This window comes from Nansenia antarctica (assembly GCF_963989245.1).
Source record: "Nansenia antarctica genome assembly, chromosome: 2".
Classification (NCBI taxonomy): Eukaryota; Metazoa; Chordata; class Actinopteri; order Argentiniformes; family Microstomatidae; genus Nansenia; species Nansenia antarctica.
This window is the reverse complement of record NC_137675.1, coordinates 87,853,218-87,925,306: the sequence shown is the minus strand read 5'-3', so window position 1 is coordinate 87,925,306 and position 72,089 is coordinate 87,853,218. Positions and strand designations below refer to the sequence as shown.

The following is a 72,089-nucleotide window of genomic DNA, read 5'->3' as shown; positions in this document are numbered from 1 at the left end:
GTTGTGGTAATGTTATAGTAATGGTGTGGTCATGTTGTGGTAATGGTGTGGTCATGTTGTGGTCATGTTAAAGTAATGTTGTGGTCATGCTGTGGTCATGTTATAGTAATGTTGTGGTCATGGTGTGGTCATGTTTCGGTTATGTTATAGTAATGTTGTGGTCATGGTGTGGTCATGTTGTGGTAATGTTATAGTAATGGTATGTGTAATGTTGTGTTAATGGTGTGGTCATGTTGTGGTCATGTTATAGTAATGGTGTGGTCATGTTGTGGTAATGGTGTGGTCATGTTGTGGTCATGTTAAAGTAATGTTGTGGTCATGCTGTGGTCATGTTATAGTAATGTTGTGGTCATGGTGTGTTCATGTTGTGGTAATGTTATAGTAATGTTGTGGTCATGGTGTGGTCATGTTGTGGTAATGTTATAGTAATGGTGTGGTCATGTTGTGGTAATGGTGTGGTCATGTTGTGGTCATGTTATAGTAATGTTGTGGTCATGTTGTGGTAATGTTATAGTAATGTTGTGGTCATGGTGTGGTCATGTTGTGGTAATGTTATAGTAATGTTGTGGTCATGGTGTGGTCATGTTGTGGTAATGTTATAGTAATGTTGTGGTCATGGTGTGGTCATGTTGTGGTAATGTTATAGTAATGTTGTGGTCATGGTGTGGTCATGTTGTGGTAATGTTATAGTAATGGTGTGGTCATGTTGTGGTAATGTTGTGGTCATGTTGTGGTCATGTTATAGTAATGTTGTGGTCATGTTGTGGTCATGTTATAGTAATGTTGTGGTCATGGTGTGGTCATGTTGTGGTAATGTTATAGTAATGTTGTGGTCATGGTGTGGTCATGTTGTGGTAATGTTATAGTAATGTTGTGGTCATGGTGTGGTCATGTTGTGGTAATGTTATAGTAATGTTGTGGTCATGGTGTGGTCATGTTGTGGTAATGTTATAGTAATGGTGTGGTCATGTTGTGGTAATGGTGTGGTCATGTTGTGGTCATGTTATAGTAATGTTGTGGTCATGTTGTGGTCATGTTATAGTAATGTTGTGGTCATGGTGTGGTCATGTTGTGGTAATGTTATAGTAATGTTGTGGTCATGGTGTGGTCATGTTGTGGTCATGTTATAGTAATGTTGTGGTCATGTTGTGGTAATGTTATAGTAATGTTGTGGTCATGGTGTGGTCATGTTGTGGTAATGTTATAGTAATGTTGTGGTCATGGTGTGGTCATGTTGTGGTAATGTTATAGTAATGTTGTGGTCATGGTGTGGTCATGTTGTGGTAATGTTATAGTAATGTTGTGGTCATGGTGTGGTCATGGTGTGGTCATGTTGTGGTAATGGTGTGGTCATGTTGTGGTCATGTTATAGTAATGTTGTGGTCATGTTGTGGTAATGTTATAGTAATGTTATGGTCATGTTGTGGTAATGTTATAGTAATGTTGTGGTCATGTTGTGGTAATGTTATAGTAATGTTGTGGTCATGTTATAGTAATGTTGTGGTCATGTTATAGTAATGGTGTGGTCATGTTGTGGTAATATTATAGTAATGTTGTGGTCATGTTGTGGTAATGTTGTGTTAATGTTATAGTAATGTTGTGTTAATGTTGTGGTAATGTTGTGGTAATGTTATAGTACTGTTGTGTTAATGTTATAGTAATGTTGTGGTAATGTTGTGTTAATGTTGTGTTAATGTTATAGTAATGTTGTGGTAATGTTATAGTAATGTTGTGTTAATGTTGTGGTAATGTTATAGTAATGTTGTGGTCATGTTGTGGTCATGTTATAGTAATGTTGTGGTCATGTTGTGGTAATGTTGTGGTCATGTTGTGGTAATGTTATAGTAATGTTGTGGTAATGTTATAGTAATGTTGTGGTAATGTTATAGTAATGTCATAGTAATGTTGTGGTCATGTTGTGGTCATGTTATAGTAATGGTGTGGTCATGTTGTGGTAATGTTATAGTAATGTTGTGGTCATGTTGTGGTAATGTTATGGTCATGTTGTGGTAATGTTATAGTAATGTTGTGGTCATGTTGTGGTAATGTTATAGTAATGTTGTGGTCATGTTATAGTAATGTTATAGTAATGTTGTGGTAATGTCGTGGTAATGTTATAGTAATGTTGTGGTAATGTTATAGAAATGTTATAGTAATGTTGTGGTCATGTTATAGTAATGTTGTGGTCATGTTGTAGTAATGTTGTGGTCATGTTGTGGTAATGTTATAGTAATGTTGTGGTAATGTTATAGTAATGTTGTGGTAATGTTATAGTAATGTCATAGTAATGTTGTGGTCATGTTATAGTAATGTTGTGGTCATGTTGTGGTAATGTTATAGTAATGTTGTGGTCATGTTGTGGTAATGTTATAGTCATGTTGTGGTCATGTTGTGGTAATGTTATAGTAATGTTGTGGTAATGTTATAGTAATGTTGTGGTAATGTTATAGTAATGTTGTGGTAATGTTATAGAAATGTTATAGTAATGTTGTGGTAATGTTATAGTAATGTTATAGTAATGTTGTGGTCATATTGTGTTAATGTTATAGTAATGTTGTGGTCATGTTGTGGTAATGTTATGGTCATGTTGTGGTAATGTTATAGTAATGTTGTGGTCATGTTGTGGTAATGTTATAGTAATGTTGTGGTCATGTTGTGGTAATGTTATGGTCATGTTGTGGTAATGTTATAGTAATGTTGTGGTCATGTTGTGGTAATGTTATAGTAATGTTGTGGTCATGTTGTGGTAATGTTATAGTAATGTTGTGGTCATGTTGTGGTAATGTTATAGTAATGTTGTGGTCATGTTATAGTAATGTTGTGGTCATGTTGTGGTAATGTTATAGTAATGTTGTGGTCATGTTGTGTTAATGTTATAGTAATGTTGTGGTCATGTTGTGGTAATGTTATAGTAATGTTGTGGTCTTGTTGTGGTAATGTTATAGTAATGTTGTGGTCATGTTGTGGTAATGTTATAGTAATGTTATAGTAATGTTGTGGTCATGTTATAGTAATGTTGTGGTCATGTTGTGGTAATGTTATAGTAATGTTGTGGTCTTGTTGTGGTAATGTTATAGTAATGTTGTGGTCATGTTGTGGTAATGTTATAGTAATGTTATAGTAATGTTGTGGTCATGTTATAGTAATGTTGTGGTAATGTTGTTCTCTAGGTTTGGGCGCCACTCTCGTGATGAGCCCTCCATACTGGTGCCCTTACAACAGTGTTGCAGGTAAGAGACACCAGAGATGTCTGTCTATCTGTCCAGAGATGTCTGTCTGTCTGTCCTGAGATGTCTGTCTGTCTATCCAGAGATGTCAGTCTGTCTGTCTGTCTGTCCAGAGATGTCTGTCTGTCTGTCCAGAGATGTCTGTCTGTCTGACTGTCCAGAGATGTCAGTCTGTCTGTCCGTCCAGAGATGTCTGTCTGTCTGTCCAGAGATATAAGGAACAATGTCATGTAATTATATATATTGTTTTAACTGATGTGTTTTAGGGTGCATATTGAAACTAGCTAGTAGGCTAAAGCTGCTCCATTTACTGCAGTTAATTAATGGAGACTGTCCACAAAAACTATAAACTAATAAACTAAACATGGGAAAGACAACAGGAACACAGGCAGTGTCTTATCCCTCTGGAACAAGGGGGTTCAAATTTATTGGAAGATGACCTTTGACCTGTCCTATAGTTGCCCTTCTAGACCGACCTATCAACTAGTGACCATGGTAGTGTAAATGAGATTAACGGTTCCGATCCTACTGGATTGTAAGGACCATTTTGCCTTTTGACAACATTTTGCCTTTTGACAACATCTTGCATGACGCTTACTATACTACTACTATAAGCCTAGTTATCTCTCTCTCTCCCCCTCTCTCTCTCTCCCCCTCTCTCAATCTCACTTTCTGTTTCTCTCTCTCTCTCCCCCTCTCACTCTCTTTCCCCCTGCCTCCCCTTCTCTCTCTCTCCCCCGCCACCCTCCCCTTCTCTCTCTCTCCCCCCTCCCCTTCTCTCTCTCTCCCCCGCACCCTCCCCTCCCCTTCTTCCCCCCTCTTCTCTCTCTCTCTCTCCCCCCCCACCCTCCCCTCCCCTTCTCTCCCCCCTCCCCTTCTCTCTCTCTCCCCACCCTCCCCTTCTTTCTCTCCCCCACCCTCCCCTTCTCTCCCCCCCCCACCCTCCCCTTCTCTCCCCCCCACCCTCCCCTTCTCTCTCCCCCCCCACCCTCCCCTCCCCCCCTCCCCTTCTCTCTCTCTCCCCACCCTCCCCTTCTTTCTCTCCCCCACCCTCCCCTTCTCTCTCCCCCCCCCCCCCCCTTCTCTCCCCTACCCTCCCCCCCCCCCCTCTCTCTCTGACAGGATCCGGGCCAGTACTCTGCAGCGCCTGCGTCTCTTGTCCCTGCCGAGGTTCCGTCTGAGTGACGTCATGCGTGAGTCCCTGTCCCAGGACCCCCTGGGGCACGTGGCCCTGCCCCTCCTCTCCGAGCCCCACCTCTCCGCCCTGGACCGTCGCCTGGCAACCGTGCTGCGGGCCGTCCGCACCTGCATGGACGACCGCCATGACGTCATCGACGATGACCTCACAGGGATATATGACGATATCGCCATGACGATGTCACCATGACAATGTCACCATGACGATGTCACCATGACGATGTCACCATGACGACGCAATGAAAGACTAGACGTAATAAAACCACATCACATCACAGCAAAATATGTTTCGCGTTCTAATGGAATGGAATGGAATGGAATGGACTTTGGTCCTCATGTCGGGATCTGATGATCGGACTTTTCTTTCGAAAAACTTGAATACTGTACGTTTGCGCGTTGTTGAAAATCATCGACACATCGCTAGTCGACTAACACAGCTTGTTGTGTGAGCCTGCTAACAATGTAAAGTAGTGTTCTAGTTAATTAGGTAACAATGTAAAGTAGTGTTCTAGTTAACTAGGTAACAATGTAAAGTAGTGTTCTAGTTAACTAGGTAGCAGTGGGGGATTACTCACCCAATCCATTGCGTTGTTGTAGTATTTTTGCTTGACTATCGAGTTTGTGTTGTGATTCTCAACAACGTTGAAACGTAGTTCTGTGTTTCAAAAGAAAAGTCTGAACATTTTGATTGGTTGCCGACATGCGGACCAAAACACTAGAACGTGTCACAAAGACCATCTGTCTACGGCAGATGTTGTTAAATGTGGCTGATGATATGAGGGTATATATTTATGCTTAATGCATTTGTGCGAAAATAATTTAGGCAATATGATGTGTTGTAATAAAGTATTTAAAGTTTAAGTTTAAAAAAAGTATGTTTCCGACCCCCCTCTGGCTACACTGACAAATAGTTACTGGCGACAGTTTTCATAACATTGACCTATTGGATGGAGAGATTGGGTCTGTCCTGGTCTGATGGAACAATGTACACTTGTGAAAGCACCAAAGTCTGGTTATCTTGGCCAGTGGTGTAGTCTAGGTGATACGCAGGACTACGCCATATACCCACTAGGAAAGGCCAAGGATTTCCGTATACCCACTTAAAAATGTGCGAGGATACGTAACGCCGTTTTGTTACAGAACTTTCACACTTTCATTCATAAAATTCACCCCGTCTGTGTTTCGAAGCACTTGACTTTTGGACCATTGGGACTGACTATAGCGTCATATGCCATCAACGGGGGGGAAATGCGACATGAAATATGTCAAAATGCAGCACTATCATGCACAGATCAGCTGTAATGTTAGATGTATAACGTTAGACAGGGAGCGCAGATTTATTTTATGGCGTTCCGAAATGAACGATATGAGGCTGGGAGGGGAAAATCACAGTATACCCACTAGAAAACACTAGACTACACCACTGATCTTGGCCCTCTTCTCTCTGCCCTGCATCTGCCTCCATAGATGTCATTATGAAGAGTATTCATTCCTAGCAAGGTGGGGAGAAAAAAAAACTGTCCAAGTCTTTCTGTCTCTCACACAGTGAATGTCCTTCTCTACTTTGATGCTTTACCATCTGACTGTAATGTACTGATGCGTACAACACTTAACTAAGCGTCACGTAGCAGCGCCCACAGCGCCATCCTGTTTACCGTGCTGTGAGAAAGTACACACACACACACACACCTACACACACACCTGTGTCCTCCATTTGACGTGTGGTTTAATGTTCCATGTCTCTGTGGTGATCTACACGTAGATACGTGACCTCAATACTGGTCACCAGTTACGACAGGCTCATGCAGTCTGTGGTAGCTAGCATGGTGGTGTGAACTACTTCCTGTCACCTTCTCTGTCTCTCTTCAACTCTGCTTATCTGCTGCCTCAGTTTGTGGGACATTCAGGTCATGTTCTCACATGATGTCATAGAGAGGGCTCTGATGTCATAGGTCATGATCTCACATTAGAATCTGAATCAGGACCCGGAGCAAGTGGATGAGTTTGCAACATTGTTGCATAAATTATTTCTCTGATTTGCGTTCTCACAGCCCTTCATGTAAACGAAGTAACATACGCAATTGAAGCAACAGACGTGGTAATTAATTGGTCAGAACATTTTTAAATTGCCCGTTCGTCCCGCTCTTATCCAGATCAACACGCATGTGCTGTTGGACAGCCTCGATGCGTCGTTTCTAACCGGAGCGAAACCACCCTTTTCAAGCGGAGCATCCGTCGGCTGTTTGCTCTGGGAGCGACTTCGAATGCGCGTTCTCACAGCTCCAAACGACGCAGAGCAAAGCGAACTTTATCCTAAACTCCGATTCCAAGTGAAGAAAATGTTCTAGTGAGAACACACCCTTAGACTCATTCAAAGTTAAAGCATTGGAGCAAGATGGCCATGATCTATCAGATGGTCGTTGAAACAACTGTGGATTTGAATTAGAGACTTGGGACGAACGCAAACTGTAATCTTGAATTACACGCATGAACACACGTGCACATGCACACACACACACACGTAGTGTATATGTTACGGTACATGTGGGAACACGGTACATGTGGGAAAACTAGGGTTAGGGTTAGGTGCTAGGGTGCTACGGTTAAGGTTAGGGTTAGGGGTAGGGTTAGGGATAGGGTTAGTGTTAGACATTCCTGCATGTACCAAATCGACGTAGCACCTAACCCTAACCCTAGTTTTCCCACATGTACCGTATTCCCACATGTACCGTAACATATACATGCACAAATGTACACAAGTGGATATACACACACATACACACATATACACACACACACACACACACACATACACACATATACACACACACACACACACCATCGCCGAGGAAGACGTGTGCGAGGTTTTCAATCCTCGCCTCCCATCCTCTACACCCTCTCTAAATAGTTACTGGTGACTGTTTTCATAACATTCTCTACACCCTCTCCAAGTAGTTACTGGTGACTGTTTTCTGGTGGTCATTTTTCCGGTATGAAAGCTAATGTGTAATAATAATAATACTTCTACTAAGTCATGTGTTCGTTAGGAAAATGCACTTCATAAAACAAAAAAGACAATACCATTTAATATAAATGATTCCATTTAGTAATAATCAAATGTATACTTATGAAATACTACTTGATGTGGTTAAATACCTTGAGAAAGTGAGAGAGAGAGAGAGAGAGAGAGAGAGAGAGAGAGAGAGAGAGAGAGAGAGAGAGAGAGAGAGAGAGAGAGAGAGAGAGGTAGAGACATACAATGCTGTTCTTCTGAACCATCAATTGGGAAGCCAGAGACACAAGTCTGATTAGTAAGGTTGCACTTTAATTCTCACATTGTACATTTTTCAATGTTTACACTCTGGGCATTTCTAATTCTAAGACACTAAGCTACTCTGCAAATGCATTGTCTGACAACAAAAATGGCCAAAGTCATTCTCCCATTTTGACTTTACTTCCCTCTCCCTCCGAAATGAACCTTAGGTGGGCGGTACACATTAACTGGAGGGTGGTACATTTTAACTGGAGGGTGGTACATGTTAACTGGAGGGTGGTACATGTTAACTGGAGGGTGGTACTTGTTAACTGGTGGGCGGTTCTTTTCAGATTTCTTCTTCTTTTCAGGAAGATCAGGAGACTCAAACTCAGGAAGATCAAGAGACTCATCGTGAAAACCGAACACATTAAGACAAATGATGAAGCCAATGACCAGCAGCAGGCATGTCACAGTAACAGCAACCACGTTAGTCTGATGAGCAAGACGGCTGCACACCAGCGCCCCCTTCAGGTCTCCCTTTGCCTTCCTCTTCCTCACCTGAAAGAGAAGAACTGATGTGAATAGAGATGTGCACCAGTCTTATGAGCTCCCTGTGGAACACTACATGTACATGCTGCACATATGTTATTGATGTTATTCTCACTACATGTACATGCTGCACATATGTTATTGATGTTATTCTCACTACATGTACATGCTGCACATACGTTATTGATGTTATTCTCACTACATGTACATGCTGCACATATGTTATTGATGTTATTCTCACTACATGTACATGCTGCACATATGTTATTGATGTTATTCTCACTACATGTACATGCTGCACATACGTTATTGATGTTATTCTCACTACATGTACATGCTGCACATATGTTATTGATGTTATTCTCACTACATGTACATGCTGCACATACGTTATTCTCACTACATGTACATGCTGCACATACGTTATTGATGTTATTCTCATTGAACTTGTTTAATTTGAGTCAAAAGTTTGGACACACCTTCTCAGTAGTTTTTTTCTTAATTTCTATATATATATATATATATATATATATATATATATATGTTACGGTACATGTGGGAATACGGTACATGTGGGAAAACTAGGGTTAGGGTTAGGTGCTAGGGTGACTTGGTACATGCTGGCATGTCTAACCCTAACCCTAACCGTAGCACCCTAGCACCTAACCCTAGTTTTCCCACATGTACCGTATTCCCACATGTACCGTACAGTATATATAATTTTTTCCTGCATTGTAGATTAATACTGAAGACATCAAAACTATGAAAGAACACATATGGAATTATGTAGTAAACAAAAAACTGTTAAACAAACCAGAATGATGAATCAATTTTGACAAAAATTTAGATATATAGAACCTTATAATTCTAACGTCACGCTGTGTGTCAGTTTAGTTCAGGTATCTATGATTTATGAATATCAGTCTTCTTACCTTCCGCGAACATATGAGAGCCAAAAGACCCAGGCAGAGACAGTTGCAGAAGATGGTGTTGAACACAGAGCAACAGATGTGGTCTTTGATCTGTTCTCCCATGTGTTGTTGTTGTTGGACCGAGTTTCCCATGTCTCCCACCGGCTCTCTCCCTGGACCCTCCCCATCTCTCTGCTGGAGCTCGACAACAGCATCTTCATGACCAGCATCTTCATGACCAGCATCTTCAGCCCAGTCCAGGTCTGATGGAACAACGTACACTATTGAAAGCACGTAAGTCTCGGAGAGAAAATCTGTCTCCATAGCTTTCACTATGGAGAGTATTGCTAGCACGGTTTGGAAGAAAAAAACTGTCCAAGTCTTTCTGTCTCTCACACAGTGAATGTCCTTCTCTACTTTGATGCTTTACCACCTGACTGTAATGTACTGATGCGTACAACACTTAACTAAGCGTCACGTAGCAGCGCCCACAGAGCCATCCTGTTTACCGTGAGAAAGTCTACCCTCTTCATGTCCTCCATTTGACGTGTGGTTTAATGTTCCATATCTCTGTGGTGAAACTAAGCGTCACGTAGCAGCGCCCACAGCGCCATCCTGTTTACCGCGCTGTGAGAAAGTACACACACACACACCTACACACACACACACCTGTGTCCTCCATTTGACGTGTGGTTTAATGTTCCATGTCTCTGTGGTGATCTACATGTAGATACGTCACCTCATTACTGGTCACCAGTTACGACAGGCTCATGCAGTCTGTGGTAGCTAGCATGGTGGTGTGAACTACTTCCTGTCACCTTCTCTGTCTCTCTTCAACACGTAGGGAGATGGTACAAAGGTGTACGTGAGATTTGTTCGCTCAAGTTTGCAAGCAATGATGCAAAATGGTGTCCTGATTGACACCAAGGGCTGTTAATGCCACTTAATCTGAGGTGTTTGCTGATAAATAAATATGTTCATCTCATGGTCTCGTTGTCTATTTATACAGTTGTAACCACTGAAAAGACTATGTCAAACATACACACAGTATAAGTGTATCTACTAGCAGAGTGAGTCTTTCTCTGGGGGTGTAGTGATGTCATTGTAGTGTATTTTCATATGACGTGGCCATGGCAACCCGACGGCCACGTAGTGAAAGCAACATAGTAGGAGACTCTGTTTGACTCTGTTTTACTCATCCAGGGCTTGCTTGAGGGCAGAAACATATTTGTCATTTATCTGATTCGTTCCCCTATTCACTAGATAACCGTCCGTTTGTGTTGTTTCTGTTAGGAGAAATAGGGAGAGACACACGGTGGCCTTTTGACAATGCATATGCAGAGGATGGAATGTCATCATGGGAGGATAATTGCATTGGGGTCGAGTCAGCAAAACGGCCATAACATAGGTTACATTGGAATTGTATTAGAACATAGGGTGAGTTGCATTATAATAAGACAATGACATCCTATTTGCAGGACGGAGAATGGCCTCACCTACTCACTGGTATGCTTTGTATTCAACCAAATTAAAGTAACGTGGACTCTGTTTAGTTGGCTCAGCGAAATAATAGTGACAGGGTATAAAGTCCGCTACGTAGATGGACTCTTTCTCTTTATTTTTTTCACATCCATCCTGTGACCGATTCGGACCATCAGCTCCATTGAAGGGGCCATGCTGTGTAACCTGCTTTTTTGAATAAACAAGTCTTGCTCAAATTTGCTCAAGAATTCTTCTTCATTTTTAGTAAGTAACAGATACCAAAATATATACGAAATAATGGCGAGACTAGCCCAGGAGTTAATTAATAGCTTATAAGTAATTATAGTGACCGTCAATTTTTACATCTCTTCATTCAGCGCCTGGAGGTAAGTACCTTTCTCTGCTCTTTCTCTGTCTCTCCCTCTCCCTCTGCCTCTTTCTCTCTCTCTCTCTGCCTCTCTCTCTCTCTCTCTCTCTGTCTCTCTCTCTCTCTCTCTCTCTCTCTCTCTCTCTCTCTCCCCCTCTCCCTCTGCCTTTCTCTCATCCTCTCTCTCTCCCTCTGCCTTTCTCAAATTGGTTCCCTTCCTCTCTCACTCTCTGTCTCTCTGTCCCTCTCTCTCCCTGTCAGACTTCCAGCTTTGATGTAATTAAATGATCTTAAGCTAAACAAAAGAATTTAGATTTGTGTTGAGTATCTGTTAGAAATATAAGATAATTACAATTGGATTGAATTTAAAGAGCCGGATTTAGAAATCTGTATTTGTACATAAATGTGTAAATTGCACTGTATTGGGAAAATATCGTGTGTGTGTGTAAGCCTGGTACTAAAGGAAGACGAACTTTAGTAGTGTCTACATGAAAAGTGTAGGCTTGTCGACAGAAAATTAACGGAAGACGTTTTGTTAATGGGTCGGCAATATTGGTTATTGTGAAGATTAGCGAGAAGCTGATGAATGTGTTATTATGTGTATGGAATGAGCATTCCTGTTTGATAAAAGTGTAATTGGACTGTAAAGTCTGTTTTGGAAGACAAGAGGTCCTTTGTCCTTGTCAGCGGAGCACAAACACGCACGCAGGCACGCACAGACACACACAGGCTCAGATTTCTCTTGGGAGAGAGACCGTGGAAAAAAGGCATTAGAGAATATTAAAGTGAAATAATACGTTTAACTGCATTGAAAGATAATCTTGATATTGCTGAGTCGTGAATGTGCTCTGTTTGAGAAGACCGTGGTTTTTCGAGGAAAAACCGTGGGGTAGAGCCCATCCCCTCCCTTTCTGTGTGTCTCATTTCAGAGAAAAAAAAAGGCTGCAAAAAAGCACACATGCACACACGGAGTTGAAAATCCTTTCTACTACAAAGGGAACCTGAATTTGATTGTTGCATAAAAGATAAAGTTAAAATCCATTTCACATAGACTATAGTGGTATAGAGATAAAGTGGGTTGATCGTTGGGGTATTTTAAAGTAGTTTGGGGATATTTGTTGAGTTTTCATTCACAAGTCTAGTGGAAAGCGGGCGCATGCGCGTTAGCCGGAGCACATTCCATACTAAGGGCGTAGCCCAGCAGAGACTAGAGAACACAGATTCTTTTTCCTCCATTTTTCTTCCTTGCCTTTCATCTCTCTCTGTAATAAAGTTGTGATTGCAGAAATCACGAAAGTTAAGCATAGTTTGTTAAAAGTAAAGATAGATTGTGGGCTTTTGATAGATTCAAAGGAAAAGAGGCCAGTCGTTCTGTGAGACATCTGTTTTCTGAGCAGAACACAGGAAGATTTATGACCATCGATAAAACAGCTCTGTGACTCTCGGTCTGCCTGTTTGCATAGAAGACAGAGATCTGTAGAGAACATTTATAGAATGATGTTTGTAAATGACTGTTGAATATTACATTACTTGTTTAAATACTAATTGATTGAATTAATTATTCAGATCATTTCATTGTCTGTTTCACAAAACAATTGATTGATTCCACAGGTTTGGTCAAGTGTCTGTGACTGTCTAATGAAAACTATTCTGAATAACCATTCATTTTGTTTAATATTTTGATAACAGATAATTGACTCCACAGGTTTTAAATCAATGTATATGATGATATAATGAATAATTCTAACTAGTCATTAATTCCTTTCACTTAATAGTTGATTTATTTACAGATTGTAATTAATATTTGTAAGTTACTTTTCAGCATATTGTGATCGCTGAAGCATTGTGTTTGATAGGAGAAAAATAATAGGTTGTGACTTGAGATCACGACAGGGTGTTTTGAAGCAATCGATACCCAAGTCGGTTGCTTGGCGCCATCTAGTGGACAAAACACGACAAGACATTTTAAAACACTAATCCTCAGTGAGATCTATCTGAGGTCGATGAAATAGTCCTTTACATTAATAAATGGATGGTTGTAAATGATTGTAATATATTACATTACTTTAATTAATTTAATTAATTACAAATTGATTGAATTAATTATTCAGATCATTTCATTTTCTGTTTTCACAAAACTTTGATCAATTGTTTTGTGACAATCTAATGATAACCATTCCTTTGTTTGATATGTTGATAATAGCTAATTGACTTCACAGGTTTACATCAATGAAGTGTACGATTGTACAATGACTAAGTCTAATTAATCATTCATTCCTTTCAAATAACAAGTCGATTTCTTTACAGATTGTAATGAATAATTAATCATTCATTCCTTCCAAATAACAAATCAATTTCTTTACAGGTTGTTGTCACTATTCGTATTTTACATCTTTTTATTTCAAGTTCTTTTTCACAGCTTTTGATTAAAGAAGAGCAGAACAGTTTATATCTGAGGATTGAGCAATCAAGGGTTTTGTGAATCAGAAAGCGTGACCTGCCTTTGTAATTTGATAAATTGTGTTGAACAGCCTTTGTAGTTTAATAATTAAAGTTGACCTGAACTATAATTAGTATTGACTGAGCAATTAAGTGATACACATTCATACACAATAAGGGAAAAACATTTAGATTAAAACTAAACTAAATTTGGATTGAATTGAATTGAAATTAAATTGAATTTAAATTTGAATTGAATGATTATTTAGTTATGATTATTAATAATTAATTAATATTAATTAATAGTGATAATTGATTGTTAGTGATTAATTAGTTATGATTATTTAAATAATTTAAATAAAATTGAATTAAAATTTTAATTAAATTTAAATTAAAACACACACACATAGATTACATTTAAGTCAATAATACACAATACCACTGAAACAATCCGTTGTTCTGAATTGTAATGTTCTGTGTAGACAGTTGACGCAGTTAAAAGTTGGACTAGCATCTGTTTAGCAGATACGGCAACAGAAGGTGGGTTGTAAGAAAAGTACACCTTATAGCATATTTTCAGCATATTAAGCAGTATAAATATTTCAGACATGGGAGCCAAACCCAGTAACATTGTGAGGGCTGTTAATACAGACAAGGGAATATTAGCAAATTCATCCCCTGTGGCTATAGTGGAAAAAATGAATCCTCTTGTTAAGGAGATTAGCAAAATGTCAACGAAATGGAATATTCGTTGGGCAGACATTGAACAACCATGGCCAGAAGAGGGCACCTTTGACTTACAATTAATTGCAACATTGGAGATACTTATCAATGCACATAAGGCGCATCAAAAAGGAAAGATTAGATCAGAGAAACGCAGGTTAGAGTTAGCTATTTTAGACCTCTTCAAGGTAGAGGGGCAGAAAGTAGCATTAGCTTGGAATGAGAAAACAGCTCACATGGATCCAGAAAAAAGAGATGAATTGGCCAAAGCAATGGAAGAGAAAGTGAACATTCCATTCTCACACACAGCTCCAATCTCCAGTCCTCCTCCCTATGCCAAGATACTGGAGGACAATTCTCAGCGGATCTACCCTCAGGTCCCCGTCCTAAGTACGAACGGAGCCTTCACTATCAAAGATGGGGGTGATAATGTACTAGAGAGGGGAAGAGCGAAAGTGACCGTGGATTTCGAACCAGAGAACAAGACAGATGACAATGAAGATGGCAGTGGAGGTGAAGGCGAATGTTCCGGTGCTGACAGCAATGCACAGGGAGGTTACAGTGCTCAGATCAGAAAACTAATAGCCAGGGCCGAAAAACAGGGAAGGACAAGACGCTATAAAAAGGGAAAAGAAGAAAGTGGTTCTGAAGATGAGCAGGAGTCTCTGAAGATAGAGAAGAAGAAAGAGAGCTTAAAGCAAAAGAAGAGGATGTCGGAGGAAGAGGAGGAAGAAAGGGTGAAAAAGGATAAGGAGGAGTTAAGAAAGAGGGCAAGAAAACTCCAGAGAAGCCTAAGAGAGGAGGAAAGTTGTATACGACAGATAGAGGAACTGGAAGAACAGATAGCTCAAGTGACATCATTTCATACATCCCAGCCGAACCTCTCAAGAGAATATCGTCAAGTGTCATCACATCATACATCCCAGCCGAACCTCCCAAGGTCTACAGCGACACCAAGGTGGGACGAAAGAACGGAGCCACTAGTAAGCAATTATGGCCTTAGACCAAGAGGGAAGGCATCGGAGGAAGAGGAAATTCAGGGGATCTTCCCGGTGCTGTTTCGAGATAACAAGATAGAATATCGTCCTTGGGGTCATACAGATCTGTCTGAAGTGATCGAAAAACTCCCAGTCCTAGAAGATGGGGGTCACCCTTGGACTAACGAGATGGACGTGAGACTGACAGGGACGCAGGCCGCGATGGGAGACCTGAAAAGACTCTTAGCCTTTATTACAGGATTGGACACCATGCAGGAAATATTGACGAAGGCAGGACTTCATAAATATATCGGTACATCAGTTTATGACCCAGAGCTCTTCGCAGCAAACAGAGGCAGGCTGTGGAAGGCAATCAGAGAGACATACCCTACTCACATTCACCCAGACAATATCATTGTGATGCCACTGGGAGAAGATGAGAATCCCAGAGGTTATGTAGCCCGTGTGCACTCTCAATGGAGAAGTGTGACAGGGAAGGATGCCGAAGATAACCCGTTAGAAAAAGCCATAATCAGGGAAAAGATTCAACAAGGTCTCCCTACCCCAGTTAAGAACAAGTTAGCAGAAGTGGTGGGGCTACGACACATGAACAAGGCTGTTTATATAGACAACGTAGCACACCAAGTAGAATTATTTAGAAAGAAGATTCAGATACAGAAGGCACAAGACGAAGACTCACTCAGAAAACTAACTCAAGTACAATTGACTGAAGGCAAGAAAACCAGAGAGAGAGTGCAGACCATAGCCCTACAGGTCCCATCTCAGCCACAGCAACTGCAAACTGTCCCTCCCCAGTCATACCCACAGGGGCCACAAGGGGGGTATCCATACCCACAGGGGCCACCAGGGGTGCAAGTGGTTCCGTACCAGCCATACAACCAGCCTGGCCAAGGACCACCACAAGAGGGATGGACCGCAGCCGGGAAGAAGATGTTAGGACCATGTTTCCAATGCGGCCAGGATGGACACTTAGCCCGTACCTGCTGGAAGAAGAACCAGGGGGGCGCAGGGGGGAAACAAAAAGGAAGATATAGGCCCCCTGCTACACCGGCTCCAGGAGTGGTGAACCCCTACGGAGGCCCACCAGCTGGGCTATAGGGGTGCCCAGAAGATCCGAGAGGGGGGTGCCAGCTGGTGGTGACGAACAGGCCTGAAGATGAACCTACCATATGGGTGTCGGTCAACCAACGTCCATTAGAATTGATGGTGGACAGTGGAGCAGCCTACACCTGTCTGAAGCCTGAAGATGCCACGCACCTTCCTATGTCTGGGAAATATGTGAAGACAATCGGATTCGAGGGAATTAAACAGCTGATCCCTACTACTGAGCTTGTAAGCTTAGAGTACAAAGGACAGAGAGCAGATCTGTCAATACTTGTATCAGAACACACGCCAATAGGGCTACTAGGGAGAGATGCACTATGCCAATTGAACTGTACAGTGAAATGCACACCTGACGGCTGTCGGGTGACAGTGCCACAAGAGAACAGACAGCTGTCTGTCATGATGGACAACAACGCATCTATGGTGTATTGGGTGGGAGGGCTTAGCCCAGACCTAATGGAACCAGCAAGGATGTGGGACAATTATATCCTGGCACACATGTCCGAGGCCAGAAGGCCTACTGATCCATTGCATTGTACACTCCAGTATTTTAGAGAAGTTGCAGATGCAAACCCAGATGAGTGGCTGAAGCATCAGCCAAAACAGGTACAGCTTAGTACAAATTGTATAATCCTAGGCCCTCAGGGAGTGGCTATGAAGATAAACAGTGACACTTATCTAGATCAGGAGCATAAGATTGAGGGTAGCATCCCTCATGTGACACTTATGATATCTGAACACTATAAACAGAAGCATTTAGGGGCAATGATGGCAGACTCAGAAAAAGCCAGATTTGTAACGACAAAAGAAAACCCTGCTATCTGGAGGAGCATTGATGGACAGTTCACAAAACTGATGATCTCTGCTCAAGGAATAGGACATCCGCAGACTGTGAAGCTAATGAACCAGCTAATCCTTCCTGTACAACCTGAAAAAGACCTCAGAGAAGAAATGATACAGAATGTGCCAGCAGACCTGTGGGCAAAGAACAGTACAGACATTGGATTTGTGAAATCAGCTCGTCCATTGAGAGTTGAACTCATACCGGGTGCAAAACCCCCTTGGAAAAACCAATACCCATTGAAGCAGGAAGCAATTGATGGAATTGAGCCACAGATCAAAGGATTGTTAGAGGCAGGAGTCTTGAAGATAACTCAATATCCGTTAAGTAACACACCTCTTCTGCCAGTAACAAAACCTGATGGTTCATATCGTCTGGTACATGACCTACGGGCTGTGAATGAGGTAGTTGTCAGCTATCCAGCCGAAGTTCCTGATCCTCATGTGCTGTTGACTCAGATTCCATCTACAGCCAAAGTATTTACAGTGATTGATTTATGCGGGGCTTTCTTTTCTATACCTCTTAGTGTAGAAAGTCAAGGGTTATTTGGGTTTACCTACAAAGGTCAACATTATCAATATACCAGAATGCCACAAGGGTACAAACACAGTCCTCATGTTTTTAATCAGGTCTTGAAGGAGGACTTAGACGGGTTAGGGCAGACGATAAGTAGTACTGCCATTCAGTACATGGATGACATACTCCTTTGTGCCCCAGATGAAGAAACATGTCACAGGGATTCCGTTAAACTGTTAAAGGTTTTGGCGGAGAAGGGACACAAGGTGTCTAAAAAGAAGCTACAGTATTGCCAGGAAAAGGTAACTTACTTAGGACAATCTATTACACAGGGACATCGCAGTGTCACTAACGAACACTTGGAAGCTATTCAGAAGGCTCCAAAACCACGAACGGTTAGGGAAATGATGATGTTTTTGGGCATTACTGGGTATAGTTCAGCATGGGTGGAGGATTACACTAGACTGGTCGCTCCATTGAGGGGGATGATTAAGGAAACAGGTAGTGATAAACTCCAATGTTGCATTACTTGGACAAGGGAAGCTGATTTGGCGTTTGAGACAATTAAACACAAATTACAAGAAGCGCCAGCTTTAGCGCTTCCAGATTATTCCAAAGAATTTGGATTGTATGTTTCTTCTTCAGCCAAAGGGAAGTATGCCTGCGCTGTTCTTACGCAACCAACAGGCATTGGACCTAGTCCACAGCCCATAGCCTATTACTCTGTCGCATATTCAGAGGTAGAAATGGGTTTCGCGCCATGCTACAGAGCAATGGCCGGGGCATATCTTATGTACGAGAAGGCAACAACCTTAACAATGGGGTACCCAATTACCATTCTCTGCCACCACAGTCTAAGGAATCTTTTGAATCAAGGCAAGTATACTTTGACGATGCCTAGGATTAGGAATTATTACAGGATGTTGGAAAGAGAAGATGTAACATTACTAAGATGTAACACACTTAACCCAGCAGAGACCTTGCCAACCCCAGAAGATGGGGAACCACACGATTGTGTGAAGGAAGCTATGAGGTACTCTAAGCTTAGAGCAGATCTACTAGCTTTGCCTTTAAAGGAAGCTGACGTTGAGTATTGGACTGATGGATCTTGTTACCGGGTAGGAGAAAGTTTACGTGCTGGGTATGCCATAGTCCGATCCCAAAATTCAGGGTTCATTGTGGAACAAGCCGAGGCTGTTCCTCAGCCTTGTTCAGCTCAATTGGCTGAGTTAATTGCCCTCACAGAAGCATGCAACTTGGGAACCGGACGAAGAGTGACAGTGTACACCGACTCTGCCTACGCCCATAATGTGTGTCATCTACATGGAGCTGTATGGAAGGGACGGGGTTTTAAGAAAACTGATGGTTCGCCTATTCAGCACCACGCTCAAATCATGAAGCTGTTACAAGCCATGATGAAACCAAGGGAATTAGCCATAGTGAAGTGTGCCGCACACAGATCTGACTCATCACATGTCACACAAGGTAACAGGGCTGCAGATGATGCAGCCAAAGCCATTACAGGAGCAGACAAAGCAGGTAAAGTTCTGCTGGTCACACATGAAGCACAGTTACAGGGCATGGTCACGCTTGAGGATTTGTTGATGTTACAGAGTGGGGCAAATGCGCTAGACAAAAACCTCTGGTTAACAAGGGGGGCTAGTCAGGATGACACAGGTCTATGGAGAAATCATGAGGGACTGGTTGTGGCACCCCCAGATTTATTAGGCATGCTGATACAGGAAGCCCATGGATTAGCTCATGTGGCCAGGGGGGAGGTAAGACGCAAGATCACCAAGGAATATGGTTTTTGGGCTCCATATTTATTGGAACAAATAGACCATATCCTTGGTCAATGTGTGGTCTGTTTGAAAAACAATATCAGACCTGGAATACCAGTGGGAACTGGGCATATCCCTACCCCAAACGGGCCAATGAAACATTTGGTGATTGACTATGTGGACATGATTCGTCCTGTTGCAGGATACAGGTACATGTTAGTTGTAGTGAACAGGTTCAGCAGATGGGTAGAAGCATGCCCCACTCGAAAAAAGGATGCTCAGTCTGTAGCAAAGTTCCTATGCAGGGAATTCATACCTAGGTTTGGAATTCCAGATAGGATAGCGTCAGACAATGGTAAGGAATTTGTGGATAAGACGGTAAAGCTTATACTACAAAAGTTGGGAATCAAGCAGAGATTTGGGTGTATTTACTCACCTCAAAGCCAGGGGATGGTAGAGAGGATGAACGGGGTCCTTAAGAACCGTCTTTCTAAGGTCTGTCAGCATACAGGTCTTAATTGGGTGGAAGGACTCCCTCTTGCATTGATGGCCTGTCGTTCCAGTGAGATTCGAGGGCTGCACTTGACTCCCCATGAACTGGCTATGGGGAGAATAATGACAGCTCCCTGTGCACGAACCAGTGGGAAAGGGCCAAGTTTGGCTCTCTTGGAGAGTGACATGAAAGCCTATGTACAGTACATGACTAACCGGCAAAAGAGTATCTCTTCTTATGTGCTCCACAAACAGGAACGTGAAGAGGAGGTGAACGCACAGGAGAGGAAGGACGCGTTGCAACCGGGTGACAAAGTATACGTGAAGGTCTACAGACGGAAGTGGCATGAGGCTCGACGGGAAGGACCATACGAGGTCGTTCGGTGCACTGGGACTGCCATCCAAATCAAGGGGTCCCCCACCTGGTACCACGTTCATCACTGCATCAAGGCACCCAATGAGGACGATGAGGGAGAGCCTCAGCAGGATGGTGAGGAGACCCCTGGGGACGAGGAAGTCCACAGCTTGGACATCCAGGCTGACGAAGATGTTGGTGAGTATCTGCGCCGTGATGCAGATGATGCCGGGGGCCTCGTCCCAGACCCTGTCCAGCCCAGAGACGAGTGGGCCAAGGGAGATCGTGAAGGATCCAGTGACTGCGACACCCCTCTTGGGGGTTCTACCAAGCCTGGTGTTGCCCCTGTTGTCACCCCTTCCGACCCTGACAATGCTCCAGACGGAGATGTCAGCAACCCGGGCGGCTGCCCGGACCAAGGTACCATTGAGAGACACAGACCTGTCAGTGATACACCCCAACCAGACAGATCCCGTGATACACCGAGGCCAATTAGGAGGAAACTCAAGCCATGCCGTTTCAGAGACTAATATACCCCTTAGTGTTCCTACCCCATTGACTTCCTTGGACAATGCTACACTTCACTCACACACTGTTATGCCTGGACGTCAGAAAAGATTTATCACATTAGGTAGAGCTTTTATTTGCCCACATTCACGTTGTACTGTTGATGATTGTTTGATCTATGCCTCGACTGAAGCGGCTGAGTGGTACTTACTGGATGCCAAATATATTACACTTACACAACAGTTAATGTCAACACTTGTGACATTAACTAATGTTGACAATGAGGTGAACTCGTATTGGTGTGCTAGACGTAATATCGGTGAACAGGTGTTTGACAAATCCAACAATTTCAAGGACAAAGTTTGTAGTAACATTCCTGACTTTCCACACGACTTTTTGGTGGACTGTAGGGAATTTGTGCATGAATATATTTTTCCAGTTGAGTTACCAGGAAAGGTTAAAAATGTTGCTGTAAAGGCTTCTACGAAGGCGATTGTAGTCGCTACTGACGATTATTTGTTGTATGATTCTAATCACCTGGGGACACGGTCCCACCCTAATTCTGCCACTAGTATCATGAAAGGTTTTGCTTCAAAAATGAATTATTCTGATTGCTGGATTTGTCAACAGGTCCCTGTAAGTACATCTGCTCCTATGTTTTTCCCCATACCGTTAACTAAAGCAGAATGGTTTCATTATAATTGGCAGGGTTTAGCCCAATTTGTTTTACAGGGCAAGAACCAGAGCTCTTCTTGTCAGCCCAGCACGATTCTGGTTCCTTTAAATTCTTCCTATGCAGGTGTGGATATTGGTGTGTTGGAACGTCTGACAGCAGCAGTTAACGAACACCATAGGCCTAGCGGTGTGGGGAAGGTTATTATTGATAGGCTTACACATTTGTCACAACCAACAGGTCCGAAGAAGATATATATTATCCAAGCTATGTTCGTTCAATTGAATGGTACTGCATTGAGTCCTCATCTGTTATGTTCTGGGAGTGTGACTTCTACACGGTGGAGAGGTTCAGTTGTTATTTCTGGATTGAAATGTAAAGTTGTTGATTGTGCTATGGTGCCTCAAATGAAATTACATGATACCAATACTACCAGACGGCAGAAAGGCACCACGCAGCTTAAGGTCATGCCTCTCGTAAATATTACAACCTGTATTGACATACAATCTCGGCCCAAGGGCAGCGCGCTTCGTCAGCTAGGGGCCGCGTCTTGTATAAGTGGTGTCATTTTCCCGTATCCTGGTACGGAGCTTCAACTCCCGGAGGGTGTGTTTCTTGTGTGTGATAATAATGCATTCTCTAAGCTTCCTGCTTTGAGTGAGGGACTTTGTTATTTAGCTCATCTGATACCTTTGATTAGGAAAGTTACTCGGGAAGAGATGTCTGTACTTCACAAACAAGCAACCCATCGTAGTCGTAGGGCGTTATCTACCGCTCAGAAGTTTTTTGGCCTAATATTCCCAAGTTATGGTGTCTACAACTCTCAGACTGAATTAAGTGCCCTATCATCCGTTCTTGAAAAACACATTAATGCTTCGGATGCTGTAGTATCTGCCCTGGCTACTGAATTGACTGAAACTAAGAATGTAGCTCTCCAAAATAGAATGGCTTTGGACATTATTTTGGCCAGTCAGGGTGGTACTTGTGCTTTGATAGGCGGTGAATGTTGCAGTTATATTTCGGATTCTGATAACGCTCTGTATGATTTCCATGAATCTAACAAGAAGGGTATAGAGGATTTACGTAAAGAACACGGTTGGAATACATTGGATTTCTTTGATTCTGCTTTTTCAGGTATTGGTAATATGATCAGGTCCGTCGCTATTATTCTTGTTGTCATTATCATCTGTATTATGTTACTTGGTATTTTAATCAAATGTTTTGGAAAGTGTATTTCTGATGTTCCGGTTAATGCTTTAATGATGGCCGACATAGCTGATGAGCAAAAACTGGATTCTGCTTTGCTTTCTGATTTTGTTTCCTCTTTTGATGATTTGTTTATTAAGTGATGTTTTGTGATTGTTTGCTTCGGTTCCTGTTTGTTTCTTTCTATATCATGTGATTGATGTCGGTTGTGAAGTGATGTAATGGTTACGCGACAATGGAAGCTCCTGACTATGAAAGTGTTATCAATCTGAGACAGCGGTAAAGGCTGTTCTCCAACTGGGGCCATGTGCTAGCAACCTCTGACCCTGCCGCTTCGGACGAGGGAAACATCGGTCGTTGGAAATTTCTGTATCTCAGTTTTTGTATTATGCATGATGAACTGAGTGATGTGTTGATGTGTTGATGTGTTGATGTGTTGATGTGTTGATGTGTTGATGTAGTTGATGGGTTGATGTAGTTTTTCTGTCTGTCGTTTAGTTTCGGAACACACTCTGCGTGTTCCGAGGGGGGCTGTGTAGTGTATTTTCATATGACGTGGCCATGGCAACCCGACGGCCACGTAGTGAAAGCAACATAGTAGGAGACTCTGTTTGACTCTGTTTTACTCATCCAGGGCTTGCTTGAGGGCAGAAACATATTTGTCATTTATCTGATTCGTTCCCCTATTCACTAGATAACCGTCCGTTTGTGTTGTTTCTGTTAGGAGAAATAGGGAGAGACACACGGTGGCCTTTTGACAATGCATATGCAGAGGATGGAATGTCATCATGGGAGGATAATTGCATTGGGGTCGAGTCAGCAAAACGGCCATAACATAGGTTACATTGGAATTGTATTAGAACATAGGGTGAGTTGCATTATAATAAGACAATGACATCCTATTTGCAGGACGGAGAATGGCCTCACCTACTCACTGGTATGCTTTGTATTCAACCAAATTAAAGTAACGTGGACTCTGTTTAGTTGGCTCAGCGAAATAATAGTGACAGGGTATAAAGTCCGCTACGTAGATGGACTCTTTCTCTTTATTTTTTCACATCCATCCTGTGACCGATTCGGACCATCAGCTCCATTGAAGGGGCCATGCTGTGTAACCTGCTTTTTTGAATAAACAAGTCTTGCTCAAATTTGCTCAAGAATTCTTCTTCATTTTTAGTAAGTAACAGATACCAAAATATATACGAAATCATCTATCTCTCGATTTTAGCATGAGAATATTACCCCCCTGTACAGACCTCGCCATCCCCTCTACCCCCCTGTACAGACCTCTTCATCCCCTCTACCCCCCTGTACAGACCTCTTCATCCCCTCTACCCACCTCTACAGACCTCTTCATCCCCTCTACCCCCCTGTACAGACCTCTTCATCCCCTCTACCCACCTCTACAGACCTCTTCATCCCCTCTACCCACCTCTACAGACCTCTCCATCCCCTCTACCCCCTGTACAGACCTCTTCATCCCCTCTACCCCCCTATACAGACCTCTTCATCCCCTCTACCCCCCTGTACAGACCTCTCCATCCCCTCTACCCTCCTCTACAGACCTCTTCATCCCCTCTACCCCCCTGTACAGACCTCTTCATCCCCTCTACCCCCCTGTACAGACCTCTTCATCCCCTCTACCCCCTGTACAGACCCCGTCATCCCCTCTACCCACCTCTACAGACCCCGTCATCCCCTCTACCCCCTGTACAGACCTCTTCATCCCCTGTACAGACCTCTTCATCCCCTCTACCCCCCTGTACAGACCTCTTCATCCCCTCTACGCCCCCTGTACAGACCTCTTCATCACCTCTACCCCCCCAGTTTTCTCTACAATTTCTACAATTTTCTCTCTACAGTTTCTACACGTCAACGTGTACCGAAACACTTGTTTCCAACGTGGTCCTACGTTTCTCCTACACCAAGACACATACAAAGAGCATAGAAACATACAAAGAGCATAGAAGATACAATCAGAATACAGTCTGCCATTCCTTCTCCCAGCATCGATTTGGTTTTCCTATCATGACTGAAGGACAGACGATTCACTTACTTACACTACTGTAAGTCGCTTTGGATAAAGGCGTCTGCTAAAATGCCAAACATGTAAACAAATAAATCATGTAAATGTCGGCTAAGGTGATCAGCTGAGCTTGACTTGGGACTTGACTAACAACAAGTGACACATTTCCCATCTCACACGCTGTTGTTGCACAATGTTATTGTGTGTGTGTGAGTGTGTGTGTGTGTGTGTGTGTGTGTGTGTGTGTGTGTGTGCTGGGTGAATACATAAACAAACAAGCGAAAAGACGACATTAGAAAACGTACCATGCTGACGATATTACTAAATGTTTGAAGTAGCTTTTATCTTAGCTGACTCTCTTACCTTCAGGTCGAGTTTGTGTATTCTGGCTTCGCAAAAGACCAACAGTAGCAGGAGAAACACGTCTCGAAATACATGTCGGGGCCGTGCCATGGTGGCTAACTAAACCAGCTAGGTGTATACTAGTGATATACCGTTGTGTGTGTATGATATTTACTATAACACTAGCTGGCGAAAATAGGATATATTTTTCTCCCAAACTATTCTGCTTCCCTAGTAGACCTTCTTACTTCCGGGTACAACCACGACTTACACGTCACCAGCAGAGTGACGAGCAACGCCCACAACGCGTCAAACTTAACAACCGGATATTCAGGGCGCAATTTTTGTGCCCCGGCCGAGAAATAGGAGACAGCCAATTGGAGCGCTGCTACAGCTCACGTGGAAGCCAAAAGTATTTGGCCTGTCATAGACTTGCATTCGACCGGCGCCCCGACTCCTCCCCCTATGTATTTGAACAGTGAATTTTACACACACACAGATAAAATGTTTATTGCATTGGAGGATTTTTAATGAATGCTGATAGGCGCCGACAGAATATCAGCCGCATTTTGTGAATAAACAATGTTTATTTAAAAAAAAAACTTTTATAAATCGCAACTAGGAAGTGAAGGTGGGGGCGGCGCCCCAGCGCCCTCTATCGGCCAGCCGCCACTGGTTTGATCCAATCTAGTCCTACATCCGATAATCAGATTTTATTTGAACTGTTTATGATTAATAATTAGTTCTTATGATTATTATTATGAACAGCCAATTACTGTTATTATGAACAACATGCATGTTTCTTAGCCTAAGTGTTGGTGATTTTGGTATCCAACTTTAAGACAAATACACTAATTCCTATTAGTATTATTAATAATTACTAGTAGCCTATTAGCTGCAACGTTTGCAGGAAAAGTGCTATACAAATAAACGTTATTATTATTAGCATTAGTTCACACAAGTTGCATGGTCACCATGGCACCGCGGCCTTGTTGTGACGCCGTCGCTGTTCTATGACGTGAGCTGCGTTCGTAAATTCGCTCTGAGACACACTGGGTTCAACGTCATAAAGGGACCAAGTGATTTGATTGGACAAGAGGCATTCCATGCGTGCTGATCAGATTCCAGAGCGACTTTACGAACGCAGCCTTTATGACACCTGCTACAGGCCGACAGTTCAACAGCCGTCGCTGCTCTGTCGAACGTGTTCTAAACTGAAACGACTCTACCGTTCAACAGCGTTTTCACATTTGCATTGACAATGCCAAACAAAACACAGGTAATCATTTCATGGATGTGAAAAAGGAAAAAATAGCGTCAAGAAGACCGCGGTATAGACCCGTATAGTATTGTATAACACCGTGAAGACCAGTGTAGTACTGTATATACTCAGTCAACTGTAATCAGGGTTGCCAGATGGGATTGTCAATTTCCAGCCTAACCACAGTCTAAAAACCCGCCCAAATGCTTTTTTTTCCAGCCCAGTGTTATCAAAAGTAGCCCATTCGGCGGTAACCCGCCCCATCTGGCAACCCTGAGTCCCTGTCCCAGGCCACTGTCCCACCCTGCCTGAAAACCTCAACTATCATCCCAGTCCCGAAGAAAAGCACGGTGAGCTGCCTAAACGACTACCGCCCGGTGGCACTCACACCAATCATCATGAAGTGCTTCGAGAAACTAGTCCGGGCCCACATACTCACACGCCTCCCGCCCAACCTGGATCCATACCAGTTCGCCTACAGAGCCCACAGGTCCACAGAGGACGGCATCGCGACGACTCTCCACGCCACTCTATCCCACCTGGAGAGGGGAAACAGCTACGCGAGACTGCTCTTTGTGGACTTCAGCTCTGCCTTCAACACCATCCTTCCAGACAGGCTAGTGACCAAACTACTAGACCTGGGTCTATCACACTCTATATGTGCATGGATCAAGGACTTCCTGACCGACCGCCCCCAGAGGGTGCGGGTGGGCCCCCACACCTCCACAGCCCTCAGACTCAGCACTGGGTCCCCCCAGGGCTGCGTGCTAAGCCCCATCCTCTACAACCTCTACACCTACGACTTCACCCCCGTCCACCCCAGCAACTCCATCGTAAAGTTTGCAGACGACACCACCGAGGTGGGATGCATCTCGGGGGGGGACGAGGCGGCGTACAGGGATGAGGTAGAGCAACTGAGCAAGCTGTGCAAGGTTAACAACCTGCTGCTGAACAAGTCAAAGACCCAGGAAATCATCGTAGACCAGCAGGCCCCATCCTAACATGAACACAACAAGCCTGTACACCCAGCAGGCCCCATCCTAACATGAACACAACAAGCCTGTACACCCAGCAGGCCCCATCCTAACATGAACACAACAAGCTGATTGTCATTCTAATCCGTTTTCTATGTGATCCCGTCTGAAGCTCCTTTGACTTGACGTAACAAGTCGACCGGAACGTTGATCTGAACTCTGTTGTGTTGCAGATGAAGAGCAGCGGCATGAAGGCCAGCGAGAGCTCAGACAAGAAGGCCACCAAGGCCCCTAAGAGCTCAGACAAGGCCACCAAGGCCCCTAAGAGCTCCAAGAAGGCCACCAAGGCCCCTAAGAGCTCAGACAAGGCCACCAAGCCCCCTAAGAGCTCAGACTAGGCCACCAAGGCCCCTAAGAGCTCAGACAAGGCCACCAAGGCCCCTAAGAGCTCCAAGAAGGCCACCAAGGCCCCTAAGAGCACCAAGAAGGCCACCAAGGCCCCTAAGAGCTCCAAGAAGGCCGCCAAGGCCGCGAGGAGGAGCGCCAAGAGCGCTAGCAAGAGCGCCGACTCTGACGCAGGTGAGAGGGTTTAAAACACACACAATTATTAACTCAGATGATGTGCAATTTGGATGGAAGACGTTTATTAGAAATCTTCCTCTCCCTCTTCCTTCTCCTCCTCTTCCTCCTCCTCCTCCTATGTGTTCTGTCATAGAGGCCATAAGTATACTGTATTTAGACACAACTTATTATTTTCTATTTGAAACATACAGAATGTACATACATACATTACATACATGTATACATATATACATGTATAATATATATGCGTATACAATACATACTGAATGTAGTTTATCAACTACAGCAGAGAGAGAGCCTTGTTGACAGGCCTCATTAGCCTCAGGAGGTTTAAAACGGAAGGGAAATAGAACTTAGGAAAGGACCGTTATCATTACATCCAGAATACGAGACAAATGTAAAAAAAGTGAATTCAAGCTAAATAGTGGAAATACCACCGCTCATCCATAATCAGACTTAGCTGAGGTGCTGAGCTGAAGGGTATCAAATTGAATGAAAACAAGCAGCATCCGCACACTCAAAACTGTGCAAAGATCAATGATTTATTGCGAGCTTTCGGTCTTTCATAGACCTTCTTCGGGCATACAGCAGAGATTGTGAATTTAAGCTACAATACTTGTGTGGCATAACGTTTCAGACTGTAGACTAGTGTTCATGTTCCTGTTTCTGTCTGTAGCTCCAAGACGTCCCTGCAGAGGGCGCCTGTGAGTGACCCCCTGAAGGACTTCTTTGGGGTGACGGCGGACACCGTTATCCAGGCCCTGGGCGACAAAACATCTTCCTCTCCTGAACTGACCAGAGCTCTGGTGGGGGAAACGCTCAGCCAGCTGAACTCAGCGTTCTCGGTGGTCGTGGCCTACAGCCCCTCTGGAAGGTCGTCCCCAGTGACGACCGGGAGGCTGGACGCCGTGCCGGCCACCGAGGAGATGGTGCGCGTCGCCATTTTTTTATTTTTTTTTTATAAATTTGTTTTTCAGATTTTATCCCTTTTTCACCCAATTTGGTAGCCAATTGAACCCAACCTAGCATCCAATTATCCCCTGCCTATTGCATAGGATCCGCCGCACGACCCCGTGGCCGGCAGTCCCAGAAGAGGCCGCCAGGCAGGCTAGCTGACTGGCTCCTCGAGCCCAGCACCGTTATTCCGGCACCCAGGGGGCGGTGTTGCGCGACGGATCCTTGTCCAGAAATACTCCTATACCGCCCTCGGAAGCGGCCGCCCAATATGCCGCTTCCCGTGTGCCTCGGCCATATCTGGATCTGGCGAGCCGGGATATGAACCCCGGCCCCGGTGGGCAGCATGCACTAGTGGCCAGTGCGTAGACCGCTACACCACCGCGGGGCACCGCGTCGACATCTTTAAAGAACCTGTCGTCCTGTCATGTAGCCACAGCTTCTGTAAAGCCTGTCTGCTGGAATACTGGGAACACAAGGAATCTCGGGAATGTCCAGTTTGTAGGAGAAGATTCTCAAAGGAGGAGCCACTTCACTTTAGCCTAGCTCTAAAGAACTAAGGCCTTCTTACAGAGCTGAGGCAGGGTCTGAGGTATCTCTGGAACGCTCCAGGCATTTGGGGTGACCGGACAGGTTCCCTCAGCGCAGGAGCAGGTAAGTATGGAGGTAGGTGATACGACCCTTGCTCCTTTGACAGGTGAGGTAATGGCCGCCATTGTTGAGACCATGGAGGGCTACACGGAGACAGTGGGAGGGGGACAGGGCACGGCAGGAATGCTCAGGGAGGTGGCGCAGAAGAAACAGATGCTCTCCCAAAGCGACGGCCGAGATGGCTCATGTCAGGGAGGTTCCTCACGTTCCTCAGAAGAGACCAGAATTACCCCCTGGAGCCTCTGAAGATGTGCTGGTGAGCCAGAATGACCTGGCCATGTTGTGACGCCGTCGCTGTTCTATGACGTGAGCTGCGTTCGTAAATTCGCTCTGAGACACACTGGGTTCAACGTCATAAAGGGACCAAGTGATTTGATTGGACAAGAGGCATTCCATGCGTGCTGATCAGATTCCAGAGCGACTTTACGAACGCAGCCTTTATGACACCTGCTACAGGCCGACAGTTCAACAGCCGTCGCTGCTCTGTCGAACGTGTTCTAAACTGAAACGACTCTACTGTTCAACAGCGTTTTCACATTTGCATTGAATCATCAAGCAAAAATAGATGGATTTTGATATTATGTGGTATTCTAGTACTTTGAACTCCATACTACATTATGGTGAATAAACATTTTAAGAAAACAAAAGACAAAAGACTTTTTATGTTTTTGTGGTGGGTAGTTTGCTAGCAAAACAACGTCACGTTGAACGTGTCTCATTCTCAGTTAAGCAACGCACGCACACATGAGCGAAAGGAGAGACGATACTTCCACCTGTGTTATTGCCAGTTTACTGATGCTCACAATAAGCATAAAGTAATAAAATCTTAACTAGAAGACACCAGTGGCGGCTGGCCGATAGAGGGCGCTGGGGCGCCGCCCCCACCTTCACTTCCTAGTTGCGATTTGTAAAAGTTTTTTTTTTAAATAAACATTGTTTATTCACAAAATGCGGCTGATATTCTGTCAAATATCTGATATGGCACATATGATAAACTGTTATGTTATAGGTTATGATAAACATCTGAAAAACTCACATTATTACACCAAACAAAATAAGTGTCTGTCCTGATTTTTATCTTACCCCCCCCCCGTAAACACATGAGTAACCCCCCCCCCCCCCCCATGGCGATAACATCCCTTCCACCCACCCCCCCCACCCCATAGTTCTTCATTACACTATATTTGGTATATCATAAAATCATAATAATACAACAATTACAGGTTACATTCACATACAACACAGCCTACAAACACAGTCACTCCATCAACTCTTTTATCCTATGTATTGCAGAGGTCCATGTTTGAATTGTCCTTGTATGGGACAATTTGACTGCAATCAATCATCCTCTGTTTTTCTGACATTCTTTGCTGGTGTGTTTATGTAAAGTCACATGCATGTGTCTTTGTTCTGTGTTTCTGTGCTGCATAATAGTCTTTCCTGTTTATTTCCTCCTCAAATATGTACCCACTGTCATATGATTACAACATACAGTAAACATTTAGTAAAGCAAACACACCCCTTGCTATTTAGCCTTTGTTATTAACTCTATTGAGAACAGTAGAATAACTCAAATGAACAAAAAACATTTAAACAGGTGGGTGAATTATAAGACAATGATAATGATATCAATCCTTATAATGCAAAGTGTATGACAAGCCTATTGATTGATCGTTTTGATTAAACTTGAATCTTATCATAAGGTCTACATAACAGCAGCGTCATAATGACAGACCGGGTGCCATAAACATTCATGAGAAACTTGTTTTTAACCTCTGTATATCTTCCTCCTGTAGATTTCGCCACAGCCCAAACTGAATGAATCTGATATTGTGAACTGTGTCCCCCGCCTCCACGGCCTGCGCTGTCACGGCCTTCACCTCCGCCACAAACATATCGACTCACTCTTTGACCTCGACGTCATCATTTAGCTTATTTCCAATGATTTGGACCAGCTGAGCACACTCAGATACGTGTGCTTACGTATCGACGATCTTGTCCACACAATCACCGTCGAAAGCATTTGTGGAAGATGATCCACTTCTTCTCAGAAGAATCCCGCTGACAGCTCTTGAGGCTTGTGTGTGGAACTCCTCACTTCCTATGATGGCCAGTTGGGTGGATGTCCCAGCAGGAGGCAGCAGGTCTTCTCAGCCACGTTGAGGTTGTATAACAACCTCCATACTAAAGTGGCACAATTGTTCAACATGGGCTCTGCCACCACCGGTAGAGCAGATTTGGTGACGTCATCACCCCTAGAGGAACCCCGACAGGAAGTCAGCTCTGGGGACACGGAGCCTCCTCTCTGAGGAAGTGTTCCCAGCTGCTTGTGGCTGGTTTTTACTCCCAAACCCCCGGGAGGAGGTCGTCTGAAGTCTCTTGCGGCGGGTGTTTTTGTGGCAGATGTGCTCGCCCAGCTAAGGGTTTACACGCCCTCAGACAGCCTAGGGGACATGGAGACCTTCTCTCTGAGGGAGCGTTCCCAGCAGCTTGCGGCTGGATCCGACTCCCAAACCTTTGTTGACGAGAGCACCAAGGAAGTCATCGGAGGGATACTGACCACTTTTGCATCAATGTCAGTCTGAGACCTCTATCGGGTGGAGCTCGTCCGAAGACTCTCTAACACCACTCTTTGGTGGACGCTCTTGCCCAGTTAAGCGTTTTTACTACAACAACCTCAGACAGTTCTCTGAATCCTCTTCTAGATCGTCCTCTGAACTCAGTGGTGAGCAGCATCAAAGTGGAGTCTGAGACCTCTATGGGGAGGAGGTTGTCAGAGTTTAAGAGGAGGGGAACTCACGCTGTGAGGAACGTCCTCATTAAGTCCTCTGAGTCCGTCACCAGTGGGGTCAGCCAGGGTTCTCCCACCACGTCCTCTGCCACTACCGACTCGGCGGCAGCGGATATTTTTGGCACCGTTGTGGACGGTGTGAAAGGCCTTTTCCAGAGAGGCCAGTTGCGCCTGGCAGCGTTAGAGACCCGGAGGCGTCTGAGAGTGGGGTTAGCGTGTCCGAGGCGGACATTTGGTCCACTGCACAAAGGCTGTACAACAGTCTGCGGCAGAAGCTGAGGAAATTTCTGTCTTCACAAAAGCAGCCCCAGACAGAAACCCAAGTAGCGCATCAGCCAAATCCTGGGTGTGGTCCAAGAGGACATGTCTAAATCTGACCAGTTGAACAGGACAGGTGAGCTGTCCGAGTTATTCAGCTTAGTGGGAACTATGCTGGAGAACTTGGAGACGACCACCTCCCCTGTATCCACGCAGTCCTCTCAAACATTGAGGTCGGAGAAGACATTGGAAGATACGTCTGTCACACTTCCTGGGACCCCATCTCCATCTGAGCTCCAAAAGGTCATAAGTTGCCCCATTGTGCATAGATCAACAATCGACTGCGAAGGTGATGATGATCAGAATGATCAGAATGATTCAATGCTGGAATCTTCATGGGCTGGGACTCCATGGCTGCCATTGTGGACACCATACTCAGTCCTGCAGAGCTGCAGCAGGCCTCTGCCCCTCTGGATAGACTGGAGGAGCTCCTTTCCCAAGGGAAGGTCCAGGCTCTGTCCCTCTGGATAGACTGGAGGAGCTCCTTTCCCAAGGGAAGGTCCAGGCTCTGTCCCTCTGGATAGACTGGAGGAGCTCCTTTCCCAAGGGAAGGTCCAGGCTCTGTCCCTCTGGATAGACTGGAGGAGCTCCTTTCCCAAGGGAAGGTCCAGGCTCTGTCCCGCGACCTGGTCGACCGCCTGAACAGCCTGAGGCTTGAACACGGAAAGATCTCTGTGGACCATGCGGGAACTGGCAAAAGTCACTCAGACTCAGCTCTCCTAAAACCCACCCAAAGCCGTCGGCAAGGGCCTTTGTAAGCCCTTCAAGAAGGCCTCAAGAAAGACCCAGAAGACACCTGAATCTATCTCTGCATCTACCTAGTTGACTAAATGTGTGTCTTGCATTCAACCTATTGTACTCCTTGTCTTTTGTCATTCCACAGTTGGATTTAATCAACCACATTACCAGACTGATTTATTGACACCGAATAGGAAATACTCCTACATTTACTGCTTACAGCCACCAGAGGGCGCTACCACTACACCATTGTGTGGATATACTAAGGGTGAAACATAGAGCATTTACCATTACTCACTGATAGGGGGCAGTAGATCCATTCTGACCCTGCTCCAGTGAGCCTCACACTACCATACCATTAGTACATGGGTCTGAACCACAGAGTGGATGTATGTGGTGTGAGATGAGGTAACATTAGCATTGGACAGTCTAAACAGGCCAGGATAACACGCTGTAGGAATAAAAGGTTTATGAGGAGAGTATGCAATGTTGGTGCATAACACAACACAAACATTGATTGGTCGAACCACACACAAGCTCTCTCTCACACACAGACACACACAAACATACACACTAACTCACTCACACACATACATACATACTGTACATACATACACATTTGGTTTCAAATTTCAAGTTTATTGTTACGTCACATTACACAAGTGTAGAGAGAGTACAATTCTTAGGCTTGGGTTCCTGACATTGCAACATAAGACAATAAGACAATAGGCATAATTCAAGATAACAAAAAATGACAATAGAACAGGACATAAGTGACAAATAAGATAATTAGCCGTATCCAGACAATTCACAGACAATAAGGCAATAGGCATGATTCAATATAGAAAAAGTGACAATTCGGTTGTTAAGTCGTGACGTGTTTCCGGGTCCAACGTTGGCTGAGGCGCTCTCTTCGAAATGCCGCAGTAATAATAATAACTCGTTATATTTGTATAGCGCTTTTCCGAGGCTCAAAGACGCTGACAATATGGGGAAAACAGGAAAGTGCTGTGTCCATTGTTGTATGAATAGATCAGAGTCTAAAAAATGATTGAACTGTCATTCTACCACTTTAGTGCACTGGTACTCTGGTGCGGGGATTTTTTTTATTTGGACCCGGAAATTGCTAAACGTCACGTTTGACGTCAGACTTAACAACCGAATTGTACAGGACAGTGGCGGCTGGCCAATAGAGGGCACTAGGGCGCCGTCCCCACCTTCCAACGCGGCCCCACTTCCTAGTTGCTACTTGTAAAATATGTTTTTGTTTATTCATAAAATGCGGCTGATATTCTGTCGGCGCCTATCAGCATTCATTAAAAATCCTCCAATACAATAAACATTTTATCTGTGTGTGTGTGTAAAATTCACTGTGAAAATACATAGGGTAGGGAGTCGGGGACGCTGGCCGAATGGGACTCTATGGCAGTCCAAATACTTTTGGCTTACACGTGAGCTGTAGCAGCGCTCCAATTGGCTGTCTCCTATTTCCCGGTTGGGGCGCAGAAAAGTGCGCCCTGAGCATGCGCAGATTATAGGCTTGCCTAGGCTGCAGCCTAGGGCCACTACCACTAGGGGGCCACGACGGCCACCTAACATTGGATACAAATTATTTTTTTTTAATGCGTGAGACTTGAGAGCCCTGAATATCCGGTTGTTAAACGTGACGTTTTGCAATTTCCGGGTCCAAACCAGAAATTCTCTGCACCAGAATACCAGTGTACTACAGCGGTAGAATGACAGTTTAATCGTTTTTTAGACTCGGATCTATTCATACAACAAGGGACACAGGACTTTCCCGTTTTCCCCATATTGTCAGGGTATTTGAGCCTCGGAAAAGCGCTATATAAATATAATGTATTATTATTATTATTGCGGCATTTCGAAGACAGCGCCTCAGCCAACTTTGGACCCGGAAACACGTCGCGACTTAACAACAGAGACAGACAACAAGGAGAGGAGAGCAATAGAGAGACAGACAACAGGAGAGGAGAGCAACAGAGAGACAGACAACAGGAGAGGAGAGCAACAGAGAGACAGACAACAGGAGAGGAGAGCAACAGAGAGACAGACAACAGGAGAGGAGAGCAATAGAGACAGAACTGAGGTGAGGTGAGCAACAGAGATAGTTCAGGATGATAACAAACAGTTCAGTATGACAGAGACAACTAATAGAAAGACAACTGTATGATTATAGAGTTTACATGTTCAAGGAAATATTGTATGATAATAGAAAGGTACACTTTAATTTAATTAAAGAAGTAACAAAGAACACATTTATTATCACAATTGCATTGTGTTCCATGTCTTTCTCCATTGAATAAATAATGCCTAGTTGAATGGCTAAACAAGACAACTGTCTGGACAGTACTGCTAGAATTATTCACCTTACCGCTGCACAGATAGACAAAGGGTATAAGTCCATTCTGTTAACATTAGGTCTACTCTGCTAACAAAGACTATTCCAGTTGATTTGTCAGTTGTTGTGCATTATACTTTTGTTGTGTTTGCAGTTTGCCCTTTAATAAGTTATATATATATTCTCATGCTAAAATCGACTGTAAATCCAGATTTTAAAGTTGATATTCTTCCCCGTGGAGCATGCCCCCATAACCTGTGCCCCACCCAACATTTTTATCACCAGCCGCCACTGGTACAGGACATAAGTGACGAGTAAGACAGGTTGAGAATATGTCACCAACAGACCTGTTGCATTGTCAAAGGCTGAATAGGCTCAATATTTCACCTGAAGAACCCTTTTTTTGTTTTGTTTATGTTATGACTTTTAACTTTTTTATTGTTTCCTCTCATTTCTCATGGCATCAGTTCATTAGAAGGCTAAAAATGTTTGGGAAAACTATTTCCTGGGCACTTTTATTAGACTAGCCAAAGCAACACCAAAGCACTCATCCAACCTGCGTGTTAGAGGAACAGGGTGACTGACATTTCCACTTGCGTCTTCCTCCGAGTCATTTACATTTAGGTCATGTTCTCACATGAAAGTCATAATTGAGACCCGGAGCAAGTGGATGAGTTCGCAACATTGTTGCATAAATTATTTCTCTGATTTGCGTTCTCACAGCCCTTCATGTAAACAAAGTAACATACGCAATCGAAGCAACAGACGTGGTAGTTGATTGGTCAGAAAAATTTAGAATTGCCCGTTCGTCCTGCTCTTATCCAGATCAACACGCGTGCGCTGTTGTTTTCCTATGGACTTCCTCGAGCAGCGTTCTCACCAAAAGCGAAGGGAAGCAAAGTGACGGATGCGTCGTTTCTAACCGGAGTGAAACCACCCTTTTCAAGCGGAGCATCCGAGGGTTCTTTGCTGCGGGAGCGACTTCGAATGCGCGTTCTCACAGCTCCAAACGACGCAGAGCAAAGCGAACTTTATCCTAAACTCCGATTCCAAGTGAAGCAAATGTTCTAGTGAGAACACACCCTTAGATTTTTGGCATTTAGCAGACGCCTTATTCCAAAGCGACTTACAAATCGATACATTTGACTAAGTAAGTCAATCATCAACCAACCAGTCAGCATCAGTCACCCAGTCCTCCGCTGTCTTACTTTGGGTAGTCTAATGAGCCTATCGCTAAGCCACGCCCCAAAATAGAAATCGCAACCTTCTTAAAACAATGGCTTACGTCCCTTTTGAGGAAAATTATGTTTTTGCCTAAATATCATATATTCTATATTATTTTACAAATTACAAACATGTCTTTTTTTTTCCTCAAATATAAAATATGACGTAAGCCATTATTTTAAGGTGACGATATGACCATCTCCTGTTCACCACTGTGCCACTACGACATCTGCTGGGCCAAAGCACCATTGTTGGTTGGGAAGGAGGGTGGGAGGGAGGAAGGGAGGGAGAGAGGGAGGGTGGGAGGTAAGGAGGGAGAGAGGGAGGTAGGGAGGGAGAGAGGGAGGTAAGGAGGGAGAGAGGGCGAGGGGAAGGTAGAGAAAGACAAAGAGAGAGAGACAGATAGATGGAGATAGATGGAGAGACAGATGGAGAGATAGAGGACGTAGGGGGAGGAGGGAGGAAGGAGGAGGGACAGAACAACACCAACACATTCAATCAATGAATTACTGACCACCTGACTGATCACCTCACTGTGCCACTACTACTACTACGACCCCCCCCTGCTGGTTACCTCCCGTATTACATCTCCTGTTCCCCTCCACTGTGCCACTACGCCATCTGCTGGGCCAAAGCAGCGTTGTTGTTCTTGAGGCCTTGCTGCGTCTGCACGGTGAGCTGATGGCAGTCGATGTGCCTGAACTCTGCAGCGAACAGTCCGAACAGGGAGAAGAACACCATCACCAGGGCCCACTCCGCCATGGCCGCCCCGGACCGCTGCCCTGTGTTGTGGAGGATGGACACTGCAGGAGGGGGGGAGGTCAAGGGTCAAGGAGCACAAGGCCACTGTAATGTATACTGAACAAAAATATAATCATAAATAATAATGAGAATAATAATAATAATAACCGTTATTTGTACAGCACTTTTCCTGCACGCGTTGCATCTCAAAGTGCTCCAATCATTATATAAATGATCATTTAATGATTTAGTCATTTAAAGGCAATGTTAAAAAGATGGGGTTTTAGTCTTGACTTGAACATATTTGCTGAGGTTGCATCCCTAATGTAAACTGGCAGAAGATCTGAGAGCTCTATTGGGCTGATATGCTAAAAGACCTGAGAGCTCTATTGGGCTGATATGCTAAAAGACCTGAGAGCTCTACTGGGCTGATATGCTAGCAAAAGACCTGAACTTTTGGTGCTGTGGTCTTCATATTCTGAACATATTCTGGTGCTGTGCCAGCAGATATTCTGGCGCTGTGCCCTCCCCCATCCCCCCTAGAGGTCAGAGAGGTTTGACCTTTGACCCCCCCAGCTGGTAACAAGGATACTGGCTACGACCAGGACGGTGCAGAGGCTGCAGCAGGTGGCCCTCAGAGGCCCCGCCCACCGGCGGTCCTGGGGGGGCCCCGCCCGGTAGGTGAGCCACACCTGCACCCAGAAGTAGGCCAGGCCCACGAAGAAGGCCAGGAACGCCCCCAGCAGGTGGGCCCCCATCACTACAGATTGCTGGAGGGAAGGAGGGAGGGAGGGAGGGAGGGAGGGGGAGAGGGGGAGGGGGAGGGGGAGGGAGGGTTGGAGGGAAGGAAGGAGGGAGGGGAGGGAGGATGGGAGGGAGAGAAGGAGGGTGGGAGGGAGGAGGGGGGGAAAGAGGGAGAAAGGATAGAGAAAAGGTAGAGAGGTAGAGAAAGGTAAATCCGCTCTGAGAGCGCCGAAGTGCACACTGTCATACAACGTCATAGGGACCAGGTCATTTGATTGGACAAGAGGCATATGAGTGCTGATCAGATTTCCAGGGCGAATTTACGAACGCAGCCGTAATGTAGCTAGCGAACAGAAGAGGTAAAAAAAACGTCAGATCAGATATATAAAGGGGTTATTTTTATAAACTGGACACATTTTGGGAATATACTGTATATGGTTACCTTCTCGCCTGAAAACATATTAAAATGACATGTTAACACTTGTAGAGACAAAATTACAGCTTTTAGCCCATGGAGGTTTAAAATGGAGGATTTAAATTCCCCGCTGCCGGCCGGTGCGAAATGCATTCTGGGAGGCAGTATGCATACTAGGGGTGCAACGGTTCTCGTTTTTTTTACGGACGGTACGGTTTGCGTTCCACGGCTCAATTCACTAGTGAACCGTGACGGTTTTCGGTTTATGCTGCGATTTGGCTGCGTTCGTAAATTAGCTCTGAGAGCGCCGCAACAGTTTGAGGAAGCCCCGGATTCCTACAAGTCTGCGGTGTGGGGTCATTTCGCTTTTCCCGTTGAATACGACAATAAGGGGGGGGAAACAGTGGACAGAAATATTACTGTCTGCAAGCTCTGCTTAAAGCGTGTGCCATATGCAAATGGTTGCACCTCTAACATGAACCAGCATATTCGCCGCTACCACTCAACGATAACACTGACTGGGAGCAGGAAAGCCAGTCAGGTAGCGTCAGTGAGCAGACAGCAGTCTCTCTCTGATGCGTTCGGACAGACGTACACTACCACTTCAGAGAAACACAAAAAAATAACCAATGCAGTGGGGATGTTCATTGCAAAGGATTTGCAGCCCTTTTCGGTGGTTGGAGATTTGGGTTTTCGAAATCTGATAAAAACTCTCGAGCCCCGTTACAGTGTCCCCTCCCGTACATCATTCAGCACCAAAATAATCCCCGGTATTTACCAAACAACGCGCAGAGGCATTGAAGACGATTTGGCAAAAACACAGAGCTTTGCACTGACTACGGAGGGTTGGACCTCCCGGGCAACGGAGAGTTACCTCACTGTCACGGTCCACTACATGTCACCGGATTGGGAGATGAAGAGCGCAGTACTGCAAACTCGTCCACTATACGAAAGCCATACCAGCGCGCACCTGGCAGAGGAACTAACAAATGCAGTGACTGAGTGGAAGTTGGAGAGGCCAAACATAACAATTCCCGTAACAACAGACAACGCAGCAAATATCGTAAATGCGATCCATGAAGCTGGTGGACTGGGGCCACAGATCGGCTGCTTTGCGCACGTCGTAAATCTCGCCGCCAAGAAGGCAGTGGCAATAACCCCGGTGTCCCGCCTCCTGGGTAAGATCAGACATGCAGTCACTTTCTTCCACAAAAGCACCACAGCCCACCGTATTCTGACAATTAAACAAGATATGTTAGATTTACCAAAACACAAATTAATCCACGATGTCGCAACTCGTTGGAATACAACACATGACATGTTGGAACGCTATGTGGAAAGTGTTACTTTTGTAGTGTGAATTTGTTTTCCTCCTGTTTGTATACGGGCTACCAGCTGTCAAGGCTAAAGTGCACTTTTACTTTCGAAAGTGTTTATTTATTTTTGGACATTTGAAAGTGTTTTTTGTTTATATACAATTATATATACATTATATACATAACATATACATGTGTATGTTAAAGTTCCATATTATGTATAAGCAAAATAAAGTAAAGTAACAGTTTGTAAATAAATAGTAGCATTTGTTTCTGAACCGAACCGTACCGAAAACCGTGACCCAAAATACCGAACCGTACCGAACCGTGGGCCAACTGAACCGTTGCACCCCTAATGCATACTGCTGTGTAAACGGTCGGCTGGGTTTGGCATACTTATTATGAATTTAGTAGGCAGTATGCAGTATATACTCATTGAGTATGCTAGTATGAAGTATGCTAGTATTGAGTAGAAACGAGGAGACCGTAGACAGGTTGTCGAGTCGGACGTTTTTACTTCCCAACCTAGAATGTCAGAACAGCAGCAATAGCATAACAGTGCAACAGCATAGGGTAACCACAACTTCACTTCAAACTCTCGTGTCTCTAACAGGAATGGCTAACTCTCAACACTACCCAGAAAGCCCCTGGGTTGAACTCTCAACTCCTTGTCTTAAAGGAGCCGTACCTCCTTCCTAGTCTAGGCCTAGGGGATGTCTTATGTACAGTAAGTCACCCCAGTATGCCATTTCGAACACAGCCCCAGACTCACCTGGAAGTTGCCGATGAAGGAGATGCCCAGAGAGGAGATGAACCCCAGCACGATGCTGGCCGTGTTGACCCTCCCGTGGTCCCCGTAGTCTCTGACCTGCTGGAACCTCAACACCACCACCCACACCGCTGGGGGGAGGGAGGAGGGGAGGGGGGGGATGGGGGGAGAGGGAGAGAGATAGGGGGAGAGGGAGAGAGAGGGGGGGGAGGGAGGAAGAGAGGGAGAGAGAGAGGTAATGAAGCAGTGTGTGTGTGTGTGCGTACAACAGTGTTTTTACATGTCTTAATGCTCTTCATATAAAGCACCCATTAATGTGTGTGTGTGTGTGCGTGTGTGTGTGTGTGTGTGCGTATATGTGTGTGTGCATGTGCGTGTGTGCGTGTATGTGTGCGTGTGTGTGTGTGTGTGTGTGTGTGTGTGCGTGCGGCTGTGTGTCTGCGTGTGTGTGCGTCACACTCACCTAGGATAGCAGAGATGTTGCAGATCTGGGAGAACACACAACTCTGGGGGGTGTAGGTCCCACAGGTGCTGAGGGACACACACACACACACACACAGACAGACACACACACACACAGACACAGACACAGACACAGACACACACACACACACAGACACACACACATATACACACATATACACACACATACACATCACACACACACACACAGTGTCAGGAGAAAAACACAGCTGAGAGACAGGAACTGAAAACCTGAGGTTTAACTCAACAACAGATATGAAACTAGCTCATTTTCACGATTTTTTTCTCACGATTTTAAGTCATCTATATAAATGTGAGACGGTAGAGTTGATGTAAAGGTCATTTGAAGGCGATTCCTTTTAACATGACGACGCTTAATTTTGTAGCCAATCAGAATGTTGTTGCTAAAAAAAAAAAACACCACATAGAACACTATATATATACTGTAATTAGGGTTAGGGTATAGGGTATATCTGAGGTGGCGTTGTGAACAGGGTTGCCAGATGGGGCGGGTTCCCGCCGAATGGGCTACTTTTGATCACACTGGGCCGGAAAAAAAGCATTTGTGCGGTTTGGGCTGGATAAATAGCATTTAGGTTGTTCTGGATAAATAGCATTTAGGTTGTTCTGGATAAATAGCATTTAGGTTGGGCTGGATATATAGCATTTAGGCGCTATCAAAATATCAGTGCCTGAAAGTTACAAAATGCATGCAGTTAAAACACACACCCTAATAGCTACATACAATGTGGAGGGTTTTTATTTTATTTTACAAACATCGTTGGCAACAGACATACAGTTTAGGGGGGCAGGAGATGGGCAACCTGCCTGAGAGTAACTAGCGGTTTTCTGACAATCTAGGTTTTGGGCTGGTGGTTTTTGGTGGATTTAGCGTTTTTTTCACGGACCGTGGTTAGGCTGGAATTATTGGGTTAATTATATGGGTTAGGCTGGAATTATTGGGTTAATTATATGGGTTATTGTCAATCCCATCTGGCAACCCTGGTTGTGATGAACGTTGTTAGAAAGCGACCCGTCACCATGGCGACGTCGGTGTCACCAACCTACCTGATGTACGGGAACTCCTCTGTCACGTTGACTGATCCGTTGTGCACGGCCATGCCGAACCTGACAACAACAACAACAACAACAACAACAACAACAACAACAAGGACAGGAAAGAGATTCAAAGTTTGTCGTGTAGTCACATGCGCACACACACCCACACCCACACACACACAGTCAGTCATGTCAGTCAAACACTCTCTCTCACTCACTCACACTCACACTCACACACACACACACACAGAGAGAGAGAGAGAGAGACACAGAGAGACAGAGAGAGAGAGACAGAGAGACAGAGAGAGAGAGACAGAGAGAGAGACAGACAGAGACACACACAGAGAGAGACAGAGACACACACAGAGACAGAGAGAGACAGAGACACACACAGAGAGAGAGACAGACACACACAGAGAGACAGAGAGAGAGAGAGAGACAGAGACACACACAGAGAGAGAGACAGAGACACACACAGAGAGAGAGAGACAGAGACACACAGAGAGAGAGACAGAGACACACAGAGAGAGAGACAGAGACACACACACAGAGAGAGAGACAGAGACACACACAGAGAGAGAGACAGAGACACACACAGAGAGAGAGAGACAGAGACACACAGAGAGAGAGAGAGAGACAGAGACACAGAGAGAGAGAGAGAGAGAGAGAGAGACAGAGACACACAGAGAGAGACAGACACACACAGAGAGAGAGAGAGAGAGAGAGACAGAGACACACAGAGAGAGACAGACACACACACACACAGAGAGAGAGAGAGAGAGAGAGAGAGAGAGAGAGAGAGAGACAGAGACACACAGAGAGAGAGAGAGACAGAGACACACAGAGAGAGAGAGAGACAGAGACAGACACACACAGAGAGAGAGACAGAGACACACACAGAGAGAGAGAGACAGAGACACACAGAGAGAGAGAGACAGAGACACACAGAGAGAGAGAGAGACAGAGACACACAGAGAGAGAGACAGACACACACAGAGAGACACTCACACAGTCCAGATTCCCACCGTGCCGAACACAGCCAGGCTGAGGGGAAGCAGAGCCCACAGCCACATGACGTCTCTCTGTCACCTGAAACACACACACACACACACACACACACACACACACACACACACACACACACACACACACACACACACACACAGAGAGATGTCACCCTGGGGTGGTCCAGTGGTGTGGTACCTGGTAAATGCAAACCTCCCAAACCAAGAACCCCTGAAATGACCAACATACATTTGTGTTTGTCTTAACAACCCTAACTCTTAAAACCCTAACCCTTAAAAAGTGACCCTAACCCTTAAAACCCGAACTCTTAAAAAGTTAGTGAAAGGGTGAACACAGATAACATTAAGACATCATTTAAACAAATAAGGAAATAAGACACACATTCAAAGACATCATAACTCACCGTTTCTCTCTCGTGTGTACTACAGTTAAGTGGCTGAAACAACTGTTCTGACTCTGAACTCTCATTCGAACTGCCCGTGACTGTTACCGTAATAACACCAGTAGAGGGGACAATGGTAGAGGGGGAAAACGACGCACTTTGCTCTCTTGTGTGGCACATTTATTACACAGGGTTATAAATGGGGTCGCTATCGTGTATATTATGTACAGTATATATGACTACTGGCTGGGTGTTAGTCTGAGTGAGGGAGGGAGGGAGGAGGGGAGAGAGAGGGAGAGGGGGAGGGAGGGGAGAGAGGGAGGGAGGGGAGGGAGGATAGGGCGGAAGAGAGAGAGGGAGGGAGAGAGAGAGAGGAAGAGGAGAGAAAGACAAAGAGAGACAGAGGTAGATGGAGGTAGAGATAGAGATGAGAGAAAGCAGGGGATGGAGGGAGGAGAGGAAGACAGAGGCAGAACAGCACCAGAACACTACAACACTCATCAATGACCGGCTGATGATGATGATGATACATGGAACAGTGGTGTCGCTGTTAAACATGACGATGATAATGATGATGATGATGATGATGATGATGACAGTGGAGATGATGAAGGCGGTTCATGACAGCGTTTCATATTTTTCATCACTCTATTTATAGATGATGATGTTTATAGAGGTGTGTGTTGAGGGAAAGCCCCTCTCACAGCGCTGTATACGAGGACCAGGGAACACACGCACCAGCATCATGACTGACTGTTATCTTATACGAGGACCAGGGAACACACGTACCAGCATCATGACTGACTGTGTACGAGGACCAGGGAACACACGTACCAGCATCATGACTGACTGTATACGAGGACCAGGGAACACACGTACCAGCATCATCACTGACTGTTATCTTATCAAGACCGGCCGGCCAACCGACTTCAGATAAGGCGCACCGTAACGCCGTCAATAAACGAGTCCTATCATGTGACCGGAAATGTGTTTCGTAACCATTTTAGTAGATTAATATACAGTATGTACGCACAAGTAACAGTACCTGGCTTGCTTGGCGATATTTGATATTATTTGGTATTTTAACCGTGATAGGTTGATCTTTTTATTTAGTCAGGACAGTGCACATTAATAAACAGTCACTTATACAAAGTATGGTGACAGTAAATATGCCGGATTTAGCTGTGAGCTAATTTGCATCCGTAGTCCTCATGACATAAAATCGATAAAAAAACAACAACAACAAGAATAATGGGCAACATCACAACAGAATACAATAGGACATAAAACAATGAGTATGTGACCATCGGGACATACATTGGTGCAGTAGAAGATAAAGTGCGCAGGTTAAAAGATAGACATACAGGAGAGGAAGGAGGAGAGAGGGTGTCAGCTGGGCAGGGGCCGGATTCTGACCTATGCTGACATGGGTGTATGTGTGGGGTGAATAATAATAATAATAATAATAATAGTAATAGTAATAATAATAATAACAATAATAATAATAATAATAATAATAAGTTGTATTTGTATAGCGCTTTTCCTGCCAACATTGCAGCTCAAAGTGCTCCAGTCATTATATAATCATCATTAAATGATTTAGTCATTTAAAGGCAATATTAAAAAGATGGGTTTTTAGTCTTGACTTGAAGGTTGCATCCCTAATGTAAACTGGCAGTGCATTCCACAATCTGGGTGCATAAAATGAGAATGCAGCCTCACCAAATCTCTTCTTTTGTACATGTGGTACACAGAGAAAACCAGCGTCAGAAGACCTGTGTTTTACATACCTGTGTTATACATACATATGTGTATATGTGTGAGGTATGTGTGTGTGTGTGTGGGGGGGGTATATGTGTGTGTGGGGGGTATATATATATATATATGTGTGTGTGTGTGTGTGTGTGTGTGTGTGTGTGTGTGTGTGTGTGTATGTGTGTGTGTGTGTGTGAATGTGTGGGGTATATGTGTGTATGTGTGGGGTATATGTGTGTATGTGTGTATGTGTGGGGGGTATATGTGTGTATGTGTATGTGTGAATGTGTGGGGTATATGTGTGTATGTGTGAGGTATATGTGTGAATGTGTGGGGTATATGTATGTGTGAGGTATATGTGTGTGTGTGGGGTATATGTGTGTATGTGTGTGGTATATGTGTGTATGTGTGAATGTGTGGGGTCTATGTGTGTATGTGTGCACTGTACGCCGTGGTGCTGGACCAATGGACAGCTACAAGCCTTTTATTTCGCCAGGGTTCCCAGACCTTCTGAAACATCAGATTCAAGCACCTTTCAAGGACTTTCAAGACTCAATTCCCTCACATTCAAGGACCCAACACGGCATAGTTTGAGACAGATCTGGATGAGAATTGATATAATAGGAACTATCCGCTCACAGACAACAATTAAAAAGAGAGAGAGAGAGAGAGAGAGAGAGAGAGAGAGAGAGAGAGAGAGAGAGAGAGAGAGAGAGAGAGAGAGAGAGAGACTTTCAATGACCCATGTCTATTTTTCCCATGTCAAAAACGTTTAAGACCTTGATTTCTTTTTCTCCAATTCACAAACTTTCAAGGATTTCAAGGACCCGTGGGAGGAAGCGGTCTAGGGCTATAGTTTATACAGGTATCACTGTACGTAACATTTCAGGGGCGCAGCTACACACGACATTACGGTAACACGATGTCGTGTCTCTGTGTTTGGGCTGGGCTGGACTTTGAGACAGCGCTTCTGATTTACAACTCTTTGGGCAAGGTTCTCCTGCTAATACAAACAGTCAGCTTCCTCTGCACGCGCACGCGCACGCGCGCACACACACACACACACACACACACACACACACACACACACACACACACACACACACACACACACACACACACACACCCTTCCAGCTCAGCCACTCACCAAAATAACAACCATCCGATCCGAATATAAACCCCTTAAATCAAGATGTGCGGTGTATATATCGTGACGTTAGAATTATAAGGTAACTATCTCAATTTTTGTCAAAATTGAGTTTTTTTACATAATCTGATCCATTAGGTGTTTATTAATGCCTGTGTGGTGTTATTTTTAAAATGTTGACATTTTTGAGTTAGTAATTAATAAAATACAAAGGTTCCATCTCACAAAACATAATGGAATGTAAAAACGTTGACGCTCAATATCTCTGAACTGCCCTAGACGGAGATAGAACCTTAGAATTCTAAGCTCACGATTATGTTACGGTACATGTGGGAATACTAGGGTTAGGTGCTAGGGTGCTACGGTTAGGGGTAGGGTTAGACATGCCAGCATGTACCAAGTCACCCTAGCACCTAACCCTAACCCTAGTTTTCCCACATGTACCATATTCCCACATGTACCGTAACATATATACAGTGGGGCAAAAAAGTATTTAGTCAGCCACCAATCGTGCATGTTCTCCCACTTAAAAAGATGAGAGAGGCGTGTAATTTTCATCATAGGTACACGTCTTCAACTATGAGAGACAAAATGAGAAAAAAAAATCCAGAAAATCACATTGTCTGATTTTTAAAGAATGTATTTGCAAATTATGGTGGAAAATAAGTATTTGGTCAATAACAAAAGTTAATCTCAATACTTTGTTATATACCCTTTGTTGGCAATGACAGAGGTCAAACGTTTTCTGTAAGTCTTCACAAGGTTTTCACACACTGTTGCTGGTATTTTGGCCCATTCCTCCATGCAGATCTCCTCTAGAGCAGTGATGTTTTGGGGCTGTCGCTGGGCAACACAGACTTTCAACTCCCTCCAAAGATTTTCTATGGGGTTGAGATCTGGAGACTGGCTAGGCCACTCCAGGTCCTTGAAATGCTTCTTACGAAGCCACTCCTTCGTTGCCCTGGCTGTGTGTTTGGGATCATTGTCATGCTGAAAGACCCAGCCACGTTTCATCTTCAATGCCCTTGCTGATGGAAGGAGGTTTTCACTTAAAATATCACGATACATGGCCCCATTCATTCTTTCCTTTACACGGATCAGTCGTCCTGGTCCCTTTGCAGAAAAACAGCCCCAAAGCATGATGTTTCCACCCCCATGCTTCACAGTAGGTGTGGTGTTCTTTGGATGCAACTCAGCATTCTTTCTCCTCCAAACACGATGAGTTGAGTTTTTACCAAAAAGTTCTATTTTGGTTTCATCTGACCATATGACATTCTCCCAATCCTCTTCTGGATCATCCAAATGCTCTCTAGCAAACTTCAGACGGGCCTGGACATGTACTGGCTTAAGCAGGGGGACACGTCTGGCACTGCAGGATTTGAGTCCCTGGCGCCGTAGTGTGTTACTGATGGTAGCCTTTGTTACTTTGGTCCCAGCTCTCTGCAGGTCATTCACTAGGTCCCCCCGTGTGGTTCTGGGATTTTTGCTCACCGTTCTTGTGATCATTTTGACCCCACGGGGTGAGATCTTGCATGGAGCCGAGGGAGATTATCAGTGGTCTTGTATGTCTTCCATTTTCTAATAATTGCTCCCACAGTTGATTTCTTCACACCAAGCTGCTTACCTATTGCAGATTCAGTCTTCCCAGCCTGGTGCAGGTCTACAATTTTGTTTCTGGTGTCCTTTGACAGCTCTTTGGTCTTGGCCATAGAGGAGTTTGGAGTGTGACTGTTTGAGGTTGTGGACAGGTGTCTTTTATACTGATAACGAGTTCAAACAGGTGCCATTAATACAGGTAACGAGTGGAGGACAGAGGAGCCTCTTAAAGAAGAAGTTACAAGTCTGTGAGAGCCAGAAATCTTGCTTGTTTGTAGGTGACCAAATACTTATTTTGCAGAGGAATTTACCAATTAATTCATAAAAAAATCCTACAATGTGATTTCCTGGATTCTTTCCCCCCATTCTGTCTCTCATAGTTGAAGTGTACCTATGATGAACATGACAGGCCTCTCTCATCTTTTTAAGTGGGAGAACCTGCACAATTGGTGGCTGACTAAATACTTTTTTGCCCCACTGTATATTGAAGGCTGAACCTTTGTTGAATGTCAGTCTCAGGTCCTCTGACCAGGGTGTGTTGGTTGTCCCCCGTGCCAGACTGAAGACCCAGGGTGATGGAGCATTCCAAACCGTGGCCCCCAGGCTCTGGAATGCTCTGCCCTTGGATCTTAGATCAGCGGGCTCGGTCGAGGCTTTTAAAAAAACAGCTTAAGACTGTCTTGTATAGACAGGCTTTTGGATAGCCTGTCTTTCTGTGTCTTGTTGATGCTGTTACACCTGTTGTCTGTTACTTGTTTTTATTTTCACTTGTTTTGCCTGTTTTAACCTGCTGTGGCTTTTCGATCTTGTATTATGTTTTATTTGTGTTTCCTCCTTGTATGTAAAGGACTTTGTGACCCCTGGTCTAGGAAAGGTACTGTATAAATACATTTTACTTACTTACCTACTAACCAAACGTAGAGCACGTGACTTATGACCGGCTCACCTTAAATACCCTCTCGTTAGTCAACATGGCCGCTCACCGCCGCGCGTCGGTTTAGTCATAAAATGAAGCCATAAACCAGTGGATTAATATTTCCACTGCAACGTCCATTATCAGTGTCTATTTATGACAAGTAGCTCTGTAATAGAAACCTAGGAGAGGGGGACCTTTGGCCCCAGTCTGAAAACATCGGTGACATCAGTGTCGAATTCATAGTATGAAACCATGGTATGGAACGACAAATCAATCATTTTAAAACAACAAGACAGAGAGATATCAAAAATACCATACATAGGTATGGTATACGCATTCCTACAAGTTTCAACAAGTGAAATTGAAGACCTTTTTAGACCTTTTTTAGAACTCTTTGAATAGAATTGTAGACCTATAGCTTTTTGTCAACCTCGAGGTGATGAAATTAGGGATTTCACTGCCATACAGACAAAAAAGGAAGAGAATTGGCGTTTTTTGGGTTCCAGCTTGATTAATTACCGCGTAAATAGATGTGGTCGGACTGATTTCCTTGCAGGATCTCATTTTTAAGACCTAGCACCTCATTTTTAGACCGAATAACTGAAATGTAAGACATTTTTAGGCCATATAAATCGGATTGCTGGATTTTAGACTTTAAGGCTTTTTAAGACCAGCGTGGGAACCCTGCATACATGCCAACGAATTTGAAGGAACCATAACGAACCCAATAAGAAAATGTTTTTTTTCCTTTTAAGTTAGAATGACTCGAATGATGATTATGTCGGATCGTTTTATACGCGGAGAAAGGTGATTCATTCTCGGGACGAAACACATTTTAAATGTCCAGGAAAATATCCAACCCCAACCCTTTATCCAAAGCGCTTCACAACGGCCTCTCATTCACCCATCCACACACACATTCACACACCAATGGCGGCAAGCTGCCATGCAAGGCGCCGGCCGGCCCGCTCACTGGGAGCAATTTTGGGGTTCAGTGTCTTGCCCAAGGACACTTCGACATGTGGCCAGCCGGGGCTCGAACCACCTCCTGAGACACAGCCGCCCCTAATTCATCCCACAGCCCCTAAGATACTGGAATCTGAACAACACCAATACAAACACATGACAAACATCAATATTTTGGTTTCAGCGTTTTATTTATTTGTTATTCTAATGTGATACAGTAGACTGAGCATGCATGCACCCCACCTCCCCTGAGGGTGTGTGTGTGTGTGTGTGTGTGTGGGGGGGGGGGGGTTGTGTGTGTCTTAAAGCTCCAGCTTGATCTTGAGGTCCATCTTGGCCTTGTAGGGCTCCAGTAGGGGGCGCACCTCCTCAGAGAGGAACCTCGTCACCTGAGAGAGAGAGAGGATGAGAGAGGGAGAGGGAGAGAGAGGATGAGAGAGGGTGAGAGGGAGAGAGAGGGTGAGAGGGAGAGAGGGGTGAGAGAGGGTGAGAGGGAGAGAGAGGATGAGAGAGGGTGAGAGGGAGAGAGAGGGTGAGAGGGTGAGAGGGAGAGAGGGAGAGAGGGAGGGACGGAAGGAGGGTGGGAGAGGGAGGGAAGGAGGGACAGAGGGAGGCGGGAGAGAGAGAGAGAGGGAGGGAGAGAGGGTGGGAAAGAGAGGGAGGGAAGGAGGGAGAAAGGGAGGCGGGAGAGAGAGAGAGAAAAAGAGAGGGGGGGAGGGAAGGAGGGAGAGGGTGGGACGGAAAGAGATGGAGGGACGGACAGAGAGAGAAAGGAGGGGGTCGAGAGTTAGAGAGGTAGTGACAAGGATGGAGGAGGAGGTAGACCAGTAATGGGGGGTGGGGTGGGGTGGGGTGTGGTCTACCTGTTGGGGGGCGCGGCCTATGAAGGTGCGGGGCTCCAGCAGGGCGTCCAGCTGGGGCAGGAGGGGCAGGAAGTAGGGGTCCCCCTGGACGCGCTCCAGCAGGTCGTTGTCTCCGCCCTCCTGCTTCACCACCGCCGCCGCCTCCTGAGACAGCACACGGATCTTCTCATGGCAGTCCTGTTATAACACATGTCATTACACATGGTTATTACATGTTATTACATGGTTATTACATGTTATTACATGGTTATTACAGTCCTGAGACAACACCCGGATCTTCTCATGGCAGTCCTGTTATTGATTGATTGAGAATGTTTATTTTGGTCCCCTATACAATTCACAATACAGATATAGGAAAATGTACATAGTCACAATTTATAACATCAGGACCAAAAAGGTGTAGGCTGAAGCCGTGGCTTATTGCGCCTACCCTTGTTACATGTATGCATGACCCCCCATGAATGCATAATCAAAACATTGAAACTTTTATAAACAAAATGTCACTTACGCATGTCAACAAAAAGTAAAAAAAAAAAAAAAAAAAACTAATTATATATTTAAACCTCTGTTTTATACTTGTTAATCATCTTATTTTTAAATAATTTTTTTAATCCTTTTAATGTACTACACATTTTCATTTCCTTTTCAAAAGTATTCCATAAATTAACTCCTTTAACTGTTATACATCTTTGTTTTGCATTTGTTCTAATCTTTGTTTTCATAAACATACATATTCCTCTGAGTTCATAATTACTCTGTCTAACTTGAAATAGTCTCTGGATACAGTCTGGAAGCATCTTATTTTTTACTTTATACATTACTTGTGCCATTTTGAAGTCCACTAATTCTTTAAATTTGAGATCATAGGTGTTTATGAATAATTTGTTAGTTGGTTATTGATAGGCAGCTCTGTTTATAATTCGTATAGCTCTTTTCTGTAGTAAATAAATTGGATTTGTGATTGTTTTGTATGTGTTTCCCCACACTTCCACACAGTAGGTTATGTATGGAACTATTAGAGAACGGTACAATATGTGTAATGAATTTGGATTAAGTATGTCTTTCGTTTTATGCAGTATTGCAATAGACTTTGATATTTTAGTCTTTAAGTAGTTTATGTGTGTTTTCCAACATAGTTTGTGGTCTATAACAACTCCCAAAAATGTGTTTTCATAAACTCTTTCAATTTCAACATTATCTATCTTGATTTGTACTTGACTATTTATTTTTCGATTTCCAAATATCATAAGTTTAGTTTTTTCTAAGTTCAATGACAACTTGTTTGTGTCAAACCATCGTTTTATAGTTTTTAGTTCCGTTTCCACTGTATCCAGAAGCTGCTCCAAATCTTTGCCAGAACAAAATAAATTTGTATCATCTGCAAACAAAACAAAATTTAACAACTTGGACACATTGCAAATATCATTGATGTATAGAATAAACAGCTTTGGACCCAGCACTGAACCTTGTGGGACCCCACATGTGACCCTTAGCAGTTCAGATTTATCATTGTTTATTTGTACATACTGGTGTCTATTATCAAGATAGTTTCTAATCCATAAATTTGCTATCCCTCTAATTCCATATCTATCAAGTTTTCTTATTAATAATCTATGATCAATAGTATCAAATGCTTTCTTTAGATCTATGAATATCCCTACAGTATAATCTTTACTTTAAATTTTTGTGGATATTTTTTCAATCAATTCCATCACTGCCATTGTAGTGGATCGATTTGCTCTAAATCCAAATTGATGGTCACTCAGTAGGTTTTGTTTTTCTATAAAATCGTCCAGTCTTACTACAAACAGTTTTTCTAATATTTTTGAGAACTGAGGAAGGAGAGAAATTGGTCTATAATTGGAAAAACTGTGCTTGTTTCCATTTTTGTAGATAGGAATGACCTTTGCTATTTTCATTAGGTTGGGAAATATGCCGGTTTGAAATGATTGGTTACAGATATGAGTCAGTGGCTTTGCAATATATTCTATAATATTTTTTACTAGTCTCATATCTATGTCATTACAATCTGTAGATTTTTTAATTCTTAAATTTGGTTACCACATCAATCAGTTCCTTCTCTTCAATTTTCTTCAGAAATATGGTGTTGGTGTTTATATCAATAATATCTTCGTCTACAACGTCCTTCGTTATCGGGTCCACAATTTCATTTGCTAAGTTATAGCCAACATTGACAAAGTAATCATTAAACTCATCGACAATCTCTTTTGGTTTAGTTATGTTTAGTTTATCTTTATTAAAGTAATTTGGATAGTCCGATTTTTTTGTACCCTTTTTAATTATGCTGTTTAGCACTTTCCATGTACCTTGTGTATTACTTCTGTGTTGTTCCAATAGTTTATTATAATATTCCTTTTTATTGTATCTCATTATACTAGTTAATTTATTTCTGTACGTTTTGTATTTTTTTTCTGCTACCTTTGATCTGTTATAACATGGTTATTACACATGTTTATTACATGTTTATTACACATGGTTATTACACATGGCTATTACATTGTTATTACACATGGTTATTACAGTCCTGAGACAGCACCCTGATCTTCTCATGGCAGTCCTGTTATAACATGTTATTACACATGGTTATTACATCAGTCCTGTCAGGGTTATTACATCACACGGTTATTATACACAACATTGTTATTACATGGTTATTACACAATAGTTATAGACAGTGGTGTAGTCTAGTGTTTTCTAGTGGGTAGAAAGGGAAGAAAGCTCAGCATTAAGGGTTGGATTGGGGGGGTAAGACCCTGCGACATACCAGCGTCATGTCCAGGGGGTGGACTTGTACATCAAGTCGCCTCACGCTACGGAAACAGGAGATAGGCTCCTTCCCTATGGGCCGTTAGGCTCCAGAACCATCGGTTCTCAAGGCTTACTTACTTATGTGGTCTTGACTACCTGTCCACTTTCTCACCTGGTTCTTGCTCTCTCTTTCTCTGGTGTGCTGACTCCATCCTGCTCTCTCTCCTTCTCTCCCTCTCTATCCTCCTCTCTCCCTCTTTTGCTGTCAACCACAAGGCAAATATTAATCAACCAGAGTATTTATAATTTAATAAGGAGGTATACATTGATTCATATCAATTCATGACATCATTCTAATTGAATATTGGGTTGCTGTGGGCAATGCAGTCAGATAATGTCTTTACTTAGGTCTGGCCCACCCCCCCCAAGGCAATTGTAGGGGAAATACTGTACACATAATTGAGAGCATTCTGAACGACTGGTTATGTCGTTTTTACAGCAGAGTCTGAAACTGTCTCATCTGATCCCTCTTTCCAGTTTCAAGCTCTTGCTGAGAGACATACAGTGCGAGTCCATGATTTGTTCTTGCAATTAAGTTGACCCTCCCTTTTGCCCATTACTTTTTTGTTTTTTTTGTTTTGTTTTTCAGATTTTATCCCCCTTTTCACCCAATTTGGTAGCCAATTTAACCCAACTTAGCATCCAATTATCCCCTGCCTATTGCGAAGGATCCGCCGCCCGACCCCGTGGCCGGCAGTCCCAGAGGAGGCCGCCAGGCAGACTAGGCTGACTGGCTCCTCGAGCCCAGTACCGTTACTCCAGCACCAGACGGGGGCGGTGTTGCGCGACGGATCCTAGTCCAGAAATACTCCTATCCCACCCTCGGAAGCGGCCGGCCAATATGCCGCTTCCCGTGTGCCTCGGCCATATCTGGATCTGGCGAGCCGGGATAAGAACCCCGGCCCCGGTGGGCAGCATGCACTAGCGGCCAGTGCTTAGACCGCTACCTTTTGCCCATTACTGACCCCTCCCTGTCCCTAGATCTTTAGCTGTCTAGTTTTAGTTTAGTTTTAGATTATCTTAGTCTAAAACTAAAACTAGTCTAAAACAGTCTAAGATAATCTAAAACTAAACTAAAAGTACATAGTCTAAAACTAAAACTAGTCTAAAACAGTCTATGTAGTTTTAGTTTAGTTTTAGACTATGTAGGCCAGGTTTTTTATTGTATTTGTTTGTGGTGGATGTTGTATGCCTGTGAACAGGTCACACTTGTTTTTTACCTGTATAAATAAAGGTTAAATAAAAAATAAAAAAAATGTGTTAACAAACATGTCAGAAAGTCCGAAGTCAGTGCTTCGTAACACAGACGGGGTGAACTTTATGAATGAAAGTGTGAAAGTTCTGTCACAAAAAGCTGTTACGTATCCTCGCACATTTTGAAGTGGGTATACGGAAATCCTTGGCCTTTCCTAGTGGGTATATGGCGTAGTCCTGCGTATCACGTAGACTACACCACTGGTTATAGACGACATAGTAATAACATGACAAGTCCTGTTAGCACCACTAGGGGGCAGTGTGTACCTGTCTGTTGCCGCCTGCCTTCACCATGGCCATGATGATGTTCTCTGTGGCCATGAAGGGCAGCTCCTGACGGATGTGTCTCTCTATCACCTGGGAGGGGGGGATAGAGGGAGAGAGAGGGAGGGTGGCGGGAGAGAGAGAGAGGGAGGGAGGGGGTCGGGGGGGGAGAGAGAGAGAGGGGGGTGGGAGAGAGAGAGAGGGAGGGAGGGGGGAGGGAGAGAGGGAGGGTGGAGAGATGAGGGGGGAGAGAGAGAGAGAGGGAGGGAGGGAGGAGGTAGAGGGAGGGAGGGAGATGAGGGGGGGAGAGAGAGAGAGGGAGGGAGATGAGGGGGGGAGGGCGGCGGGAGAGAGAGAGAGAGAGGGAGGGAGAGAGAGAGAGGGAGGGAGATGAGGGGGGGAGGGCGGCGGGAGAGAGAGAGAGAGAGGGAGGGAGAGAGAGAGAGGGAGGGAGATGAGGGGGGGAGAGAGAGAGAGGGAGGGAGATGAGGGGGGGAGAGAGAGGGAGGGAGGGAGATGAGAAAGGAATCAAGCAGTGTGTGTGTGTGTGTGAGAAAGAAAGATAGTAAAAAAAAAAAGAGAGAGGGAGAGAGAGATACAGAAGAAATGTGAGTGTGACAGTTGCAACAGCGTTCTACTTCATCATAAGCCAACATTGACATCCACATCTCAGACATTTAGCAGACGCTTTTATCCAACGCGGCTTAGGACAAATACATTTGACTAAAGTAAGTGAGTCATCTGTCCATCAGTCATCATAGGGAAGTGTAATCTATGCTAGGAGCAGGGTCAGGGCCAGGGTTAGACCAGGGTCAGGGCCAGGGCCAGGGTTAGACCAGGGCTAGGAGCAGGGCCAGGGTTAGACCAGGGCTAGGACAAGGGCCAGGGCCAGGGTTAGACCAGGGCTAGGACCAGGGCCAGGGTTAGACCAGGGCTAGGAGCAGGGCCAGGGTTAGACCAGGGCTAGGACCAGGGTCAGGGCCAGGGTTAGACCAAGGCTAGGACCAGGGCCAGGGTTAGACCAGGGCTAGGAGCAGGGCCAGGGTTAGACCAGGGCTAGGACCAGGGTCAGGGCCAGGGTTAGACCAGGGCTAGGACCAGGGCCAGGGTTAGACCAGGGCTAGGAGCAGGGCCAGGGTTAGACCAGGGCTAGGACCAGGGTCAGGGCCAGGGTTAGACCAGGGCTAGGACCAGGGTCAGGGCCAGGGTTAGACCAGGGCTAGGACCAGGGTCAGGGTTAGACCAGGGCTAGGGTCAGGGCCAGGGTTAGACCAGGGCTAGGAGCAGGGTCAGGGCCAGGGTTAGACCAGGGCTAGGACCAGGGCCAAGGTTAGACCAGGGCTAGGAGCAGGGCCAGGGTTAGACCAGGGCTAGGAGCAGGGTCAGGGTTAGACCAGGGCTAGGACCAGGGTCAGGGTTAGACCAGGGCTAGGGTCAGGGTCAGACCAGGGCTAGGACCAGGGTCAGGGCCAGGATTAGACCAGGGCTAAGACCAGGGTCAGGGCCAGGGTTAGACCAGGGCTAGGACCAGGGTCAGGGTTAGACCAGGGCTAGGGTCAGGGCCAGGGTTAGACCAGGGCTAGGAGCAGGGTCAGGGCCAGGGTTAGACCAGGGCTAGGGTCAGGGCCAGGGTTAGACCAGGGCTAGGAGCAGGGTCAGGGCCAGGGTTAGACCAGGGCTAGGACCAGGGTCAGGGCCAGGGTTAGACCAGGGTCAGGGCCAGGGTTAGACCAGGGCTAGGAGCAGGGTCAGGGCCAGGGTTAGACCAGGGCTAGGACCAGGGTCAGGGTTAGGGTTAGACCAGGGCTAGGGTCAGGGCCAGGGTTAGACCAGGGCTAGGAGCAGGGTCAGGGTCAGGGTTAGACCAGGGTCAGGGCCAGGGCCAGGGTTAGACCAGGGCTAGGAGCAGGGCCAGGGTTAGACCAGGGCTAGGACAAGGGCCAGGGCCAGGGTTAGACCAGGGCTAGGACAAGGGCCAGGGCCAGGGTTAGACCAGGGCTAGGACCAGGGCCAGGGTTAGACCAGGGCTAGGAGCAGGGCCAGGGTTAGACCAGGGCTAGGACCAGGGTCAGGGCCAGGGTTAGACCAAGGCTAGGACCAGGGCCAGGGTTAGACCAGGGCTAGGAGCAGGGCCAGGGTTAGACCAGGGCTAGGACCAGGGTCAGGGCCAGGGTTAGACCAGGGCTAGGACCAGGGCCAGGGCTAGGAGCAGGGCCAGGGTTAGACCAGGGCTAGGACCAGGGTCAGGGCCAGGGTTAGACCAGGGCTAGGACCAGGGTCAGGGCCAGGGTTAGACCAGGGCTAGGACCAGGGTCAGGGTTAGACCAGGGCTAGGGTCAGGGCCAGGGTTAGACCAGGGCTAGGAGCAGGGTCAGGGCCAGGGTTAGACCAGGGCTAGGACCAGGGCCAAGGTTAGACCAGGGCTAGGAGCAGGGCCAGGGTTAGACCAGGGCTAGGAGCAGGGTCAGGGTTAGACCAGGGCTAGGACCAGGGTCAGGGTTAGACCAGGGCTAGGGTCAGGGTCAGACCAGGGCTAGGACCAGGGTCAGGGCCAGGATTAGACCAGGGCTAGGACCAGGGTCAGGGCCAGGGTTAGACCAGGGCTAGGACCAGGGTCAGGGTTAGACCAGGGCTAGGGTCAGGGCCAGGGTTAGACCAGGGCTAGGAGCAGGGTCAGGGCCAGGGTTAGACCAGGGCTAGGGTCAGGGCCAGGGTTAGACCAGGGCTAGGAGCAGGGTCAGGGCCAGGGTTAGACCAGGGCTAGGACCAGGGTCAGGGCCAGGGTTAGACCAGGGTCAGGGCCAGGGTTAGACCAGGGCTAGGAGCAGGGTCAGGGCCAGGGTTAGACCAGGGCTAGGACCAGGGTCAGGGTTAGGGTTAGACCAGGGCTAGGGTCAGGGCCAGGGTTAGACCAGGGCTAGGAGCAGGGTCAGGGCCAGGGTTAGACCAGGGCTAGGACCAGGGTCAGGGTTAGACCAGGGCTAGGACCAGGGCCAGGGTTAGACCAGGGCTAGGACCAGGGCCAGGGTTAGACCAGGGCTAGGAGCAGGGTCAGGGCCAGGGTTAGACCAGGGCTAGGAGCAGGGTCAGGGTTAGACCAGGGCTAGGACCAGGGTCAGGGCCAGGGTTAGACCAGGGTCAGGGCCAGGGTTAGACCAGGGCTAGGACCAGGGTCAGGGCCAGGGTTAGACCAGGGCTAGGACCAGGGTCAGGGTTAGACCAGGGCTAGGGTCAGGGCCAGGGTTAGACCAGGGCTAGGAGCAGGGTCAGGGCCATGGTTAGACCAGGGCTAGGGTCAGGGCCAGGGTTAGACCAGGGCTAGGAGCAGGGTCAGGGCCAGGGTTAGACCAGGGCTAGGAGCAGGGTCAGGGCCAGGGTTAGACCAGGGCTAGGACCAGGGTCAGGGTCAGGGTTAGACCAGGGCTAGGAGCAGGGTCAGGGCCAGGGTTAGACCAGGGCTAGGAGCAGGGTCAGGGCCAGGGTTAGACCAGGGCTAGGACCAGGGTCAGGGTTAGACCAGGGCTAGGGTCAGGGCCAGGGTTAGACCAGGGCTAGGAGCAGGGTCAGGGCCAGGGTTAGACCAGGGCTAGGGTCAGGGCCAGGGTTAGACCAGGGCTAGGAGCAGGGTCAGGGCCAGGGTTAGACCAGGGCTAGGAGCAGGGTCAAGGCCAGGGTTAGACCAGGGCTATGGTCAGGGCCAGGGTTAGACCAGGGCTAGGAGCAGGGTCAGGGTTAGACCAGGGCTAGGGTTAGACCAGGGCTAGGACCAGGGTCAGGGTTAGACCAGGGCTAGGATCAGGGTCAGGGCCAGGGTTAGACCAGGGCTAGGACCAGGGTCAGGGCCAGGGTTAGACCAGGGCTATGACCAGGGTCAGGGCCAGGGTTAGACCAGGGCTAGGACCAGGGTCAGGGCCAGGGTTAGACCAGGGCTAGGGTCAGGATCAGGGCCAGGGTTAGACCAGGGCTAGGACCAGGGTCAGGGTTAGACCAGGGCTAGGACCAGGGTCAGGGCCAGGGTTAGACCAGGGCTAGGACCAGGGTCAGGGCCAGGGTTAGACCAGGGCTAGGGTCAGGACCAGGGCCAGGGTTAGACCAGGGCTAGGAGCAGGAGCAGGGTCAGGGTTAGACCAGGGCTAGGAGCAGGGTCAGGGTCAGGGTTAGACCAGGGCTAGGAGCAGGGTCAGGGCCAGGGTTAGAACAGGGCTAGGGTCAGGGTCAGGGCCAGGGTTAGACCAGGGCTAGGAGCAGGGTCAGGGCCAGGGTTAGACCAGGGCTAGGGTCAGGGCCAGGGTTAGACCAGGGCTAGGGTCAGGGCCAGGGTTAGACCAGGCCTAGGACCAGGGGCCATTGGCAGTCATAATGCTAGAAGATTTTTTTTAAAGATTTTGTTATTTATTTATTTATAATTATTTATTTATTTACAGGGTTCCCACACCTTCTGTAACATCAGATTCAAGCACCTTTCAAGGACTTTGAAGACTCAATTCCCTCAAATTCAAGGACGCAACACAACGGCATAGTTTGAGACAGATCTAGATGAGCATTTATATAATAGGAACTATCCGCTCACAGACAACAATTAAAAAGAGAGGCTTGAATGTGTAGAACACTAGATGGTCTCTTGCCTTCTCTACCACAGCACAGCAAAACAATAAACATATTGTGAAATATGTGTAAAGTTAAGCAATAGACTTATTTACTAGTTGACGAGCTAAGTAAAACATTTTTGAATATATACATTTTTTTTTTAGAGAGAGAGAGAGAGAGAGAGGGGGATTCAAGCACTTTCAATGACTCATGTTTATTTTCAAAAACTTTTAAGACCTTGATTTTTTTTCCGCAAATTTTCAAGGATGTCAAGGACCCGTGGGAGCCCTGTATTTACAGTAGAGAAACTGTATGGGGGGGGGGGGGTAGAGTGGGGTTAGGACGGGAGCTGACAGGTTAAAGAACCTTCTCCTGGTTGTTGTGTGACCTGGTAACTAAAGGGGGGGTTGCCGTGGTGCCTGGTAACCAGGGGGGGGTTGTCGTGGTTACCTTGGGGTAGACCACCAGGCCCTCGGTGATTTTATGCAGGGTGCTGAGGATGATGTCTGCAGTCAGGAACGACTCTGGGAGAGAGATCCTCCTGTAGAGAGAGAGAGAGAGAGAGGGATGAGAGGGAGGGAGGGAGGGAGGGAGGGAGGGAGGGAGAGAGATCCTCCTGTAGAGGACAAAGAGAGAGAGAGGGATGAGAGGGAGGGAGGGAGATCCTCCTGTAGAGAGAGAGAGAGAGGGATGAGAGGGGAGGGAGAGAGGGAGGGAGAGAGAGGGAGAGAGACAGGGGGGGAGAGAGAGAGAGAGAAGGAGAGAGAGAGAGAAGGAGAGAGAGAGAGAGAAGGAGAGAGAGAGAGAGAGAGAAGGAGAGAGAGAGACAGAGAGGGAGGGACCGAGGGAGGGAGGGAGAGACAGGGATGAGAGGGAGGTAGGGAGAGGGAGAGAGAGAGAGAGACAGACAGAGAAGGAGAGTGTGGTACCCTGTCGTCCAGGGTTCTCTCCAGGATGTGTGTGTGTGTGTGTGTGTGTGTGTGTGTGTGTGTGTGTGTGTGTGGTACCTGTTAACGCTGTCGTCCATCGTTCTCTACAGCCACTGCACGGAGGCGGTCTGCAGCGGGTCGGCCAGCAGGGCGATCAGGTGACGGGCCAGGCTGCAGCACCTCTCTGACCGCACGGGGTAATGGTTAGGCTGGTAATGGTTAGGCTTGTAACGCTTGGCACTGGAACCTGGGGGGGGAGGGACCGCATGGGTCTTGATTTTCCCGCGGATACCCTGATTAACGAGTGAAACCAGGTGAGTATAGTAATGAGTGAAACCAGGTGAGTATAGTAATGAGTGAAACCAGGTGAGTATAGTAATGAGTGAAACCAGGTGAGTATAGTAATGAGTGAAACCAGGTGAGTATATTAACGAGTGAAACCAGGTGAGTATAGTAACGAGTGAAACCAGGTGAGTATATTAACGAGTGAAACCAGGTGAGTATAGTAATGAGTGAAACCAGGTGAGTATAGTAATGAGTGAAACCAGGTGAGTATAGTAATGAGTGAAACCAGGTGAGTATAGTAATGAGTGAAACCAGGTGAGTATAGTAACGAGTGAAACCAGGTGAGTATATTAACGAGTGAAACCAGGTGAGTATAGTAACGAGTGAAACCAGGTGAGTATATTAATGAGTGAAACCAGGTGAGTATATTAACGAGTGAAACCAGGTGAGTATATTAACGAGTGAAACCAGGTGAGTATAGTAATGAGTGAAACCAGGTGAGTATAGTAATGAGTGAAACCAGGTGAGTATATTAACGAGTGAAACCAGGTGAGTATATTAATGAGTGAAACCAGGTGAGTATATTAATGAGTGAAACCAGGTGAACATATTAAATCACTGGACTGAGGGACTCACCGATCTGCTCCTTCTCAAAAGGCTCCTCGATCTCCTTCAGGTTGGCCAGCAGACGGATGTCAGTGCAGATCTGAGCGAGAGGGAGGGGGAGGGAGGGAGAGTGAGGGGTGTAGAGAGAGAGAGAGGGGGAGAGAGAGTGAGGGGGGGAGAGAGAAAGGGAGAGGGAGGGGGGTAGAGAGAGAGGGAGAGAGAGAGAGAGGGGGGGGGGAGAGAGAGGGAGGGGGAGAGAGAGGGAGGGAGAGGGAGGGAGAGAGAGAGGGGGAGAGGGAGGGAGAGTGAGGGGGGTAGAGAAAGGGAGAGAGAGAGAGGGGGGGGGGGAGAGAGAGTGAGGGGGTAGAGAAAGGGAGAGAGAGAGAGAGAGAGAGGGAGCACTGGTCAACTATCGGACCACTATGTGGCAGACCTCCTCCCTGCCATACTACTATAGGACCACTATGTGGCAGACCTCCTCCCTGCCGTACTACTATAGCACCACTATGTGGCAGACTTCCTCCCTGCCATACTACTATAGGACCACTATGTGGCAGACCTCCTCCCTGCCATACTACTATACGACCACTATGTGGCAGACCTCCTCCCTGCCATACTACTATAGGACCACTATGTGGCAGACCTCCTCCCTGCCATACTACTATAGCACCACTATGTGGCAGACCTCCTCCCTGCCATACTACTATAGGACCACTATGTGGCAGACCTCCTCCCTGCCATACTACTATAGCACCACTATGTGACAGACCTCCTCCCTGCCATACTACTATAGGACCACTATGTGGCAGACCTCCTCCCTGGGGGGTCCGTCGTATCGGAGTGCAATTGTTGATGACGTGATTGGATAATAGAGCAGACAGTCGCATCACCTGACGTGGGAGGTTCAAGGAATAAAGGGGTGGCGACATTGGCCGTGAGTGACAGATGAGATCTCCTGCATACCAAGTAGCCATGTGTTACTAAGTACCGTCTATGGCTTAATCACTGGAACAAACAATAACAATAACAGACTTAGCGATGTTATTGGACTGATTTTCCTGCTTGGAAATACAGCTTATTTGATCAAAAGTATACTTGTGCTTTGTCTTTTCCTAAATGCCATTTATTTACATTTATTCACATGTTATTGGACTGATTTTCCGGCATTGAAATAAAGCTTATTTTATCAAAAGTATACTTGTGTGAGAGTGCTTTGTCTTTTCCTAAATGCCATTTATTTACATTTATTCACACAGAAATATGAAGATGTCTTAAGATGTCTTGAGATGTCTTGGAAATATGAAGAACACAATGAATGTCATAGTATTGTCTCAGCATTTTATTATTTAAAAAACAACATACACAAATACATAATCATAATGTGGATTACTAATTGATAGACATTTACAGGAAATTGCAGGAACTATTATAAATAGGAACAAAATGATTATGATGATTAAGGACTCTCAATACCTGACTCACTGCACTGTATAAATTGTAAATTGTAAATATGTTCTGTCTTGTCTTGTGGTTATGTGTGTTTCATGTCCATGTAATAGTCATGTAAAATGTGTGTATGTTTATTGACACTGCTTTTTGAGCTGTACCGAAAACAAATTCCACCGACCTAGGTCGTGTGGTCATTAAACTATTCATTCATTCATTCATTCATGTGTACAACATTATTATATGAACAAAATGATTATATGTACAAAACCTTTTGTAGGTAGGACACTATTGGACCTCTGCCCAAATCTAGTACTGAACCTGACCCCCCATGCTAAACCATTTGGAAGTACAGTATACTAGGACTCCAATTCAGACACACTGGGGGGCTGTCACAAATCTACTAACTCTAATTATGTAAAATACAAATAAATAAATAAACAAGAATGTGTTGTGTAACAACTCCCCCAAGATTCCCCTCCACCACAGAGAGACTAAACTGTCCTTCTGAAAGAGACTACACTGACATCCTCCATCCCAGACAGACTACAATGACCACCATCACAGTGTGACATGGGAGAGTTACGCCATATTAAGGCTGCCACGATTAGTCGACTAATCACGACGACGTCGACTACCAAAATCGTCGCCGACATATTTGGTAATCGCCGTAGTCGCATGTTTTTTTGGAGCTGAAATAAGCTTTTTTTTTTTTTTTTTTTTTTGCCTAGCACCAGGGGAGCCCCCCCTCCCAAATGTCGTTGTTTGGTACCTGTACTATATCAATGACAATAAAGACCATTCATTTCATTCGATAAGCATTCGTTTTTCTTCCCTGAAGCTGCCACTGGCTAGCGTCTCCCAGTGTCTTTGATGTACATGCGCACTGCGCAGTGTCGGTCATCCGGGGCACACGTGACTTCCCCGGAAAAACAAACAGAGAAATGTCTTCCTGTCCTCGTACCTCTAAAGTGTGGGAGCATTTCAACCACAACGTTGAAAAAAAGAATATAAAATGTAAAATTTGCAAAGCTGAACTCGCTTATCATGGCAGCACGTCTATGATGCGCGAGCATCTAAAAAGGAAGCACGTTGTGGCAGATGACGAGGCAGACGATGGCTCGTCTCGGTAAGCTAGTTAGCTTGTTATTGGCTAACGATATCGTTACGTTAAAAGCCTTCTTACATTATTTTACGTTGTCATCAAAGCGATACTTATCAAATAGCTAAAAATGTTGTCTTAACGTTACAGTGCTAAGAAGGCGCGTTCTACTATGAGATGAGTAATGCAAAGCAAAACTTTTGTACTCTGTACAAGTATTTATTTTTGTTTTTGTATTATTTTGGTTGCCTAGTGCCTAGCCTACCTCATTTTACTCAGCAGTTTGCACCCTCTACTACTCTTTACATTACATTACATGCAAGTGATGCCAGAAATAAATCTGCAAAGTTCATTAAAATATCTATTTTTGAGTGAACAATCATTTTAATTGTCTTTATTTTTAGTTAGCACATGCCTACAACAACAACTAACAACTTCAAGCTAAATTTAGAAGCTGATTTAGAAGATGATAGCTAAATAAGAGCGATTGAGTAATTGTGCGATAAGCTGTAATTTATGATCCGATTAGTCGACTAACCGTTAAAATAATCGGTGACTAGTCGACTATGAAAATAATCGTTTGTGGCAGCCCTACTCCATATGAGAGTGGAGAAACCTATTCTTCAGGTAGCATGTGTTCCTGATGTTGTGGACTACTCTTTTATTAACAATTTCACAGTATTGCCCATTGGTGGCAGTTGACTTCATACCTATCCCAACAAGTTGGCGTGGTTCCCAAAAACATTTATGATGTAGGAACAGGAGGGTGTCAGTGATGGCTGAGGGTGGGAAGAGAAGCTCCCTACTCTTCACAGCCTGTCAGGGGATCTTCTCTGTGGAGTGGCAGGAACACGGTCCCTTCAAACAGGAGCTGTGGATTCTCTGAAAATAAAAGACATCAAGTATTAAGGTATACAGGCTATAGATTCCCATCAATATTTTTAATACAAGGTCTTTCAGTAAGACTATTTTACCTGACATGGTAGCCCATATGCTTGTGATTTTCACCGGTTGCCTGTGGTTCCTGTCTTCATCAAGTAGGGTTGAGTTGGGTTGGCATTGTCTCCACATGTTTTTCTTTTTGTGGGTGCAGCTTTGTGGGTGCAGCACTGGCCAGAGAAGTCATTACACATCCTCTCCACCACCTCCTTCACCACCTCATCCTTGAACTACCAGAGAGAGGAGGAGGAGAGAGACATAAGGAGGAGAGAGACATAAGGAGGAGAGAGACATAAGGAGGAGAGAGAGAGACATGAGGAGGAGAGAGACATGAGGAGGAGAGAGAGACATGAGGAGGAGAGAGAGACATGAGAGTGAGAGAGGAGGAGAGAGACATGAGGAGGAGAGGAGGAGAGAGAGACATAAGGGTGAGAGAGGAGGAGAGAGAGAGACAGGAGGAGGAGAGGAGGAGAGAGAGACATAAGGGTGAGAGAGGAGGAGAGAGAGAAAATCATATTGGGCCAGAATAAAAAAAAAGATATATGGTCTGACAGACAGTACATATCATCTTCACCAATCATGTGTACATCTGAAACATTTGACAATCACCCATAACTAGCGCACTGTCCATAATGGACTAATGGGTGGATTCATACATGAATGAATGAATAAAGGATTAATTGAGTGGAGAGGCAGAGGTATAGGATAGGGCTTTCACACCGGCAAAGAACCGTGCCGAATACACGGTGCTGTAGGCGCGTGCAGTGGCCGAGGAGAGTGTACTATTTTCGGATAGACATATATGCATGCTCTCGGGGTTCAAAACATTACTTCCCGGGGTGCCAGAATGATGCCTGATGGCTCAAACTGACCGTATACTGATGGTGGAGTTATCCAGCATAGTCTTGTATTTTTACCCCCTTCCTAGCCGGTGTTAGAGAGTGTATCCCGGGCACCGTCTTTGTCCGCGGTAGGTGTTATTCGCGGACAAAGACGGTCCCCGGGTTACACTCTTTGCGGGTTAATAACGTCGCCTTACCGGGGCTTACGGTGAAAATTCAAATGTGTCCGGACAGGGGAGAGGACAGGGAATGTAAATCACTTTGAATGGAGTCGATTGGAGACCCCCATCGATGTCGACACTCAGGTGTCGACACTGCTCGGAGTGAAAAGAACTAGCTAACGCGCTAACTAGCATGCTTCGTGAAGGACATCGCTTCATTTACACAGAAATACTTTGACTTATTAAAAGAATAAGTACACACACAGTGTGTAGTAATTTATATCAAAATGACTTAGTTACTCACTCGTTTTGAAGGCTAGAGTCTGATCGCTTTTCTGCTCAGCTCGCTCTGTGCTGAAGGCGTGACTGTCTTCATTGAAACAGTCAAACCTCTGTGCTGAAGGCTGGACAAACAGTCAAACCGGTATCTGATTGGGATGTCTATACCCGGCTCTGCCATCTGATTGGTGTAGCGGGTATGGACACTGGCGTAGCGAGTATGGACACTGTCAATCACAACGCGTAGTGAGTATAGACATTGCACTACTGTAGACTCGTTGCCTGCGAACATACTACTATAGGACCACTATGTGGCAGACCTCCTCCCTGCCATACTACTATAGCACCACTATGTGGCAGACCTCCTCCCTGCCATACTACTATAGGACCACTATGTGGCAGACCTCCTCCCTGCCATACTACTATAGCACCACTATGTGGCAGACCTCCTCCCTGCCATACTACTATAGGACCACTATGTGGCAGACCTCCTCCCTGCCATACTACTATAGGACCACTATGTGGCAGAGTTCACCTGAGGGTGGTCTCACCTTGTGGACCGTGGCTCCCAGGCTGGCCAGGCAAGACAGGGAGTTGATGTCCACCTTACGACTGTACGTCTGACCTGTCACCAGGTAGGCCCTGCCGAGGACAAGACCACAAACTAGATATTAATAATAATAACAATAACAATCATAATCATAATACATTTTATTTGTATAGCGCTTTTCCTGCAAACGTTGCAGCTCAAAGTGCTTTAATCATTATATAAATCATCATTTAATTATTTAGTCATTTAAAGGCAATATTAAAAAGATGGGTTTTTAGTCTTGACTTGAACATATGTGCTGAGGTTGCATCCCTAATGTAAACTGCCAGTGAGTCACAATCTGGAGCATAAAATGAGAATGCAGCCTCACCAAATCTCTTCTTTTGTACATGTGGTACACAGAGAAAACCAGCGTCAGAAGACCTGAGAGCTCTATTGGGCTGATATGCTAGCAGAAGACCTGAGAGCCCTATTGGGCTGATATGCTAGCAGAAGACCTGAGAGCTCTATTGGGCTGATATGCTAGCAAAAGGCCTTTCAGATATTCTGGTGCTGTGCCAGTGAGAGCTTTATAAACAAGCAGAAGGATCTTGAAATCTATTCTGAACTTAACAGGAAGCCAGTGTAGAGTTTCTAAAATAGGAGTTATATGAGCTCGTCTGCTTGTTTTGGTTAAAACTCTCGCTGCTGCATTTTGGACTAATTGCAGCTGGCCAATAGAGTTCTTCGGAAGACCAGAAAGGATACTGTTAAAATAGTCCAAACATATATAATATAATATTCTAAAACAACATAAACAATATAAAGCTATTCTCTATTACTACTAGCACACATGAGGGGTCATTTGAGTAAATAAGTGTCTGTGAGTAAAGAAACATGCTATATCTTTGCACTCTATCACATTTCAGGACCCTCCTTTCATGACTCGTCCTAGATATGTGCGTTCTACCACCCAGTATCCTTACATGTTCTAAATCACACCAGGATAAGCTAGTATGAAGATATTTTGCTGTTCTTCTGTGTAGGAAGCAGGCTAACTTAAAAGGAGGCCAACTAGTGGTTGTTGTGTGTAAATGGCAGCTTGAGCATTGTAAAGAGGGGGTAATTTAGTAGTAAAAAGGGCACGGCTGTTCTAGTGTTAATAAGACAAATTTGTTTTAAAAAGCCTGGATTTCCCTTCAGCGACATTGATGGAACACCCCCCAGAGGCGTGAGAGGAACTCACTTAGTGAAGCCGGCCATTTCAGTGACCAGGCGGTCCAGCAGCTCCACCTGCAGGAGACACAGTTACACGCTTTTACTTTTTAGACATTTAGCAGACGCCTTTACCCAAAGTACATCTGTCTATGTGAGTGAATCATCTATCCATCTAGTCATCTAGTCATCATCAGAAAAACTAATTGCTGCTTTTTTCAGGGGGGCCATTGACCAGTCACAATGCTAGAAGGAAGAATTAATAATAACAATTATTCATTTATTTAAGTAGAGAAACTGTACAGGGGGGTAGAGGGGAGGTAGATGTCTTAGGGGGGGACAGTTAAGGTGTAGCCTGAAGAGATGGAGGTCTTCAGGAGGGACAGTTAAGGTGTAGCCTGAAGAGATGGAGGTCTTCAGGAGGGACAGTTAAGGTGTAGCCTGAAGAGATGGAGGTCTTCAGGAGGGACAGTTAAGGTGTAGCATGAGAGTATGAGAGAGTATTGTTGTTTGAGAGAAGCCAAGCACTGACTCACCACAATTAAAGATAAAACAACAAACAAAAATTCCCCCCCCCAAAAAAACAACTAAAATGGTGCTCACCTTATCATGGTCCCCCTGGAACAGCTGCAGGAAATGGGCCTGGGTGCCCGTGGTCCCCTTCACCCCCCGGAAACGCAGGTCGTCGCGGGCTCGCTGAAGGTTCCTCATGTCCATGGCCAGGTCCTGCAGCCACAAACAGGCTCTCTTACCTACCGTGGTTAACTGGGCTGGCCTGGAGGGAGGGAGGGAGGGTGGGAGAGAGGAAGGGAGGGAGGGAGGGAAGGAGGGAGGGAGGGAGGTAGGGAGGCAGGGAGGGAGGGAGAGAGAGAGGGATGGAGGGAAGGAGTGAGAGAGAGGGAGGGAGGTAGGGAGGCAGGGAGGGAGGGAGAGAGAGGGAGGGAGAGAGGTAGGGGGGCAGGGAGAGAGGGAGGGAGGGAGAGAGAAGATGAGAGAAGAGATTGTGCCCAGTAAATGTTAGACAGTGTGTGACAACATACCCCGCACTCCCCTACTCAGCGGACATTGTTTGACAAGGCAGCTACATTGACAAGGCAGCAGACATTGACAAGGCAGCTACATTGACAAGGCAGCAGACATTGACAAGGCAGCAGACATTGACAAGGCAGCACACATTGACAAGGCAGCAGACATTGACAAGGCAGCAGACATTGACAAGGCAGCTACATTAACAAGGCAGCTACATTGACAAGGCAGCTACACTGACAAGGCAGCAGACATTGACATGGCAGCAGACATTGACAAGGCAGCTACAGGAATGTTCTTCTCCAAACAACACAATATGACCACGGCAAACATAACCATTTCAGGGCAAAACATTAGTATAGTTCCGTCGTTCAAATATTTAGGGATCATCATTGATTCAAACCTGACTTTCAAAGAGCACATCAAGAAAGTGTCTGGTAGGGTGAAGTTTGGCCTGGCAAACTTCAGGTACATCAGAAGCTCACTGACCATGAGTGCTGCCAGACTATTCATGGACGCATCAATTATGTCGCACCTCACATATTGTTTGACAAGCTGGGGCCATGCATACAGCACTTCCCTAAAGCCATTAGCCACCCTATACAAGCGGACCCTTAAGGTCATGAACCAGAAGCCCAACAGCACACACTACTGTACCATCCTAGACAAATGTAAATACCTTAGCTGGGAAGACACCATCAAATACAAAAACATCTGTCTCATCCATAAAATTCTGCATAACAAAGCTCCTCCCCCGCTTAACTCTTTCATAAACCAGCGTGACCACAGCTTACGGCCCACCAGAAGCACCTCTCGTGGCGACCTTATAGTTCCATTCAGGAAAAGCACCTTCAGTAAGCAATCCTTCTCAGTGATAGCAATAGAAAACTGGAACTCACTACCCAACCAACTCAAAGACATACATACTTACTCCACCTTCACAACACACATGAAAGCCTGGCTGACACAGAACTATACTTGTCCTCATTAATCCCTCTCTGTGCTGCCTCCCCATAATGCCTTTTTTTTGTATGTTTTGTTTTGTTTAATGTATTGCTGTTTGTAAGTGCTTAATGTTGTGTGGCCTGTAATTGTCCTGTGGCTTATATGTGCTTGAAATGTCGATGCCCCCATAAGTGTGTATGTGGTGTTTGTTGTAGCCCCTTCAATCACCTCAGCTTGCTTACGTGTGTTTTTTGTCAAATGTGATGTTGGGGTACCTTGTCTCAGCCACGTGTTCTTAGAATATTTAAATGTTTTATTTTAACTAATGACGTTACTTTTCAGGATGCCATGTTGCAACTGGCCGGGGACTTCAGCTGAAAATTAGCCGACTAGGCTAACGCTGCCTTTTTTACTGTATTTTATATGGTTCATGTATTAGGATTGTCCTCGATATAATAAACTAATAAACTAAACTAAATTGACAAGGCAGCAGACATTGACATGGCAGCAGACATTGACAAAACAGCTACATTGACAAGGCAGCTACATTGACAAGGCAGCATACATTGACAAGGCAGCTACATTGACAAGGCAGCAGACATTGACAAGGCAGCAGACATTGACAAGGCAGCATACATTGACAAGGCAGCTACATTGACAAGGCAGCTACATTGACAAGGCAGCAGACATTGACAAGGCAGCAGACATTGACAAGGCAGCAGACATTGACAAGGCAGCTACATTGACAAGGCAGCTACATTGACAAGGCAGCTACATTGACAAGGCAGCAGACATTGACAAGGCAGCAGACATTGACAAGGCAGCAGACATTGACAAGGCAGCAGACATTGACAAGGCAGCTACATTGACATGGCAGCAGACATTGACATGGCACCTACATTGACATGGCAGCAGACATTGACAAGGCAGCAGACATTGACAAGGCAGCAGACATTGACAAGGCAGCTACATTGACAAGGCAGCTGCATTGACAAGGCAGCTACATTGAAGAGTAAAATGTGTCATGTTGAAAACGAGGCCTGTGAGATGCGCGCAGAACTCACTGGTAGTGTGTGAAGCCCAGGGTAGGGAGGTCCATGTATTTCTCCGCAAAATTGGACAGTCTGTCGATGACTCTGGCCAGCTATGGAGAAGAAAGGTCAAAGATCATCAGCTTTGAGAATTGAGAATTGAGAATTGAGAATTGAGAATTTGCCCAAAGCGATTTTCAGTAAGAGATTCCAGGGACAGTCTCCCTGGAGTAATTTAAGCCTGGTACACACATAAAGATAATCAGGCCTGGTACACACATAAAGATAATCTGGCCTGGTTCACACATAAAGATAATCTGGCCTGGTACACACATAAAGATAATCTGGCCTGGTACACACATAAAGATAATCTGGCCTGGTACACACATAAAGATAATCTGGCCTGGTACACACATAAAGATAATCTGGCCTGGTACACACATAAAGATAATCTGGCCTGGTACACACATAAAGATAATCTGGCATGGTACACAAAGATAATCTGGCCTGGTACACACAAAGATAATCTGGCCTGGTACACACATAAAGATAATCTGGCCTGGTACACACATAAAGATAATCTGGCCTGGTACACAAATAAAGATAATCTGGCCGATTTTGGCCCGATTTTCCCCCTTCCGACCAAGGACAGCAAACGCCCGATTATCGGATGGCTCTAAAGATTATCCTGAGTCAATTTCTCCCGACAATCAGCTCAGAAAATGGTCGGGGCCGACGATCGTAAATATTAAACGTGTTCAATATTTACGATCAAAAGTCCTCTTGTGTGTGGGCGAA

General features: G+C 45.3%; 1 protein-coding gene and 1 pseudogene across 2 annotated transcripts in view; both read right to left on the bottom strand.

Annotated features, from left to right (window-relative positions):
• Positions 1-37,112: 37,112 nt before the first annotated feature.
• Positions 37,113-43,863, bottom strand: tmem150b (transmembrane protein 150B). Its single transcript, XM_080523858.1, has 7 exons — positions 43,801-43,863; positions 43,380-43,460; positions 42,381-42,440; positions 41,293-41,360; positions 40,833-40,960; positions 38,178-38,355; positions 37,113-37,647 (listed from the first exon to the last, which is right to left on the bottom strand). The coding sequence occupies exons 2-7, from the start codon at positions 43,442-43,444 to the stop codon at positions 37,457-37,459; spliced, it is 690 nt and encodes a 229-aa protein (XP_080379984.1). The 5' UTR covers positions 43,445-43,460; positions 43,801-43,863; the 3' UTR covers positions 37,113-37,456.
• Positions 43,864-50,461: 6,598 nt separating this feature from the next.
• LOC308150833 (adenylosuccinate lyase-like) overlaps positions 50,462-72,089 on the bottom strand; it is a 25,344-nt pseudogene continuing 3,716 nt past the window's right edge. Inside the window, exons 2-11 of the transcript in view lie at positions 71,325-71,404; positions 68,893-69,064; positions 68,321-68,367; positions 67,097-67,187; positions 61,807-61,876; positions 60,964-61,132; positions 60,407-60,497; positions 55,373-55,462; positions 51,023-51,199; positions 50,462-50,548 (exon numbers count right to left, since the gene is read on the bottom strand). The product of the transcript in view is annotated as an adenylosuccinate lyase-like (transcript). The remainder of the gene's footprint in view (positions 50,549-51,022; positions 51,200-55,372; positions 55,463-60,406; positions 60,498-60,963; positions 61,133-61,806; positions 61,877-67,096; positions 67,188-68,320; positions 68,368-68,892; positions 69,065-71,324; positions 71,405-72,089) is intronic.

Excerpts from the sequence above, each read along its gene's own strand:
- tmem150b (XM_080523858.1), bottom strand. The coding sequence starts at position 43,444 with ATGTGGCTGTGGGCTCTGCTTCCCCTCAGCCTGGCTGTGTTCGGCACG. Across the intron at positions 42,441-43,379 it reads ACGGTGGGAATCTGGACTGT|GTTCGGCATGGCCGTGCACA; the intron begins GTGAGTGTCTCT and ends TGTTGTTGTCAG. Across the intron at positions 38,356-40,832 it reads CCTTCATCGGCAACTTCCAG|CAATCTGTAGTGATGGGGGC; the intron begins GTGAGTCTGGGG and ends CCTTCCCTCCAG.